The sequence below is a fragment of the Eretmochelys imbricata genome, chromosome 5, assembly GCF_965152235.1.
Source record: "Eretmochelys imbricata isolate rEreImb1 chromosome 5, rEreImb1.hap1, whole genome shotgun sequence".
Taxonomy (NCBI): domain Eukaryota; kingdom Metazoa; phylum Chordata; order Testudines; family Cheloniidae; genus Eretmochelys; species Eretmochelys imbricata.
Genome location: NC_135576.1, coordinates 55,575,580 through 55,647,668, shown reverse-complemented (window position 1 = coordinate 55,647,668; position 72,089 = coordinate 55,575,580). Strand labels below are relative to the sequence as shown.

Genomic DNA, 72,089 nt, shown 5'->3' with positions numbered 1-72,089 from the left:
AGGCACTGGAGCTACAAGTGTGTGTGTGTTTGGGGGGTGCTGCAGCACCCTCAGGTTTTGTGCAGGGTCCTGGCTGCCAATTGAATGTCCAGGTGCTCTCAGCCCCATGCTCTACTCCTGGCTCGGGGTCCTGGCTGCTGCCAGCCCTGCACCTGGGGCTCTGCTGCAGGACCCACTCTGGGGTCTCTGCTTCCAGCACTAGCTGTGGTCCCAGTCTCAGCTCCCTTACCCCTATTCCCATTCCCCCACCCTCCCTCCGCGGCCTGGTCCTGGCCCCAGCTCTGGGGAGAGGGGGCATGGACAGGGGTAAGGGGAGTGCGAAGTAAAAAGTTTGGGGATCACTGGCTTTCAGCAGCCCCACTGTAAAAAGTGTTCCATTCCACTGGTGAGGGCTGAGAGAGGAAAGTCCAGAACTGCTAAGCTGAGGGTCCCTGGACTGGAACCTAAAGTAGAGAGTGGGTTCCCCTACCAGCCACTGAGGGAGTAGCACCGGGGCAATGAATGGGATGACTGCCTAGGGCTGTTGAGTGACTGAACTCCAGAAGGGGGAACACAAAGTGACCTAGCCCGAGGGCTAAATTATATAGAAGATGCTGCGGGTCCTGGAAAGGGAGGAGCTGCTGACCAGAGTCAGAGTGCTGGAATGCAAATCATGGACTGAGGCATTGGCCTCAAGAGTTAATCACCAGAGTGACCAGGAGGAGGCACCATATCGGCAGTGAGTGGAGCTCCCTGTGACAACATTGCATATGTGTACACATTAATCCTTGATAAAGACAAACAATATCAGCTGGAAGAAAATTACCATTATCTAAAGTCAGGAAATGAGTTTTTCTCCGTGAATATTTTCAATTAAGGTGTTTTTTTCATTTGTATTGATTTTTTTAAAATTTCAAATACAATCTGAAAAAAAAAGATTTATTAAAATTTCTGTTTTAAAAGCCATTTTCTGTTCAAAAATATTTTGACAATTTTTTTGACCAGCTCTAATATCTAATAGTGATACAAAGCCCATTATTTAAGCTTTTCCACTCATATGACTAGTCAGAAACTTAGACAAAATTAGATGGCCAAGATTTTTGTGAGTTCCTGAAGTTAGACTCCTAAGTCTTTATTTAGGCTCCTAAAAAAAATGACCAGATTTTCAAAGTGTTAAACACACAACAGCTCCCATTGAAACAGAAGAAAGGTATCTGGTGATCAACGCTTTTAAAAATTTGGTTATTTGTTTAGGAGCCTAAATGAGGATTCTCACTGTAGACCTACATGTGTAAGACTGTAATAAAGGTGTTAGTGACTGAAGTTTTTAGTCATTAATAAGAGTCAGGAAGGCAAAAGAGCATAGGCTTCACATGACAGGGGTTGGGATCCCGTACGCCAATGGCTACTATGACATATTCCTTTTTTAAAAAAAAGTCAAATGCTAAATATAAAAGTAACCATCACAAATAGATATAGATTAATTAAAATAAAACACACAAATGAAGATGTTTGAGATGGAGGTCAAGTTAGATGACCTGAAACCCCTTGACCTGTGCAATGTTTCTTATTAGACATCCGTCAATAAATATTCTCTCTCAACCTTCATGGCTTCCAAAGGACACAGCTGCTTCTTGTTCTTGGTTCTTTTACAGCAGCATGTTTAGAAGGTAAAGCAGTTCCACTCATTGAAACCTGTCTTTGCTGCTCCTTTTTTATAGTTATTGACTAGACTATATATATATATATGAGCTAGATGTTCATGTTACTTCTGTCAGTCTTACAGGAGTGCTCTCTCTCTCTCTCTTTTTCCCTGTGTGTGTAAGTAAGTAATAGATAATGTGATGTTAGATGGCACTCGAATATGGAAGAATGGCATAGGATTTTAATATCAAAATAAATAACACCAGTGCTAGTATATTCATAATATTAAATATTTGCTTACTTAATTAGTAACCTGCATTGTTTTAAATTTAAATGAAGTACCTGTTGAATTTCCAGCTTGTCATACTAGGAATCTGCAAAATCAAGGGACCTTGCTGTGGGGTACATGCTGTACCGTTATCCTTTTTGGATACAAGTGTTTCGCCAATCTTCAGGAAACATGTTGTTTCCATTAGGAGAAACCGATGACAGAGTCAGGTATCTTTAATGCAATCCTGTTTATTTATTAAAAAAATGTGCAAAGCCCTGTTTCCCTGAACACTGAATTCTTCGTTCATACCTCTAAAACTCCTTCTGTCAGCACTTGTCCCAAAAGCTCTCTCTCAACTTCTCTGGGCCATGCTACTAGGGCTTCTGTGACTGAATGTGGTGCTTCTGTATTGTTTCAGCTACCTACTTATGTAAAGGAGCTTAATGGCTTCTTACAACTATCTTAAATGAAGTGCAGCAGTTACACCCCACATTTCAAAGAGATTTAACCCAACCCATCACTGTACTTTTGTCAAAAGGATTTTGTTTTCCTTAATTGTTAGTGATCTTCTTTGGGCTCCCATCCCTTATGCATATTAGTAAGGGAGGTAGTTAATATATGGGAAGATAGGGAGATGGGAGTTATTAATACAAAACTCACAAAATTAAGTATCGTCTTCACTCCTGCCATGAGCATTCCATAGATTTCAAATACAAATGGTGTGTAAGTGATTTGTTAACTAGGCACTAAAGAGATAAGTTAGAGAGAAATCATTAATGTACATTTAAAAGAACACAATCTAAAGTGGAATCCTACTGTAATCCAATCTTTTTATTGTTCCTCAGTCTAATTTGTTGCCCAGCAGTACAATCTGTGTCCTAAACAAATGAGTTTTAAATTAAAAGTGCAGATTAATCATGAGCGGCAAGTGGGCTCTATTTGTTAAGACAATGTGGTTCACAATCTGAAGGGCTCTTTTGGGCCATGCCATTCAGATGTGTGTAAGTTTTATTGAACACATTAGGCCTGGTTATTCTTTCACTTACACTTGTGCAACTACTGTGGCCTAGTGGCTAAAGCACTGGGCTGGGATGCAGAAGGGCTGAGTTTAATTCCCAGCACTGGCCTGCTGGGTAACCTTGGGCAAGTCACTTTTCACCTCTTTGTGCCTCAGTTTCCCCACCTGTAAAATGGGAATAATAAGATTTCCTTTCTAAAGTGCTTTGATAAAAAGCACTATATAAGAATTGGATATTATTATTATACCTGATGTATAGTAGTGTAAGTGACAGAATTAGTCCCAGCAAGAACTATACTGATATCACAGTACTATTTATCAAGTGTGTCATTACATCTGAAACCATTTTGTTATGGGGGAAAATAAACTTTGAACTACTTACTCCACTGTTCTGCTTACAGAAGTTACAATTTCAGACTGTGGGATTAGTGAAACAGATGGAAATGACTCAATTGACATGAAAGGTATCTTCAAAAATAACTGTCTGGGGAAACAAATTACTCACACTACTAAATTAAGAGTTACTCCACTGATACCACTAGAGTTGTACCAGTGTAAATGTTCCTGGGAGTGTGGGGAAAAACAGCCATATTAGAAAGGCTAAACCAGCTAATGAGTAGTCCAGTTTGGGGTATGAGAAATACCATGCAGACCTGGCTGGGAAGGTGCACTGAACAACCTTTGTAATGGGACCTCCATATATTTGGAGATTCTGCTAGGGATAAACATCTGAACTTCTGAAAACTTATCCAAACCAGAACTCTGAATATGTTAAGAGTGTCCTGGCTAGTCACCACTTTTTGATGGGTCTTTAGTGGTTTATGCAAAATGAGTTTCATGATCTCATTCTTATTCCTACTGGATGGAATCAACATTACAAAATCCCAGTCAGAATTAATATTAATTATCCTCTTTGTTGGCAGTCTCACGACAGAAGCCAAGCTATGGATGAAAACAGAAACTGACCTATTCTCTCAGACTTACAGGTCTCTTCAAATCAGAGTTTAGGGGCATTGGCAGGATGGTGGCAAGAAACCTACGCTGCTGCTGCACCAGGCTGTACATCTTCTAATCTAGTAGTAAGGAGAAGATACGTTTTTAAAGGTGTCCTGCAAAGCATTTCTAAACAACAATCGGGCATGTGGGTAACGTTTTCTAAAGCATCTAAATGGAACTTTGGTGTCGAAATCTCATTGATCCTTTTGACAATTTTATCCTGTGTCTTTTGTGAGGGAAGTAGCCGTTGTTGGGTTTTCCCCATTATATATATATATTTGCCATAAAAATATAGGACTATCAAGTTATCTTCGCTGGGGGCCTGTTGGGTGTCTGTCTGATGTATATTTTTAGTTCTCACTTCATTCATAGACTGATTCTCACTGATTCATAGACATGATCAATCTTTAGCAAAAATGTAACTGAAATTATAATGGTTATAAGAAAAATAAACAAAAACAAGTTTTAAATAGTGTGATTAAAATGTCTTCATCTCACTATTTCCCAGCCTTCACTCTGTGGTGATGTTGTCTGTCACTCGTTATTCAGTCACCAAAGTCTCTTCAAAGCCTGACCTAGATCTAAACATCTAATGTTACAAAACAATACAGGGAAAAATAGTCCTTAAAACAGCAGCAGCAACTTTCAGGATTTTTTCTCTATCATAAAGAGGGGGGAAAAAATAGCAAGCCCAGGGGTTTGGTTTTTTTTGGCATGTCACCTTTGAAAAGTGTCAATACTGCACCTTTCACAAGCACTAAATTTATTTTAAGTAAAGAAAGTGATGTTTACTTACACTGTAAAATGGGAAATGAGTTAACAGTGGAAGTGTTTAAATGGAAACTAGTTTCCTTGGAGCTTACATTAGCAGCCTGGTTCATGAAATAAAAATGAAGCTAGTGTCAATGAAAAGCTTTCATATGCCAGTGTTTTACTCTGATGATGTTTGGAAATAAACAGGCTGTAGCAGTGTACTGCAGCAAGATGATGTACTGAGATGCATCTTAAACTGATTAGATGCAGTACTTTGGAGCGTGTTGCTGCAACAGGAGATCTTCCAGTTATCTTTCTAGTCTTATCTATCTATCTAGATCTTTTTATTGTTGGGGGAGGGGAAGGGTGCTATGATTCAGTTAGCAAATTGTTGCTGTTAATTTGGAAAAAGCCAAAATTAGCATTATGGATAAACATGAGTCTGAGAAAATAAAACTAGCCTTAAAAATGACCAGCAGTGCTTCCCCTCCCCTCCCCAAAATCGGTGTGTCCTATTTTCCTTCTTTGTAATGCATAAGGAAGGCCTGAGAGTTTATTTCCTTGTTCGTTTTTACCTTAGAAGTTATGGCCAGTCTATCCTGGAAGGCTTTGATAATGACTGACAAATGAGTGAATTCATAGACTTCCACTTCTCTCTTAAAGGATCCCCAAACATTCAACAAACATGGGATGGCAACAAACCAATTCTTTAATATGAATATGACTCTGATAACCCTCCCGTCCAATATACCAGAGGATCAGTGGGGATGGTGGGGAGACACTATTCACATAAAAGTGTAAATAATTGTGTTCCAGTGTGCGGATTTTACACGACCCATCAGTTTGGGCTAACTAGAGAGCTGAGTGAGAAGGTGAATACCATTTGAATTAGCAGATGTCTACAAAATTTGGGCTTTTCTTGATGTTCCACTGGAAGTTTAAGACGATCAAAGCTATCCCAGTGTTGTCACCACTGTTAATGACACACAGCTATAAATGATGACAGGATGTAATCTTTGGCAATGAGCTTTATTTGAGCTAATGTGAAAGCTTGGTCCCTCTTTGGCTGCTAGCTAATAATAATGGGAAAAGGAAGAGTAGAGGAGGCACTGTTTGGAAAGCACCTAGCACTCTTTTGGCAGTACCCCAATCTAAGCCGCATTTGTGCCTGCCTTCTCCTGCGTATGATTCACTTATCCCTGTTTAGCTGCTCACCCTGGGGGCAGGTGTAAAGAATTTCCACCACTCTGCCCATGCACAAGTGACTCAGTACCAGTGACTCAGGAGAAAAGGATTATTTTAGTTAATGGCTTGTAAGGCCACCACATCTTTATCGTTCATGCTGGAGCTGCCCTTTCTCACCTATTTTTCTCACTCCAACCAGAGATTTCTCCTGATCAGCAAAGGGCATTCCCAGCTGTCCTGCCATGATAGCTTCAGAAGATGGCCCCCGTCCCGCCCCATGCTGAGTTTCCAGCATCACTGACACGTTTCAGCTGAGGAACTGATGACTGAGGCTGAACCTAAGGCCCCGATTCTGCAATTTACAGTGCCTGGGTGGCAGGGCTGGATTAAAGCTACCCAAGGTTTTAGGCACCATGTGCCATTTGTCCCCTATGGCTCTGCCCTGGTTCAATGACCCCACCCCACACTTGGAGTGACAAGGTGTAGTGAGATGAGACTCACTAGCACGGTGCCTCCTACTGGTCATTTGAGAATTAGCTCTTTTTCAGCTCCAGAGTACCTCCTTCTGGCCAGTGTCTCACCTACCACTGGCCCCGTGTCCCTCCCGGACCCCGGTGCCCTTTACCTCAGGGGTCTGCCCCAGCAGTACCCCCTTCCTCTGGGTCTCCCCTCCCAGAGAACCCCCAACCCTCTAACACCACCTTGCCTCAGTGGCTACTGCCAGTCATCATCTAGTCCCTGCTCACTGGGGCAGACTGCAGTTTGTAATGGCTACTCATCACTGACAAGGGGTTAGGACCAGCTGCCTCTGCCTATTCCCAGGCTGCACCTCTGTGGCCCCAGGACCTTTGTATGTCTTCACCAAGGCCTGCATCTTGGGGTTTTATCAGGCTGGAGCTCCCCAGCTCCCTTTGCCCTTCCCTAACACTGCTCCATCTCAAGTACCTTGCTCCCAAGCAACTAGCCCTTTCCACTAGAGGGAGACTTCTCAGCTCCTGGCTCACAGCCATTTTATAGGGTCAGCTGTGGCCCTGATTGAGCTGGCCACAGCTGTGGCTGCTTCCCCAATCAGCCTAGCTTGGCTGCTTTTAACCCCTGCTTATCGGAGTTGGGTAGTTGTCCCACTACACAAGTGTGGGTGCTACTACTCCTCCCACTTCTTCAGCATGGGAGTAGCAGTAGTAATCCTCTCTCAATCCTCAGAGAAGCAGGGGAGGCAGCAGGTGGCTCCCCAGCAACCAAGGGATTTATACATGAATAGGTGAGTGGGCCAGGTCTGCTGCACTTTTCACTTCCTCCCACAGTGTGTCTCAGAGCTATTGTTTGACACAAGCTGGCTGCTGACTCAGGCAGATGGCCCTGCCTCGGTTATATTCAGGTCACTTTTTCAAGCTTTTTCTCCTAATCCTGAACTAGAAACTTGCCTTTTTATTTTAAATGAAAAGCGATGGTGCTGGAAATTTCACACCCTGGGGCTTGCTTTTACCTCTGGTTTATTCCAGTCACAATTCAAATAAAAAGACAATAGAGATGAAAAGCAGAAAACACCTCCAGTAGCTAGTAGTATCTGTGAAAAGCAATGTATTTACTGTTGTAACATGGGCCAGGGGAGAAACTTATGCCAATTAGCACTGCGCGCACAGAGGACCCTCCATGTTCAGATCTCCCCATTCCCACACAGAAGCATGTGGGGAGGGGCTCAGCTTCCTCTGTAACACCATCTCTCCTCTTCTGCATCCTTTGGAAGCCTCTGCACTGGTCTAAAGCTTGGGGGTTAGGGGCCGGAGGAGGAAGGGCAAGGACTGGGCAGATGGAGCTCACAAGAAAATGTTCTATTATCATCTATTATCCAAGGTGCTGCCACAGCATAGGGCTTCTGCTCACTAGCTCTTCCCTTGTGAGGGTCCTTGATAATACAAATAGTTTTGAGGTCAGTCTTACAGCCCATTAAATGTGGGGCAAAGGCAAAGCTCATGCTATCTCCCTAAGAGAAAAATCTGGGTGTCCCCTTTGGTGTTTGCTTCCCTCAAATCCCTGTGTGTTTTCTCCAGGGGAGGAGGCAATCTGGCCCTTAGAGAAGTTGAACTTCTAGGTCAGTTTAATATTAAAAGGAAAAATGATCCAACATAAAGCTCTGCATAACTTGGAACACCTAACTCTTGCCAGAATCATCATCTATATTGCAGGTATATCTACAGTAGTACTGAAAGCACTTCACACTCAGTTACCCATTATTGTTCTCATGATGCTTTAAAATAAAAGTAACTAGCACCGCTCAATCTTTTTGTCAAGACCCTAGAGGTTTTTAATGTTGGTTACTGGCAGATTGGGTTGAATCTGAAGTTGTCAGTTTTGTGGACCTTTATTTTCAAATGTACTCCATGCAGAACACCTGAAATTAAATTCTAAGTAGTATTTATGAAGAGGGAGTAAATTTAAGTCTCAGCACTGGCTTAATTAAGGCAGATGAATAGTTTTTATAGTTCCATCTGAAATCTGAAAATGAACTTGTCCAATCTTCAAATCTTCCCCTTGGTTAAAATATATGGCTCTTATTAAAGACAAATTCTAATACATATACCTTTATTACTCAAATGTCCACATGAGGAGCTTGATAGATGAGTTCATATACCCTCTTCATAAAATCCTTCTTGAATAAGGTTGAACCAATAACCAGAACATTTTTACTGAATCCCCAAATGTTATAGCACTGGAAAAGATCACCTAAGTAAGAACTTATTTAGAGTATTAATGCAGTGGTTATATTAATAAGATGAAAGAGCTTAAGAATTTAGCCAATTCATCATGAATGCAGATAAATGGGCAAAGTTCATAATATAACAATTATGGTAGGAGGAAGGACAGCAATCAAATAATATTGTTAAAATATCTTTATTTAGTTTAAAGCATCTGACATGAATTTCATCTTATAGTTTTTCTTTCATCCACCAAGGGCCTGATCCTGTGAAGCTCTGAATGCCTCCTGCAGGGTGCTGAGCACCCTCAACTACCACTACTCTGCTCCATTTCCACATTATTTTTTATCTGTGTCCACTCTCTGCTCATGGTGTAATGTAGCCTCCGATGAAGTGCAGTGATGACATTTCCCTACTTCATAACAGATGTAGAGGCAGGCAGATAGTCAATGCTAGAAACTACTTCCCATGTGTCATGTGCTACTCTACACTCAGCCTCATCACTGACTCCTCACTGTCAACAACCCACATCTGACCACTTCAGGACTTCCTGCATTTACTCGTGCAGGATGGTAGACCCAGCTCAATCACACTACAAATCTTCCCTCTGTTCTATTTTTCCACCCCCCCCCCACTCTTATCTAAACAGAATATCAACCCAGTATTGTTCCAGTTGAAGTCAAACTTTAAACATAGGGTGGCTGAGTGGGTTCAACATTAGACACAAGTTCACCTGTCTCTAGTTTACTGATAACTGTTTTTTCTCCCTTAAATTTGAATGATTTGATTGCAGCTGAACCATAGATACTACACTGCCAATTTGATTTTTAAAAATACATTGAATCTTGTCATAAAGAAAATGGAGGCTCAATATGACTCTCCCATTGATATCATCTATCTGTCAAAACAAGGTAGAGCAAGCATTCAAGCAATATACTGCTTTCAAGGTCAGTTCTTTTATTAAACGTAAAAGGACAAGTGTGTTTGGATTTACCCCAGAATAACAGAGTTTGGCTCAAAGTAAGAAGCATTAAAGAGTTCTTTGGGTGCTGATTGATTCTATTCTCATTTGTCCATTGGTTTGGCTTCATTAAACAGGGAAGTGGAGAATAAGCCAGGTTTCCCAACATAACCAACGTCATCTCCACACCATCGGTGTCCATAGTTATCCGGGGAGCAAACAGTCCGTTATCTATTAGTTCTGAAATATCCTCACATTGTAGACCCTTCCAGCCCACCCTGCAGCATTTATGCCATGGTGGTCAACAAGTCATCTGTTCAGTGGTGCAATAGATGAAGTCCAAAAGCTGAAATACTGCCCAAGCAGCCTCTGTGTATTCAAGGCTGCTAATATAGCGGTGTGGAGCATAGTTGGGTCCATGCTGGCTGACAGCAGTTAAAAAATGGTGCTAGCCTACACAAAAAGGACGCATGGGATGGAGACAGTAGCAACATGGGATTTTTAGAAATTTGAACTGGCCTGGCTTCTGCTATGCATCCACAATGTACAGTGAAAAAAATCCCAGTAAAGCAGAGGACCATGGGATACACTCCAAGAATGCCATAAGCAAGCCACTGCCATTTGTACACAATTATGTGAATTGAAAGAGGGCACAGCTATCCCATGTGCATGCTATTAGTGCGCCTTGCATACCGTGCATTAAATAATTTGCATGAAATGAATCAGGTTTAACCCCTCCATGTAGACAAGCCCTAAGTTCCTTTTTGTTAGCTGCTGGTAATTACTGGTGGCAAGGAACCCAACTGGGAGTGTTTGTAATTCATACTTGCAAGGTGTTTCCAGCGATTAGAACTGTTTGACTTGAGAAGGGTTAGCGGCTCAATTTTTTCTCAGGGCATCAACTGTACAAACTAGCTATTTCCTCAGGAGAAAAAGGGATAGTGTCAGATATGGTATGCATTTTATATTTTTATTCTCATTTGCACCTCTTTGTAATGTCATTTTGAACTGCTTGAAAATAAAGATGCTGGGTGAAGTTGTGTGGGTTACTGTGAGCACATCAGACCTGTGCACTAGCTTCCCACCGAGTGATGTGTCAGGTTAAAGGTATTGGTTCTTACCTTCAGGGTCCCCTTATTTGACCTTGTCCTTGCTAATATAAACACATAGTACAATATATGCACTTCTAAATATTTGTTGCACACATTATTTTCCCCCAAGAAGAGAGGATGAGAGAAAGAATGAACCAGATGTGGCAGACATTGCTTTATGCACTACTGGAATGTGTTCAGATACCATAGTGTTCAAAGCAGTATAAGAACCTGCAGAGAATGGAATACCATAGTTCCACTGGGTTAGTACAACCCAATGCTTGAGGTAGCCTCAATGATTCAAGCTGGTCCAAAACTGTATTTTAATTTTCCACCAAAAGTTTTAATGACAGTTCTTCATTTTGGGTCAAAAACTTTTGTTGAATTTTTCAGGTTTTAAAAAAATTGACAAAAGATTTTCAACCAGCTCTATGCTGACCCTTTACTTGCCTCCAGTTGCAGTCCTTCCCCACAGAAGGGGTTACTGATGGGAGGATCTGACCAGCAGTGGATCCCCCCAGCACTGCTCTTGCCCCTCCTCCAACTGCCCATGACCTACCCAAATGAACCCCTGTGAAGATCCTCCAGTCTTTCCCGGTATGCCATTGTGGTTGTGCTCTAGTTGTGTGTCATAGGACCTGCCCTCCAGAGCAGTGGAATTTGCACTATATGCCCCTAAATATATATTCATCAGTAAAGTGAAAGATATATATTTTTAAATGAATGAAACTTTTTCTCTTGGAACATTTTGATGGGATGTCCACTGAAGGGGTTAATGGAGGCCAGATGGGCCAATTAACCTCTTACGTAGCAAACAAGGGATATATAGGCTGGGCAGAGAGTCTTGGTTATAAGGAAGCTGACCTGAGCAGAGGTGAGCTGGCTAGTATAAACCCAGGAAGTTGGCAGCAGCAAGGGGGTTGGGAGGAAGCTTGTGGTTACCCTCTGCTTAGCAGAGAAAGACGGAGGGAAAGAAAGAGACCCTGGGGGGGCCTGGCCCAGAGGGAGGGTGTACCCTGAAGAAAGCAGGGTGGAAAAGAGAGTCTGTGGAACATGGGGTAGGAAACAGTCCAGGGAGTAAGCAGCAAGGTTGGTGACTGAACAGACCTTGATTGTGTATTGCAGGGTCCCTGGGCTGGAACCTGGAGTAGAGGGTAGGCTTGGGTTCCCTTATCTGCCACTGGGGAAGTGGCACCCATGGAGCAGTAAATGGAAGAGTTCCTGGGTCATTGTGAGAGTGACAGAGACTTTGAATGACTATACTCTGGAAGGAGGGAATGCTAAGTGACCTGGTCAGAGAGCGAAGTCACAAAGAGGATGCTACGGTTCCTAGAGTGAGAAAGGGGCTGCAGGCTGACAGGGAGACAGCATGCAACTGCAGGAAGGGGCATTGGCCTTGCGGAGCTAATCTCCAGAGTGGCCAAGAGGAGATGCCAGAGTAGCAGTGGGTGGAGAACCCCCATCACAAATATATTGTCTTAAAACATTTTTATATTGATCCCCTATGGATGGAGGACAGTTCACAAAATTTAGAGCTGGACGAATAATTCAAGTGGCAAATTTTACCTCTTATTCTGTTAGTGAATTGTTTTAAATTAACAGTTTACTAATTTGAATAGAAAAGCCTTGTCCCAAGCCCTATTCAGGGGGAAAAGGGAGATTTCATGGAAAGGGATCTAAGAAGACCCATTCCCCATGGTATTAAAAAGTAATCTTGGGAAAGAATTGACCTCGGTTCGCTAGGGTAGAACTGGTACATTGGAGCTAAATAATCATTATCACATAAATGAATCGGGTATCTCCAGGTGTTCTCGTATTTCTGGAAGAAGTCAAATTACCATAATTCTTGTGGAAGACAGAGGTAAAATCATGGCTGCTTTGAAGTTAATGTCAAATTTCTCACTGACTTCAATAGGACCAGGCTTGCCAACCTTCCCCCCCACCACCATCACAACCACAAATTTCAAGATATCTCCAGCAGTATCTCCTGACCAAAGAGGTTCAGATGAATATAGATAGAACTAATGAGGTTCAGATGAATTAAGAAAAGAGTTGGATGAGTGCCCAACCTCCGTAACTTTGGGGTTTGCCCACCACTACAGACATTTCAATAATAAATGTGGGTGTCCATTGAAAATTTAATCTATCAGACAAAAGTACTGAATAGTGACAAGAAAGTCATTGGCCACTGTAACCTCTAACCAGCTTAGATTTCTAAGCATATTTTATTAAGCATTCATAGTTGCCCCAGCATTGAGGAAAGTTATATTCAGTTCAAATGAAGCAAATCAATAATAAGAATTAATAATCAAATATGCAGTTATGGACTGCCTCCTGTCCACAGATCTTGACTAGAGTTGGTTGGAAAATGAAACAGTCTAGTGGGGGAAAAAAAGCTCTTGATCAAAATTTCATTCCAGAACTCTAATATCACACAATTAAACATCACACCACCATGATAAATATTATAGTTGTTCTATGAGAGCTAACCTCAGGCACAGGGTGATTATGTGAGAGTGAGACTAAAGAAAGAGAAGAGAAAAGATCCTATGGGTCTTGACTACCTAACTACTGCTACTGAACCTGCTCCCTGGGAGAGTATCTGTATAACACTAGAGGAAACAGTTTTGTAAAGTTATATCAATGCTTCCTCCATTCTGTTTTTATCACATTCTTACAATAAGATGTTGTTTTACAATGTGAAGACTTAAATTCAATTTCAAGTATGTTTCTGTGGAGAAAACAGAAGCCATATGACAGCCTGTAGAGAGTACTTTGCCTAATAGGTACTTCTCTGTACATCAGAGCAGTATGGGCTGAATAATTAACCTACTCTAGTATTCTGGCTACAAATTACATTTTATTCATCTCACAGCTTCATCACTGTAAAAACACTCTTGTATTTTCATATTTTGGTGTGCTAGATAACAGGACAGTGTGTCCACTCTGTGAGCTTTCCACAACTAGGTAAAAAAGGATCTGCAGTGAATCTGCCAAGGAAGGAACGAACGACTATTCTTATCAGCTCCTCCCCAGCTGAACTACATGATCCTCCAGGGTGGAAAAGCAGATGGAATCTTCTCTCCTAGCCAGGAGGGGAAAGGGGACAGAAAGTCTTTGAAATGGTCAGATGCAGGAAGTGATCTCTTTCTCTGGGAAATTAGTGGTGGAACAGGTCAAGCTGTGGCGCTGCATGATGAGTCGGGAGTAAAGCGGGGAAGCAACTTGCTGGGAAGCTGAGGAGTTGCCTGAAGAAGAGGAAATCAACAAAGGGAGCAGAAGGTGAGGAGCCACGTGTAGAGCAGGTTGTGAGGGTCAGATGTTGTAGTAGGATACAGGTTGGTGGAGAACTTGTGGGGTAACCACAGAGACAGTTATGGGGTCCTGTAGCCAAAGGGCTGAGCAGAGAGGGGCCTGACTGGAACTTTTAGGGTTGTAGAACCTGCAGCTAGGCTATGCTCTCAGGGTACATCTATGCTGCAGTTGGAGGTGAACTAATATTCCAACCATACTGCAATCACACCTCTGTTTGCAGTGTAGATGTACCCTTAAAGGGCCAGGAGCTTGTAAAAAGCTATTGTAACCAAAGTGCCTCCTACATAGGGGAGCAGCCTGGAAAGGGATCATTGTGCTCAAAGGTCTACTGTCCTTGTAAAGAAAAACAATATACACCCAAGAACTGTCTGGGACTTTGTAGCCTAATGACCACCAGAGTCGCAGCAGTTGGGTAGCAGAAGCTATGCAGGATGCACAGCTACAACAGCAGAGGGATTGCACAGCGGCCTTCAACAAGAGACACTACAGAATGATCATGGACAGGAAACCTGCATGTTACCTAGTTGCCTCTACTAGAAGGATGGAGTGCAAAGGACATATCAGGTAGTAGACATGAGGAGTCTTCAGGGCTGACAAGAAGCTGGGAGGACAGGGACAGTTGCATCGGGGTCCTGAGCTCAGCACCCCACCCCAAGTCTGTAATGTCTGTGTAAATAAAGTGAAATATGGGACTGGATGAGGGCCCAGCAAACATGGTATACCAGGGCCAAAAATTTCTCTTGACAAACATGGGAGTCCTAACTCTCTATTGTACTTCCTTCAGGGAGCTATGTTTTACCTTGAAACATAACTGCTTACATCGTTGTACATAGGGGGTCTTTACCACCTTTCAGTTTTCTTCTAGCCCTAGTAAAATATTGGGGTATACCTGACATGCCACTGAGTACCTTAAGAGGATTGGTGTACCACAGCACTGAGCAGCTATATTAATTACAGATCTTCTAATAGGGTGAAGAAGTATTGTCTTTGTCTTTAAAACAAACACAAGGAAGTGTTTCTTCACACAACACACAGTCAACCTGTGGAACTCTTTGCCAGAGGATGTTGTGAAGGCTAAGACTATAACAGGGTTCAAAAAACAACTAGATAAGTTCATGGGGGATAGATCCATCAATGGCTATTAGCCACGATCGGCAGGAATGGTGTCCCTAGCCTCTGTTTGCCAGAAGCTGGGAACGGGCAACACAGAATTGGATCACTTGATGATTACCTGTTCTGTTCATTCCCTCTGAAGAACCTAGCTTTAGTCACTGTTGGAAGACAAGATACTGGGCTAGATAGACCTTTGGTCAGATCCAGTATGGCCATTCTTATGTCCAATGCTTACAGAGCAGAGGCCTGGGATTCAGGATTTCTTAACTCATTTTCTGACCCAGGGCTTAAGTTTCTATACACATCAGTTTCAGAAAGTCTTACCCATCTCTAAAATGGCCCTAAATTGTTCTGAGTTTTGATTGATTAAAGCTTATAAAGTGCTCTGAAATCTTAGAGATACTATGGAAATGGAAGGAATAGGTTTTAATGCCACAAGGGACCACTGTGAACCTCAAGTCTGACCTCCTGCACAACAGAAGTCATGTCCCCATGTATTTCCCTACTTCTGTTTCTGATCCTTTTTGAAATTAGATAATAGACAGGACTGTGAGAGTGTAAAATAAGTTAATGGAATTTTCAGATGTCATTATTAATTCATATTCAAGCTTTGGCTGAAAATTTGGATTGGTTCTCATTTTATTCATTTGGTTTGATTTATTCATATCCTAAAAAAGATTACCAATCCATTACCTATAGGCACCCTTGACTTAGCTTTAAAATGCAGCAAAATTAATACACAAACATAACTACAAGGCAGCAGTACAGTTGAGTATAATTCACTAGTACCATCAAAACAGGTAACATAAAAGCTCACCATAAAAATTCACCTTCCCCTCACACTGGTACTCATCTTTATAATCCCTCCCTTTCAAATGCCTAGGAAACAGATGAGCTTTGCAGTGTATCCTGGAGGTCATCAGAATCAGGAGCTATTTTGGGTCAAGGCAAGGAGTGAATTTTAAAGCTGTAGGCTCCCTACAGAGAACACCCTGCTAGTAGACCCCTGTCACATATACCATTGGGTCTTCAGCTTGAGTGCTTCTGCTGATCCTAATATCGTGGTATGGCACCAAAAGATGGTCTCCCCAAACCATTTTCCCCATCCCTACATGTCTTTTCATGTTTTCTTCTTTGGCTGGGTTCATTCTAATAGTGCATCAGGAACTATCAAGTCTCCATGAACGTTATAAGCTCTGTGTTCAATGGACATTGTGCAATGTGAGGCAAACTTTGCCCAGTAGACAGGGGAAATTTAGGAAAAAAACCCAACAACACAGGCTAGAAATTGATGTAGAAGACCCTCTTTATAATGAATGTAAGGTTTAATAGAAAAGTAAACATAATAAAATGCATTGATATTTTTAAGTCCTTAGTATAATAAAAGCATAGTTAAGAAACAACTGGCATTTAGACCTTAAATCAGGTCAATAATATCTATCCTGTACCAATCTTACAGGAATAAACAATGAATGCTTACAGAATGAGGTCCTTGGGTAAGAGGCACTATATTAATGCCTAGTATTATTATTACTACATTAGTACAGAAAACTATATGCTGCAGTTTACCATGTTCTATTGTTATGGATACTCTAATTAGCATTGCTTTCCCCTCGTGTGTAACTAGCTTGTGCCGTCCCTTTTTGAGTCCAATTTTCGCACAGACCCTTTTCTCAGTGCTGATCACAGCCTGGAAAACATCTAGACTGTCAATCTGCAACAGAAAGCAACATCAGAGCTGAGAGAGTTTGCCTGGAATGATATATTTTTGGCACAATGCCTCTGTTTATCCTATGAAGTATGAGAGATAAGTCAACTAATGCCTTGAATTTACAGTCTTTCACAGCTTAGAAATGAACTGCAGGGGGCACTATTTACTAAGTAAATTTAGAAAGCCATCATTTTGACAATATATAACCTATATATGCTTTTAAAAATTATATAGGGTATTTTGACCCATACATTTTTTCCAACTCACTAAAAACAGATGCTGGAGGAGCAATACAATCCAAATAAACCTACATATTTTTCCCAGATTCACATATTTAAAAGTTTTGCTCTCTATATTTTCTTAGGACAATGTTCATTACAGTTTAGCAACTTTTTTGTGTGTATGAAAAACCATATTTATGAAACCCATCTTATCTGACAATATTATCTTAGGCAGCTTTTATACTTTGAATTTATTCTGCTGTGTAATAAATCACTGAAAAATGAAGTGAAGTCAAGATATAATCTCATAGAGACTAGCACTATACAGTAGTTTCCCACAAGTTACTGGTAATAAAATGACTGAACATGATAAGATGGCAAAATCCACAGTTTTAATATACTTAGAGGAGATGAGCATATCAGTCTGTATCTGTACACAATATATCTTGAATGTTAATTAAAATACAGGCGTCTTGCTGGTGGTAATCAATGCATTGTAAACTCTCTGATGGATGTTAGGCAATAAACAAAGCAGATGTTTTTCATGAGCATTTGGGGAAGGAGCAGTGTGCAAGAAACAAAATATGTTAAGGAATAAATGACTCAGTACAAATGGAAACAGAACTATTTTCCAGCCAGTACCTGACTCTCTATTTGAATAGTATATGTGCCTTTAAAAGTTGTTTATACACAGAACTTTATGTGCTGCAGGACGGGCTAGACCAGTGGTTCTCAACCAGGGGTCCGGGGCCCGCTGGTGGGCCGTGAGCAGGTTTTAGGGGGTCTGTCCCTCCTAGCCAGCTGTTCCGCATTCAAGATGCTTTCCATAAGCAGTACAGTGAAGAGAGGCCACAGTACAGTCTGAATGTGAGCCATCATTTTCTTTATACTGTTAACCCTAGTAGGTATAGGGTTGGGGAAGAGATGGCAGTTTATGCTAAGGATGACTACATCAAGGTTTTATTGGTGTGCAGATGTAAATCCAGCATGCTTACTAGTACTTAGTGTGTACTCTACCAGCACGTACGGATTTAGAAATTAAGTACAAGCACTATAAGTCATATTTAATTCCATCCTTGCTGCATGTTAATGGAAGATAAGAACACATGTAGCTCAAGTGAGTATACTGTCCCCTTTTGTTCTGATCTATCCAAGAAGTTGAAAAGCTTCAGCTGGAAAGCAGTCACACAGACTGTGGGATCACGGTGGCCTTGTCTTCACTGGGTAGTATAATCCTGTTTATACTCAGGACCAAACTCTCTGCTGGTATAAGTGCATTGACTTCAGTGAACAATTTGGGGGGAATTTGGGTCTCTGTTTTCAACAGTCAATTTAGCAGATATGATCATGACTGGCCAGTGTAGACAAGGGCTAGTTATAATCCACACCATGTCACTTAGTTTTGGGTGAACTCTAGTGGGATTAGGACGGTGGAAATATTTTACCTTTCAACTAGCTAACAAGATGCTGGATGTGACTTGTCCTTCTCTACACTGGCCAGTCAGTTGTGAACGCATTTCACCTGACTTTATTGTTTAAAAAATTATGTTTAAACATGATTACAGACAAGACCTGTGGGTTCTGAAATGATGAGACAGAATTACCTAATTTTGAGCATCTGTTGTCTTTTTAAATGAGACAGGCTGGAGGAACAAAACATAACAGAGAATGTATTATTGTGTGATAATAAGGGGTGTCATTTGCAGTGGGGAAGTTTTCCCCTAGACCTTGGTTTGTCCCCCTTCTCCTGACTTTTCATAGCTCTTTGCCAGCCAGTGATGTGGTGTCTCCCCTGGACCTGTTTGGGCTGCTCTGGGGTGAGATGGGGCTCCTAATTGCCACATTGCCAGCACTGTCCCACTTCTCCCCACCAGCCAGCCAGCAAGCAGGCACGGCAGTGGCTGTGGCTTGGGCCAAAGCTGAGCACGGAGTGAGCTGGGCCCCGAGTTAGCCATCGGGGAGGCAACCCTCCTACTCCCTGGGATAAGAGCAGCCCACCACATCCCCACTCACCTCCAGACGGAACTGACCCATTAACCTCCCTACGAGTAGCTGTGGCCTCAGCTGGGAGGTGGACATGGGAATGCTGACACAACTTTGCTCCCCACCTCTGTGGCCCATTTTTTTCTGAAATGATGCTGCTGATCAGAGGTAAAGTGAGAGGGAGAAGCTAAAAGTAGCGAGAGAGAACTGGCTTGCCTGCCTCTCCCTGGCTTGGATAAGTATTGCTCATCAATAGCTTCCCTGCTCCTTGGTGGTTGGGGATGGGTGCTCTCCTTTTTGTCACTCTACTTAACTGCTAGTCACAATGTACAGCTATTGGCTGCATGCCTTGTGTTTTGCCTCTTCTTCTGTTGTCAGCTTAAGCTGTTAGAAAGTGATTTCAGTTATTGAAAACTGTCAGTTTTCTTTACTTAGCTTCAGCCCATACAGCTGAATCCTCTCCAGAGCCTTTGTACTCTTGCATCACCTTCCTTTTCACTGCATCACGTTATTACATCACTTTATAAAATATCTTTGGTGATGAGCCTATGCCAAAGGGGATATACTGATAGCAATAGCAGCCAAATGATGGATTAGAGGTATATCGTTTGTCATTGTCCTGGTTTAGCTATATTTTTAAAACCCGTATGAGGAACTCAGCTTTGAGAAGACACATACTCCAGCCATTTCATTATCTCCTTCCCCTTGGGGGTTTAACAATTTCCCGGGTTAATGTTTGCTTTGAACACTTGCAACACAGGAGCATATATAAATCCTTTAGGTCCATGCCTAAATACCATTTTTCTTTTTAACAAAGATCACTGTAAATTAACCCAATCTGTGGGCTCCTTTATTGATCTACTGACATTTAATCTTACCAGTTGATCCAACTGTTTGCACAAGACCTCTCATGACAGGATTGGAGCTTTATATGGAGCAAATGAATTCCAGATTGTGCTTTTTCTTTACATCTGATTTTGTAAATAAATGGTAGTATTGTATATCAAATTCAGTAAAGATATGTGGGACTCATACTGTTATCTGAATTAGATCTCTGGTTTCCTTTCTTTGACGTGCATTGCCCCCCATTTGCTCTAAGAAAGTGTATTCATTAATAGCTGCTTTTATATAGACACATTTGACTAATCTCTGTTGTTCTTATGCCAGATCTCCCAATAGCAGTTCCTTTCCTTCTGATATTACAATGAAAAGCAGAGACTGTACATTACCTTTGTGCTGTACTTGCAGGTAGCACACTCCTTTCATGGCAACATATTGATCTCATTATGGACTTTTAATTCTGCTACTTGTAAAAACAAACCATTTTGCTAAGAAGTGCTTTACAAAAAATCAGACCAGAGGCACTGGAGATGTGCATGTGATCCAAGGAGAGAGGAAGCTATGTTCATTGGTTCAGTGAACTGTACATAGCCACAGTGTTTTTAAAATGGTGCAGAGGGAAATGTTATCAGTTAATATAACCCAGTAGGGAGCCTCAGAATGAGGCTAGTTCCTCTACAAGTAAATGACACAAAACTACCCTTAAAGCAAGATACACAGATTATATTTTTATTATTAAAGTAAGCCTGACTACAATAGCAAACTTCCAGGAGATAAGAAAAAATCTGACCATAAATAACTTCTTATAACTATTTGCCTGAGCTCCCTTAAGTTGGCAATTTGACGTAAGGTTTGCTTCAGTAAAATAATAAATCATAATCCTTTGTAGCCCGCTCTAAGGGCAGTATCATGCTATTTACTTGAGGCCTGATCCAAAATGACCACTGATTTCAATGAGTGGAGAAATGGGATCTTGTAGAGGAACCAATCTCATTTTTGAACTCCCAGCTGAACTGTATTAAATAGTAACATTTCCCTCAGCCCTTTTTGTTACCGACTCTCTCTGGCCACGTACAGTTCACCGAATCAAGGAACATTGTTTCTTTCTGTCATTTTCTCGGATCACCCATACACCTCCAGTGCCTTTGGTTTTATTTATTTAGTTAGTTAGTTAAGTACATCTTAGCAAAAAGATTTTTGCCTTCGCATTACTCACATTGCTTTACGTACGCTGGAGAATGCTTGGACTTACGCTTCTGAGCACACTGTAACTGTTGCCTCATCATGACTGTCCCCATCTAACTCACTCCATACATTAGGAAAAGCTCTCTTCTTGTTCTTGTTCTGTTACACCAACCATTGTCTGACAGTATGTCTACTGCTATGAGCAGTTTTCCTTCAAAGATTTTATTTGTGTTTGAATTAGATTACTAGCTTGACAGATCTTAACAAAATCCTTCACTGTAAACTGATGCTCTTAAGTTGTTCCCTTACTTTTTTTGTCCTATATTCCAACTATATTATGTTCCTGAAACACAGTGAAGATTTCAGAGTAGCAGCTGTGTTAGTCTGTATCCGTAAAAAGAAAAGGAGGACTTGTGGCACCTTAGAGACTAACAAATTTATTGGAGCATACGCTTTCATGAGCTACAGCTCACTTCGTCAGATGCATACAGTGGAAAATATAGTGGGGAGATTTTATATACACAGAGAACATGAAACAATGGGTGTTACCATACAGACTGTAACAAGAGTGATCAGGAAAGGTGAGCTATTACCAGCAGGAGAGCTGGGGGAGGAGGGAACCTTTTGTAATGATAATCAAGGTGGGCCATTTCCAGCAGTTTACAAGAACAGTAGGAGGAGAAATAAACAAGGGGAGATAGTTTTACTTTGTGTAATGACACATCCACTCCTAGTCTTTAATCAAGCCTAAATTAATAGTATCCGGTTTGCAAATTAATTCCAATTTAGCAGTCTCTCCTTGGAGTCTGTTTTTGAAGTTTTTTTGTTGAAGAATTGACACTTTTAGGTCTGTAATCGAGTGACCAAAGAGATTGAAGTGTTCTCTGACTGGTTTTTGAATGTTCTAATTCTTGACATCAGATTTGTGTCCATTTATTCTTTTACATAGAAACTATCCAGTTTGGCCAATGTACATGGCAGAGGGGCATTGCTGGCACATGATGGCATATATCACATTGGTAGATGTGCAGGTGAATGAGCCTCTGATAGTGTGGCTGATTAGGCCCTATGATGGTGTCCCCTGAATAGATATGTGGACACAGTTGGCAACGGGCTTTGTTGCAAGGATAGGTTCCTGGGTTAATGGTTCTGTTGTGTGGTGTGTGGTTGCTGGTGAATATTTGCTTCAGGTTGGGGGCTGTCTGTAAGCAAGGACTGGCCTGTCTCCTAAGATCTGTGAGAGTGATGGGTCATCCTTCAGGATAGGTTGTAGATCCTTGATGATGCTCTGGAGAGGTTTTAGTTGGGGGCTGAAGGTGATGGCTAGTGGCGTTCTGTTATTTTCTTTGTTGAGTCTGTCCTGTAGTAAGTAACTTCTGGGTACTCTTCTGGCTCTGTCAATCTGTTTCTTCACTTCAGCAGGTGGGCGTTGTAGTCGTAAGAACGCTTGATAGAGATCTTGTAGGTGTTTGTCTCTGTCTGAGGGATTGGAGCAAATGCGGTTGTATCGTAGAGCTTGGCTGTAGACAATGGATTGTGTGGTGTGGTCTGGATGAAAGATGGAGGCATGTAGGTAAGTATAGCGGTCAGTAGGTTTCCGGTATAGGGTGGTGTTTATGTGACCATCACTTATTAGCAGTGTATTGTCCAGGAAGTGGATCTCTTGTGTGGACTGGTCCAGGCTGAGGTTGATGGTGGGATGGAAATTGTTGAAATCATGGTGGAATTTCTCAAAGGCTTCTTTTCTATGGGTCCAGATGATGAAGATGTCATCAATGTAGCACAAGTAGAGAAGGGGCATTAGGGGACGAGAGCTGAGGAAGCGTTGTTCTCAGACAGCGATAAAAATGTTGGCATATTGTGGGGCCATTGTTCCCAAATGTGAAGTAGTTATGGGTGAGGGACAAAGTCACAAAGTTCAGCCACCAGGTTTGCCGTAACATTATCGGGGATACTGTTCCTGATGGCTTGTAGTCCATCTTTGTGTGGAATGTTGGTGTAGAGGGCGTCTACATCCATAGTGGCTAGGATAGTTTTTTTGAGGAAGAGCACCGATGGATTGTAGTTTCCTCAGGAAGTCAGTGGTGTCTCGAAGGTAGCTGGGAGTGCTGGTAGCGTAAGGCCTGAGGAGGGAGTCTACATAGCCAGACAATCCTGCTGTCAGGGTGCCAATGCCTGAGATGATGGGGTGTCCAGGATTTCCAGGTTTATGGCTCTTGGGTAGCAGATAGAATACCCCTGATGGAGGTTCTAGGGGGTGTGTCTGTGCGGATTTGTTCTTGGGCTTTTTCAGGGAGTTTCTTGAGCAGATGGTGTAGTTTCTTTTGGTAACCCTCAGTGGGATCAGAGGGTAATGGCTTGTAGAAAGTGGTGTTGAGAGCTGCCTAGCAGCCTCTTGTTCATATTCTGACCTATTCATGATGCAGCACCTCCTTTGTCAGCCTTTTTGATTATGATGTCAGAGTTGTTTCTGAGGCTGTGGATGGCATTGTGTTCTGCATGGCTGAGACTGCTGAATTGGAATTAATTTGCAAACTGGATACAATTAACTTAGGCTTGAATAAAGACTGGGAGTGGATGTGTCATTACACAAAGTAAAACTATTTCCCCTTGTTTATTTCCCCTCCTTACTGTTCTTGTAAACTGCTGGAAATGGCCCACCTTGATTATCACTACAAAAGGTTCCTCCCTGCCCCCCCCCTCCTGCTGGTAATAGCTCACCTTTCCTGATCACTCTTGCTACAGTCTGTATGGTAACACCCATTGTTTCATGTTCTCTGTGTATATAAAATCTCCCCACTATATTTTCTACTGTATGCATCTGATGAAGTGAGTTGTAGTTCACGAAAGCTTATGCTCTAATAAATTTGTTAGTCGCTAAGGTGCCACAAGTACTCCTTTTCTTTTTACAGTGAAGGTTAAATATTATAAGAGGTACGTTTAGACTTTCAGGCTCAGATCAGTCACATATGAATCACATGTCTTTCCATTGCTGCATTCTGCACCAGAATACATATCTGTCACAGATTTCATTTTTCTTGAGTGGATAATTTTCAGCTTTATGTTTAGATTTTTCCATGGTGCCCATTACTATAATATGAGAGCATTTCAAGACACGTCCATAAGGCAGGGGAATATAATGAGCTTCAATTTACAGATGGGGGAATCAATCAAGGTCACGCAAGAAAACTAGGGAAGAACTGGGACTATAATCCAAATCTCCTAAATCCTAGTTCAGTGCTTTAAGCACAAGCCCATCTTTCCTCTTGTTATTTTGCTGTTCTAATATTTAACTTTTTATGATCATCTGCAGGACCAGAATGCAAGGTGTGTATATATAACCTGTGGTTTGTAAGGCTGCATTTCTCACCAGTAAGAGCACTTCTTATTAACTCAACTTTGAAGTGGCTCAAATTGTTGAAAAATATAATTCCAAACTTTGGTTAAGTTTTCCCCCAGCTCACATCAGTGTTCCCATAGTATAGTCTAATTTTATGTCACATTCAGAAAAAATCATCAGTATTATAATCAAGAAGATATGGATAGATCAGAACACCTGGGGATTGTGTATGGATTAGGTGGATGTATTGTTATACCACCTATGTCATTAAATAAGCGCATAACCATGCTATTATTTCAGACCCACAAGGACTGCCTCTAGGAAATGAAACATCAGGGATTATCACTGCAGGAGAATAAAGAAGTATCTTCTTGGCAGAGGAAACCATTTAAAATTACTCACAGAGGAAACCATTTAAAATTAAGCATTAGTTTATTCTCTACCTCTACACTAAAGTATGTTGTTTATGTGTATTAACTACTTAAAAATGGATGTTTGATTTCATGTAAATTAAGAGAAAACAATCTGCATTGTTCCTCAGAATAATAATAAATCTCTTCTTGTATGTTATACAAGGATGCTTTCTGGTCTTGTTGGCATGGTGTTTAGAGATAAAACGGTCTGGCTTCAACTAAGAGGATAAAGATAAGGTATTTTTAATCAGCCAACATGTGGCTTTCATCTTCATCCAGACAATATGTCTGGAATTCAATTATTTTATTTTCAGCAGAAGGAACAATGTAAAAGGAAACATAAAGTTGTCTTTTAGTGACGATACTAAATAACTGTGCTACTTATTCAGGGGGAGACATGAGTATACATAGGTGGGCACCACCCTTGTTATCTAGGGTACTATTGGCATGCCAAAACAACAAAATCATATAAAACAAAGGAGGTTGATGAGGACGTCTCACGACTTCATGGGGCCACAGATGGGGTGTACATCTATGAGAAGGTGGGGGGAGAAGGGCAGCCAAAAAATGCAAAAATAGGTCCTGAGGAGCCAGAAGAGGGGCTGCAACCTGGTGCACTCAAGGTAGGTGTGCGCCAGGGTCTCTCTCATGCTTCACGGAAGGCCGTGGGACCAAGGTGGAATACAGACTGGGCCACCGGGGTTCCTCACCTTCAATAGGTGGCAATAGGTCTCGCCACTTAGTATCAGGACAGGACACAGAGTGAGGAAATTGAGAGTATGGAAGACAAGCATGTACAAATGTGCCCTTGGTGTGGTTCAGAAGCAAACCAGCTGCAGGTCGCACAGCTGGCTTGGAGTGTGTGGAGGGGACAGCTTGGGGGGAGGAGGCCACAGAGGACAGGGGCCCAATGAAAAGATCTGGAGGGCCCAGGGTGAGAGGTGGGCAGGGAGCATGCTCCCGCAGGACCCACTTGAGGTGAACCCGAGTGCCCTCACCTCCCAAAGAACATGCCGAGTGAAGAGCTCCATGCACTGACCGAGCACCAGGGGGGTCCACACAGTCTCCCTGGTCATAGTCCAGGAGATCTCCGATTCTGGTAACTCTTGCCAAGACCAACTTCTGGCGCACTGAGAGGGACTCCTGCAAACTGATATGGAGGATGTGTAGCCGGGGCTCTGCGAGGAGATCTGCTCTCTCTGTGGCTGCTGCAGACCTGGTTGCCAAAACCAGTTTCCAAGTCTGGAGGACGTCCTGGTAGAAGACCAGCAGCCCAGAGAAGTCTCATGGAAGACCTCTTGAATGGAGATAAAGGAGCTGCTGGTCATATCAGAGCCCTTTGAGGCAGTGGAGGAAGGCATGCGCCAACATGCTCCACACCGAACTACCTGAACCATAAAGGTGTCTCTGCAGGGCCTGGAGGCAGAAGACGTGGACCTGAGCATGATGGCAGATTAGGCCCTATTCTCCTTCCTCTAGGGTGAGGTACAGGATCCCTGCAGAGCCCCAGTGCAGTCCTGGCCAAAAGAACTCCAGAACCAACTTCTGGAGGTGGACCAGGATACCCGGGGCTGGGATCAGGGTGGTAAGCTGGTGCCAGAGCATGGACAGGATTAGCTGATTGAGCACCAGTGCCCTCTCCCAGAGGGAAAGGAACTGGAGCAGTCCTGTCCACCTCCGCAGCCACTCACCAACCCTGCCCTCCAAGCCTTGCCAGTTCTCCGGCAGAGAAGGATGTGTGGCAGAAAGGTATACACTTTCTGATAGAGATAGAGCAGTGGATCAGTGCTTCACTGAATGGCCTGAAGCATGGGTGGGAGGGAATTCGCCTGCCACCCATCCCCGACCACCAGGCCAGAGTTCTTGACCCAGTTGACCCGGGTGGAGGAGGCTGCCGAGTAGATCGCCTGGCAAGCCTCCACTCATGTAGGAGTAGAATTTTTTGGTCTCAGGTTGGTTGTTCACCAATAGCATAGTAATAGATATACTCAGGGGTATCTTATGGAATGTGGATATTCCCCCTCCCCATTCTGGGAAAATTGACCACAAGATATTATTAGCAAAAGGCAGAGAGAGAGGCCAGTTGCAGCATTATAGTCCGTGCAAACTGAGGAATGGCGCCAGAAATTCCCCTTGGTTTGGACTCAAAAGAACAATTGATTGATTCAGACTCTGGACTGGTAACTATAAAGCTGGCTGGCAGAAGTGTGTGTGTGTGTGTGTGTGTGACTAAAAAGCATATGCTAACTGCTGTATTCTCAATAAATGTGGCATGTTGCCTTCTCCCCTATAAAAAGATCTTGTGTGCTTTGTATGGGCATTACACCTGGCACAGGTCTCTAGGGTCCTTGACCACGAGGAGCAGGTCATCATCGTACGCTGACAAGGCCACCCGCAACTCTGGCTCTGCAGGGAGGGCTTGACGGCCAGAGTGTAGAACTGGCCTGACGGTGGACAGCCTTCACGCACTCTCTCCTAAAGCTGACGGGTTCAGTCAGCGTCCAGTTGAGCTTGACCAAACACTCCACAAAGGTGTAGAGCACCTGGAGAAAATCCACAAGCTGGGGCCTTAGGGGAGTAAGGAGGCATTTACGTTCTGATTCTGCAATGACCCCTGCACAGGCACAACCTGGCTGTCAGGAATCACGGCCTGCAGCAGAGCCAGGATTCTAATGAGCACAGCTGGCCTGTAGTAGGCTACCTGATTTGCTGTACTACATGACTGGTGTGAAGAAGCAGCAGATGAGCTCTTAAGCCCAGGCTCAGCTGGAGTTTTGTGGCAGCTCACAGCATTTGCCCATAGCTGTGATAAGTCCTGCGATGGCTTGTTCCCAGTTGTGGACCCAGCTCCACTCCTGCTTTGCTTCACTCCTGGTAACCCAGCTTTGATCCTCAGCTCCGGTTCCTGACTTTGTCTCTGGTCTCTGACTCTCAGCTATGATTCCTGGCTACCAACTCCTGCTCTAGCCGCTGGGCCTGATTTCTGATCCAACCACTGGGCATGACTACACCTTACTTGTCTCTAACCCTTGCATCTGTGTTGCGATCCATTGATATAAGAGGGACTCTGTGTAGATGCAGGGGTCTGCCTGCATGGAACTCACTGCAGGATCAGGACCATAGTACACTGTTGTTATCTACAAAAACTTGTGGTAGAATCATACAATCATAGAAGATTAGGGTTGGAAGAGACCTCAGGATTAATGTTGGAAGAGACCTCAAGAGGTCATCTAGTCCAACCACCTTCTCAAAGCAGGACCAACACCAACTAAATAATTAGTGGTAGTGACTATCTTGGCCAACACCAGGGATTGAACTAGGGCTCTTTAGATCTGACAGCATACATTTCTACAGTCTGAGCTAAAGAGTAAGCTTCCAAGGTGAGAGGTATAATAGACCCATATCCTCTGTAGGTCATGCCCAGATGGAAAGCACATAACATGCATTGAACAGTGGTTATGCAGTGTGTGTTTCATAAACTTAATGAGAAATCTGCTGCTTGATATGTGATTTTTCAAATGCAATCAAATCCAACGTTCTCTGAGATGGAGAAATACCATCCCTAAGCTGTTTCATATGTAGGGTTGTCCAAGAGGGTTACAAGAGATTTTTTTATAACAGGAAAAGTATTCTCCCTCTTCCTTCTCCTCCCCAATTTCAAAAATGACTACCAAGCTAAGATCAAACATGGAAAGTGTTATCTTAAATATCAAAGTTTGTGAATGCTGGGAGCGACTGAAATCTGGGACTTTTAATAGAAACTGTTATGCGAGCATAACTATAGTGGTTTGCAACTGGCACCAGATTAAAACTGTTGCACTGACTGTATATAACACCTTCCATCTAAGGACTTGAAACTGTTTTAGGAATATCAGTTAACTTAACCTTTCACCATCACTGAGTGGTAGGTAGGCATTATCCCCATTTTACAGAGCAAAACAATGAAGCACAAAGAACTTAAGTCTTGGATTTTCAAAGGCTTCTAAGAGAGTTAGGCCCGCAAATGCCATTGAAAGAGTGGCACCTAAATGACAACCTAAATTGGTCACTAGGAAGTCTATGGCAGAAAACTAATAGAAAACCAGATTCCTAGCTTCTATTGCCTTACCCAGAAGATTACCTTACATACCTGTCAAATTATGTTACTTTGCTAGTAAATAACATGTCTGGAAATGGGAAAACATTTAGAACTTGAGACAATGAAAAAGAACAAGACTTCATTTACATAGTAATGTTCACAGGAAGTTAGGAACCAGTCAGGCTTGCTCATGACCTTCCTCATTTTGACATCTGGGCATCATTTTCTCCTCTGGGGTTTGAAGTCCTGTTTTAGTAGATTGTCCTTTAATGACAGTGTGTTCATTGTAGCTTTAAATTACCTCATTCACTGAATTCTACTGAATGAAAATAAAGAGAGAATGAAAGAAATGTTTTTTGCCAGGTGCTAGAAAACTAATATGTTTCCCTGCAGGGTGGAAATAAAAAGCATCTTATTAAATCCCATCATAAATGACCCATGTAGCACAGTTTATTTTACATTAGCTAGGTAAGGAGGCATTGAGCCAAATAAATCAAAGTGAACAAGGCAATAATTGTTCCTCCCTTTATATCACCTAAAATATGGAAGTAATGAAGAAAACGTGTGATTAAAATGAGGATTCTTTATTAGCAATGGGTTTTTCCCTCATTTTCAGGATTTTTTTTTTTACTGTGGATATGGAAAACATTGTCCCTGTATTTTTGAGCTGACGTTTCATATATTTGAATAGGATAACATATGCTTGTAGAGTTTTTTAAGACTAGATTTTATGAGAGGTGGATGTTTTCTGAAAAATATCTCATAACTTCTTCCTGTGATCCATTTATGTCTTCAGGAGTAGAAGGTCAAAATATCTTTTCAATCCTTGTATTAAAAGTTGTATGGTTTTGTACAAACCAAGGACCAGATATCCCTCTCTTACTTAGTCTGAGTAGTATTAACTCATTGAATAGTCCCTCTGAAATCAATGGAGTTACTTGGAATAAGGTACTACTGAGTCAGAGTAAGGGTGGCAGAATCTATACCTTAAATGAACTATGTTGCTGCTCAGTATGAGTGAGCTTTCTTGGAGTAAATTAGATGTAGTCATTGTAGCCCAGAAAGATCAAATAACAATATAGCCTAAGGTGTAAAACTGATTTTAATTATATGAATAACAATATAAAGCAAACAGAAATAAATCTTCCTGATCAAGATTAATTACCCACTGCCCAGATTTTTGGCAAGACTCAAGTTAAAGTGCACACAAAGGATCTGATTTTCAAAGTTCTGTGCAAGTCAATGTTGAAGAGTATGCACTTAAAATAGCGTGCAAATAGCAAGACTGAATGCATAACTAGGGTATTTGTGCACATAAATAACTATTTTGATACCTAACAGGCTGTCTGCACATGAAAATGTCCAGTCTGAGTGCAACCTTGGTATCTGGGCACACAAATTGCACATCTTGGAAAATCTGGTCTAAAATTATAGTTAAAAAGATCAGGACAACTTGTGCTGGTGGATTACTGTGTATGATTCCCTTGGCTTGTGTAACCCACACTTACCTAGTGTAGATCTCTGCCACCCTCAGCTGGCTGCACTCACTCATAATATGCCAGTGTGGGTGGATTGTTGGCAGTGGAGGCTGAAACTAGGATCTCTGGTTCTAAAACAATAAGTCTCTACTCACTGCCAGAACTAAAAGACTCATTTGTGTTAGCTCAAGGACAGTAGCTGATTCATACAGATATATATGATCCAGCAACTAGAGAGGGACAGAGCCACACTATGTAAGTGATGGATAGGTTACACCTTCACAAACAAGGACTATCTTTCCAACTAATATAGACCTTGCAAACACACACACAATTCTCAGAAACTTTGATCTAAGCTATGCTTGTGCAAGGACTTCAGAACTGAGCTTCTGGCTGTTTTATACCACCACATCTCATTCTGTTTCATGTTGTATACAAAACAAGTTGTGAAAATATATGTTAGGATAATTACTCTAATGACTTTACTTATGAGTCTCATTACTGAAGTATCTGAGTACCTCAAAAACATTAATGAATATATCCTCAAAGTATCCCTATGAAACAGGTAAGTATTATACTCATTTTAGAGATGGGGAACTGAGTCATAGGAAGGATCCTCAGTTGGTGTAACTATATTTAGGCCTGATGATAATCTGACCCTGGATGATTTACCAAAGGTCACAAAAGAAATTTGTGGCAGACCCAGGACTGAACCCAGAATTCCTTTATAGGGCCATAACCGCATGGCTTCCTTCCTCCCCTGTTCCAGTATATCAGCCTTGTAAAACAGTCAAGAAAATTTAGCAACTCAGGTACAAAATTTACATGCCTGCCCTTTATCATGTTGAAAATGGTCCTGGGGTACAAATTACTTGAACCCTCCACTCCACCAGGAGGCGTATAGTTAGCTAGCCCAGGCCCAAAAGTGAGTGGAGTTGTCATCAACGGACTGTGGACAGACTAGCGGAGGAAGCATGGATTCAGCCCAGTCCCTGGCTAACCTCTGCTAGTGGGGCTTCAATGAAGCACCAGCTGCAATTTCAAGCCCATTTCCTTGATAAAATCGCCGGGGGGTAGCCAACAGTGCAAAACTGCCTGTCCTTCCCCAGGGGTTCTGCAGCCTTTGGTGGCACAGAGAGTTGTAATTTGCATTTCCCTACACCAGAAGAAGTGAATCAAACCCACAATTCGTAAAGTGATTTGTAATCCTTTAGCATGAAAATAGTTCTCTAAATGCAAAGTAGTATTACCCTCCTTTGGGCTTCAGACTCTCCTGCTGTGTACCAGAAAACAACCTCGATAGACTGCAAAAAATAGGGATGGGAGACCATGGCATTTTTATAAGTGTTTTCACTTCTAAATTACTTCAAAACTATCTTATATGAGGCATGTGCCTTGTTAGAATATTGCCCTATTAGCCTGAAGCTTCTGGACCAGCTCCCTGAACTACCTTGGGAATCATGCACTTGGGAGGGGAGCAGAGAACGGGGTAGTAGAATTGGCCAGCTCCCATCTGTCTAAAGGCTGATGTAATTTGTGCATCAGTTTCAGAGTAGCAGCTGTGTTAGTTTGTATCCGCAAAAAGAAAAGGAGTACTCGTGGCACCTTAGAAACTAACATTGTTAGTCTCTAAGGTGCCACAAGTCCTCCTTTTCTTTTTGTGAATCGATTGTAACTCTAGCTTGCCAAGGCAGGCTTGGAACCAATCTGATCTCTTATATAATGGTATCTTTGAGAATTAGCTTCCTTTATTCAGGTAGAAACAGAACCAGGTTATTAGGCTAGCATGCACTATTGGCATTTGGTAATATCTACTTTTCTTATGTACAGATTAGATTAATTGTACCACCACCCACACCCTATGTTTGCACTAGATTAGCATTAACAGCTCTCTTACTGACATCACTGATAGAACACAGGGCAGTGTCAAGGGCTATCAACAATGTTTTTTACAAAAAATCTGTTTCCCATTATAGATGCACAAGGGTAGAAGGGAGACAACTGCACACAACTACATGTTGGCTGTGCCTTCCTGGGACTCCTGTGGGAGTAAATCACACCAAAGGGGATAGGGAGGAGGCAAGACTCTACCATTATCGAGTCCCACTAGGTTCCAGTGCAGGCCTCGGGAAGTCTGATATACTAATCTATGGCATGGTATGGTACACCCCTTACAGATCAGCCTTAGTGGCCCACGGCTAAAAGTCACAACTGAGCCATAAAAGAATAGATTGTGTTTACTGATATTGAATATAGAATTATATGTTTGTCCTCTTAGTCTATTAGTTCATTAGGACCCTGTCTTCCTGTGTGTTTGTATTGAGCCAGGCAAGCTGAGGCCTGATTCTAACTGTGGACTCTGGCGCGTCTTCTACAGAAATTATAAAAAATAATAGGACAGGTTTGAATGTATCCATGCATACAGCAGAAACATTAGGCAGATCGCACCAGTTATAATTTGTTATTTAAGCCAAATATGTCACTTGAAGGTGAGCCAAATACGGTAGCTCCTTTATTGCTGATACAAACTGCATGCTTTGGAAGGTACATGCTCATTTCCTAGAAGCTGGCTAACCACGTACAGCTTGTTAAAGCCTGAGTGACCTTTTCAAGATGAGTGGAGTGCTAAGTACATTCAATGAGTTGTGCTTCGTCATCTGGCATGACAGATATTTGATTTTGTTGGCATTTGCAGGAATGTACAAACAATTACAGCTGTAATTGTTTATTCATTAGAGAATGTGACGTTGTCTTAGAGTACATATTCATCAGTTTTTCAGTATGACAAATCTTGTTTTCCCTGTTGTTCTCACATAACTTAATCAACATTTGGAAAGACATAAGCAGGGAAATTTTGTTCTTAGAAAAGGTCATTTCTTTTTGACAGATGATATTCTAGTGCCATAAAGATGACTTACAGAAGTCTCAGACCATAATACATTTTTACTACACATTACAGAGAGAGCAACTAAATGACTAGCTGTGCACTAAAGAGAATCTAAACTGGTTCCTGTTATCTGACCTTCCCCTTCCCCAATCCTGGTTTCAGAGCCCAGACTCTAGCCCAAGCAGGAATGTCTACACTTTTATTTTTAGTCCCAAAGAGTGAGCCTGAATCAGTTGACCCCGTCTCTGAGACTTGCTGCCACAGGGTGTTTTTTTGAAGTATCGATGCACCCTTTAAGTCTCACCAGATGAAGGAATGTTTTGGTCTCACATGTAGGTTAGATATGAATCCGTAAGTGGCACCACGTGGGATGGTTCAAGTGTGAACTCCTTCCTCCTCTCTTTGGTTGCTGGCAGCAAACTTCCTTTGCTTTCTCTTGCTACTTTCTAAGCACATATTTCCCATTTTCCTCTACTCACATGCCTTGTTACAGCAGCAAGGCCAATGCAAGAGCATTGAATGTTGAGCATTTGGGATGTAAGAATGATTGCAGTTATTTAGACCTTAGCAAAGAAGTGAAATAAGAACTACACAGTATCTTTATTCAGATATACATTTAGCACAGTGATGCTATGTAAACCATCATTTATTCCAAATAAAGAACTAAGTAAGAGGAATGTTAAATTTCAAAGTTAAGCACGCATGGACATGCCATCATTGAGGTTTTTAATACAATTTTTAGGTCTGTCACTTTGTGCATATTCATTATGTTGTCTAAATTAAATGAACACATACTATTTCCTCAATAAAATATAATACAATTCTACAAACTTAGATACAGTTATAACTTCTTGCTAGTACTCTGGGTATGCCATAATACAGAGTACAGAAAAATACACAGGAAATGATACATCCAAATAAAGCTCAGTGGAGAACAAATATTCGATTTCCAGGCAGATTTTGAGACACTTGTTTTTACTCTAGTTTTAAACAAAACCTGAAAATCCTGAAATTTTCTGAAATAAAATAAGAGATCCTTCTCTATTGAAATATTTTGCTTTGATAAAATCAAAATATTTGTTTCTGTTTCAAATTTTATATAAATGTATATTCAAAATTTTAAAAATTAAATCAAAGTCACTTCAAAGAGATACACTGAAATGTTTTGTACTGAAAATGTCAACACAGGATGTTTTTGCATTGTTAGCACCTTTTTTCTACAATAAAACTTTGGTATGAGCTACACAATTTTGTGAAGTGTTTCAGTTTTGATGGGATCCATTTTTCAACAAAAAAAATTATCAATTTTTTTTTTCTAACCAGCTCTACATCCAAAGGTACTTATCAGTTGGATATATTTTAATTTTCAATTTTAACTTTCTATCCCTAGCTGTTTTGACAGTAGATCTGTCCAAAAATTACTGTAAATACTTTTTTAATAGGAAATATGTATTGAAATTATGCTCATATGCAAATGATTGGTTTTTGTTCAAATTTTTCTCAATAATTCATTTTAGGGCAAATTCCAAGCTTGAAATTTTTTAGCATGAAAAGTAAATTTCACAAGTTCTGAGTGGCTTAAAACAGGTTTAGGATGGAAACTGTTATGTGACCTTACTGATAACATCACTGCCACTATAGTTTAAAGCTATACTTGCTTTATAGCATAAGAACCCATTGTAACTTTGTCCTAAAAGTCTTCTAGACTGTTTCACACTGTCTGTTGTTTCCACAGAGAAGGAACACAGTGTAATAGAAAGACAGTGAAACACACTATGGAGAAAAAAAGACAGGAAATTTGTGCTGCTCTAGGAGAATAACAGAAACGCTATGAAACCAGATGTTTTGCTGTATTGTCAGGTGTAACATGCACTCTACTGTTCTGAATTCTGCAAGAATGGAAGGCTGCAAAGTACCAGGAGTGAAATAGGACTGTCACACAGAGGGCTGGGGACTATCAACCCTCACAGTACAAGTGGAGTGCTGAAGATTCACAGGATAATTATTGCTTGAAGGGAAGGAGCTTTGAGTTTCAGGCAATACATTGCCATTTCTATAAAGTGTTCAGGGATAAGAGACAGGGCTCAATATATGTTTTTAACTATACAGGCCAAGATTTTAAAAAGTGACTAGTAGCTTTGTATACCTCAGTTTTTGGATGTTCAACATGAAACACTTTAAAGGGGTCTGATGATTAGAAGGTGCATTTTCAACATCAGGAAAGATACATAATTTGCATTGTTTTGGAGCACTGTGGTGATGTACTTCCTGAGACTCTTCAAATTCTCTTCCTGTAAGCTGTCCTAGTGGCAGCTCTTGGGCCTGCCAGGAAAGCTTTGCATTGAGAGATCTCATAGGGGGCAGATCTTCTTTACGTTCTGCTGTAAACCTCAGCAGATGCCCCTCTCAGCATACTCAGCAGTGATTTCTCATTCATTTTAATAACTTTATATTTACTTTCCACACATACGTAGAGCCTACTACTCAATGAAAACTATTTACATGCAAAGTCTGGAGGTTTTAGTTAAACACAATCCTCAATTTATCAAATATCAATGGTGAATAATACAGCTGGCCCGTGGCTGCCATGTTTTTCTTTCACTTCTGATGAGATACTTCCTTTTGTCATCAAAGAAATTCATTGGGTCCAGAGAGATGAAGTGAGACTAGTGCTATTTCTTATGAGGTTTACAGTTCCAATATGCCAACCTCAAGCATTCAGAAATCATTAAAGCCTCAAAAAAATCATGAGATTATGGGCTTGAAAAATCATACTTTAAAAAAAAAAAAACTTGGGAGTTCTTTTTAATTTTCTGAGCCTCACTCAGATCACACTTTCAAGCTTTTCTTCACAACCAAGTGGGCTAAAATGAAAAAGAGAAAACTGAGATTCTCACAAAATCATTTAATGACAGGAGCTGGGGTTTTACGAAAAATATTCAGACTCGCAATAAAGTCATGGTAAAATTTCATGAACTGCAACATTGCAGTTCTTTACAGAAGTAATTTGATCGCCCTTTTGCCTTGATTTTCACATGTTCTTCTCTTGCCTGCATCTTCACAGTTCACCACTAACTTGTTGGTTTTGCACTTCAGTAGAACTTTACTAATGTTCTCAGAAGTGCTATTTATATACTGTGACATTTTTCAAAGTGCTGTTTGTTCTTCCATGCTCTCTACATAACTAATGAAAAAGGTAAGTAAGTAAGGAAAGTACTTAACTACTCATGGAATGTTTAAATAGAAAATGGAACAGCAATTCTCATCAAGTTAATCAAATACTATTATTTTAAATTTATTTAAATGCAATGCTGTATTGTTCCAGACAGCTGCTAATGTCCATCTCCTGGGCTGCAATAAGAGGAAACATAAGCTGGTTAGAAAATCTGTCAGAAGCAGGGATTCACAGATTGCAGGAGAGGGCTATTAACAAATTTTCCCCTAACATTTCCTACTGCTATAATAGGGAATGACCAAGCTGTAGCATCTCACCCTTCAGGTTTTTTGTTTCTGCTGTAATAATAAAGCTGAGTGGCATGTACCCTGTCTGCATAGTGGCTCTCATTGTCATTGTAGAAAAATTAATGCTTGTAATGCCCCTGGGCTAATATATAGTTTCTGAGACTCGAGACCATTCCAAGTCTTTTTAGAGTCTGAACTGATTTTGGGTTGTGTATGCATTTTCCTACTTTTATAAAATCACTCACTGAAGCAATGTAGTGCTCACCCAGCTTGTCTTTACACCTTCTTCCATTAAGTATAATCTTTTGGAAACCTAATTATGATGCATCAAATGGCTGTATACAGATGTGGTGTTCCATCCCTCTGTCTGTCTGATTTCAATTTTTTTGATGATGACAATGTAATGTAATTTTCAGAGCCCAAAAGTTTTCAGATATGTAATTACGATTACAAACATTTCTTACCATTGTTTAAAATACTGCAGCCAAGGGAGGATGGACAGGGCTTCTGAGTTCTTCTTAGCTCTTTTACAGATGTCCTGAATGAAACTGGGTGAATCATTTGGCCTGTCTGAACCTTCATTTCTTTATCCTTAAAATAAGAATAATATTTGCCTTCCTTATATACAGAAAACACTGTCCTGGTATTCGTGTTCTTTCAATCTTTTCTTAACAATTCTAGCTGAATGTATGTAGGATATCCAATGGCATTACTCTTATTAATAGTGGGATTTTGAAAAAACAGCCAGAGTAAAATGCTACGCTGTACAACTATGACCTTTGTCTTTAAAGAATGAAAATAACTTTCATGTTATCACTTCACTTATGTCCAATAAGAACTGCTTCTAATTTGGTTGTCATAACAACCACATCTCAGCTTTCACATTTCTCACTTGTGCCCAGTTTGTTTATAAAATGTCACATCAGACCTGTTTCACGTTACCTCTACATCATTATATCATTCTCAAAACCAAATAAAAACAGGTTTCAGAGTAACAGCCGTGTTAGTCTGTATTCGCAAAAAGGAGTACTTGTGGCACCTTAGAGACTAACCGATTTATTTGAGCATGAGCTTTCGTGAGCTATAGCTCACTTCATCGGATGCATACTGTGGAAACGGCAGAAGACATTATATACACAGAGACCATGAAACAATACCTCCTCCCACCCCACTCTCCTGCTGGTAATAGCTTATCTAAAGTGATCATCAAGTTGGGCCATTTCCAGCACAAATCCAGGTTTTCTCACCCTCCGCCCCCCCCCCCCCACACACACAAACTCACTCTCCTGCTGGTAATAGCCATCCAAAGTGACCACTCTCTTTAAAATGTGTATGATAATCAAGGTGGGCCATTTCCAGCACAAATCCAGGTTTTCTCACCCTCCCCACCCCCCTCCAAAAACCACACACACAAACTCACTCTCCTGCTGGTAATAGCTCATCCAAAGCGACCAGGTGAGAAAACCTGGATTTGTGCTGCAAATGGCCCAACTTGATGATCACTTTAGATAAGCTATTACCAGCAGGAGAGTGGGGTGGGAGGAGGTATTGTTTCATGGTCTCTGTGTATATAATGTCTTCTGCCTTTTCCACAATATGCATTCGATGAAGTGAGCTGTAGCTCACAAAAGCTCATGCTCAAATAAATTGGTTAGTCTCCAAGGTGCCACAAGTACTCCTTTTCTTTTTGCAAATAAAAACAGACACCCTAGCGAAGACCAAAGTAAGGAATGCAGAATACTTCAATATTTCTGTTGGAAAATATCACTCATTATGAAAAAAATTAACATTGAAAGTATTTAATGTCCAAAATATAATTTAGGGCAACATCCTACCTCTCAGTACTGTCAGTAACTGTAAGAAATCTAAATCCCAAGAAAAGAAATTTGGACAATCTCAATCCAAGTTCACTGTGTACTCACATTTTTCATATTAATTACATAGGAAGTACCACACTGGCTCAGAACAGCAGTCCATCTAGTCCAGTGGCCTGTCTCCAACAGTACACAATACCAGATGCTTCAGAGTAAAAATGAGTGAAATTCAGAGGTTCCACCCATGGGAAATTCTAACACTTCAGCATTTGTTTTCATTCCAAATCAGGACCAAATGCTGAGATTTTGACATTTTTCTGCAACACAACTTCTGAACACTTTTGATTGTGAAATGTGGAGGTCATCTTGAAGGTGGGTTTTACTGCGTTTCATTTCAATTTTTTTTTTTTGGCAACATCTGTTTTCCCACAGAAAATTTTGATTTTACAGTAACTGCATTCTCAACTGGAAAATCATTCTCATGAAAAATTCCCAACCAACTCTGCTTCAGAACAAGGATAAAAACTTCCATAATGGACAATTATGGAATAATCATCTTAGGATGGAAGTTTCTTCTTAGCCACAGTGCTGGTCTTATCTCTACATCAGGATGTATATCCCTTGTAAACGTTTATTTTAGCTAGTGTAAATTGTGACTATATACAGAGCTTAATTTGTCAGTGCTGAGCCTTGGGACCTCTAGGCTTGGCAGTTCATAGCCCTGGCACCTCTGGGCTTGCTGCATCAGTTATGAATGTAAAAAAAGTGCTTGAGCCCTGGCACATCTTTCATTACAAATTAAGCACTGACTATGTATAGTACCTATTATCCATATAAAATGCTTAATCCTTTACTGAGACTTTTGTTTCAGTAATATCTGGTAGCAATGAGTTCTACATGGGGTATGTTTTATTTTTGTTAAAAAATAAAAAAGCATTTCAAATTTGTTCATATTTAATGCCATTGAATTTCATAGGAACATGTCTTATTGATCTTATAACATTAATGACTGTATATCTTTAAGAAAGATGTGAACAAATAGAAGAGAGCCAAGAGGAGAGTGATAAAAGGTTTAGAAAATCAGATCTATGAGAAAAGACTATAAAACTGGGCAGGTTTAATCTTGAGACAAGAAAGGGGACCTGATAAGTCTTCGAATATGTAAGAGCTGTTATAGACGATTGTGATCAATTGTTCTCCATTCAACAGAAGTAATGAGCTTACTCTGCAGCAAGTGAGATCTAGGTTAGACATTAGGAAAATCTTTCTATTAGTGTAGTTAAGCTCTGGAATAGGCTTCCCAAGGTAAGTTGTAGAATCCCCATCATGGGAGGTTAAATACAAACTGTAAGGGATAGTCTAGGTGTACTTGGTCCTCTACCTCAGCATGGCGGGTAATGGAACAGATGACCTCTCAAAATCTCCCTTATTGGTCTAAGATTGTATATATTGCTATCATATCCCTTCTTATTTATCTGCTTAGTAAAGCCAAAAAATCCTCATAGTTGCAGCATTCCTCATACTAGTCTTTCCATGCATAAAATCATTTTCATTTTTTTCTACTATATTCTTTTTAGATGGGTGACAAAAATTGTACACAGTGTTTCAAATAAGGGTTTAGGATATAGTTAGGATTTAGCATAGGATTTGGTTATATAATGGCATATTTTCAAGATTATTCCCTACCCCTTTAACAACTCATTTTTTATTAGGCAGCATTCCCGTTAACCTCTGTGGTGAAGACTGATCCAGAAAAGTTACTTTAACCCAATTTTCAAGGAGGACAGTATGACTCCATTCAAAATCAGTGAGTTTTGTCTTTGATTTTTATAGGGTCAAGCTTTCACTCCAATTTTCCATTAATTTTGGGGGTGTAAACAGACCTATGACGTGATTATCAGGAGCGTTGACCAGCCACAACTCCATTAATGTCCATGGGAGCTGTGGATGCTCAGCACTTCTTAAAGTCAGGCCTTAGTATCTTCTACTGGCCACTCAAAAAATTGCACACAAAGTTAGTGGACATGATATCCATATAATCTAGGGTTGCCAGTTTTGGTCTGATATATTCCTGGAGGTTTCACCCCATGACAATCTAATTTGTGGTGACTGCAGGACAATTTTGGAGGGTTGGTAACCCTAGTATAATCCTTAATGGCTTACTTCAGTTTCAGGTAGTCTAGCAGAGTGGTTTTTAGCCTGAAAACAAACACCCACCACCCCACAAACTATCCAGGTTGTTTCTGTGACCTACCCAAATCCTTTGCTGCCATAGGTGGTTTTTGGGAGGCTAAGCCTGGGGGATAAGTACTGAAGATGGTGAAAGGTGCTGTGAGTTGCAAGTCCTCACAAATGATGCTGGTGGGCATTACTGGTGCTGGGTGTAAACACCAAGCATGGGGAATGCTGTTAGGGATGTTTTCCACCTTCCCACCCATTCAGCAGTAGCATACCTTCCTCTCAGAGCTAAATACTGTGCAAATGGAAGAATGGGAGGAGGGAATGGCTGAGGAGGTGCTCTGAGATTTGGATGTTGGCAGCAAAGATAGCCTCAGGAGGAAGTAAACCACACCTCCTTGCCTTGATGAGTCCTAATGACCATTCTCCCCCTTCTCTCCCCCGCCCCACACTTAACCAGTGAGCAATTCCTATCCACACACCTGTTACCATATCCCATTAAACAAGTTTTGGTGCAGCAGATCCACTGTCTTCAAAACATCCCCTAATGACAGTTTATGAAACTTGACAGCTATTGTGGTGACATCTTACCAAATCTGAAAGCAACCATTTAACCAAATCCTTCAGGAAGGCAGTCATACTTGTTTAAGACTAGTTATTTACTGGCTCATCTAAATCAGAATTTAAATACAAAGTTGTGGAGGCTTTAGAGTGCAGAACGGCCCAGGTCAGTTGAACTACAGACCTAATCATATACTGAGGCAGAGGAGTTCTGAATTAGTGGCAAAAGCTCATCTTCCCTAGACTAGGAAGTCACAACCCTGGTCAAGCTCTCCCAGCTTCTAGACAGCCACAAGGCTGCTGTGTTTAGGTTCCACCTACTGGACCCACATGCCTTTATACTCCAAGTCTGAACAGAGTCCACGCACTCTTTCTAGGTAGTCTCAGGATTCAGATTTTCTTTCTCGAAAGCTCCCTCCTGAGAGTTGAGACCAGCACAGTGCAACTGCCTAGACCCTGACACTAGTGCCAGCTCTCCCAGACTCCTCATTTCTAAATCACACTTTTATGAGGGCTCCAACCTTGTAACCACTTAGTTTGCTTCCACTCACATGTCCCTGAAGAGAGAAACTAAAGTCACTCTGCAAGGGAGCTTCTAAAACAATTACTTTAATGGTATAAAAGATACAGATTCTTGAAAAACAATTGTTTAGATTCTTAACCACTCAATTCAGCACTGAGAACAGTTTCTTTTTGCTAGTGCTAAGAGATAGCATGCTATCACTACATTTTTCCTCTGCTAAAAAGGGCCTCGTCTGTTTAAGCTTGATGTAAAAAATTGCTGTTACACAGTAAGCTACAGCATAAGCCTGAGTGCTCAGAAGCATTTGATAGTTTGACAGAAGACATCATCCCAAATATTCAGATTTAAGCTTTTATTTATAAACACATCCAGTGTGGTAAATATCTTTGTCCTTTATTCCATGGAAAGACAAGTTGCTCTACAGGTGATATTCCACCTCAAGTCTGCAAAAAAAAAAAAAAAAAGAGTCGCAGAATGAACTATTAGAATGTACATCACCTCTTCCAAGATCAGTATTAAAATGTGTTTGAGGCCAAGAATTTAGGCACATGTTTAACTTTATGCACAGAGCCTTTGACAGAAGGAGCTGGCCTATATTTGAATGCACTTCAACACTACATTTCTTGGGTATATTGTCATTAGATCTAGTATGACCTAACGTCATAGAATTTCAGAGTTATTCCTGCACTGAGTCAATAAACTTGTTTGACTTAAAGCATATCTTTCAGAAAGGAATCCAGTCTTGATTTGACTACAGTGAGAGATGGAGAATCCACTACTTCCCATGATAATTTGTTCCAGTGGTTAGTAACTCACTGTGAAGTATTTTCAATTTGAATTTGTCTAGTTTAACATGACCAGCCACAGGTTCTCAATATGCCTTTCTTTGTGGGGGGGAGGGGAGGGGAAGGGGCGGCACACGGCCTTTTAGTGCCCTGCATTTCTCCCCATAAAGGTACTTATACTAATCAAGTCACCTCTCAGTCCTGAGAGACTAAAAACAGCTTGAACACCTTTGTATCACTGTTAAGCATTTTTCTAGCCCTTGAATCATTAGTGCTCTTTTCTGTTCTCTCTCCACTGTTTTGTTACCCTTTTAAAAATGCAGAAGCCAGGAATGGATGCAGTACTCCAGTGTCAGTCTCACCAGTGCTATATACAAAGGGGCAGAAGGAGGGTGGGGTGGAAATCACTCCTCTCTCCCCCACCCTTTAGATCTATAAAGAAGTACATTGCATTAGCCCTTTTTGCCACCCCATCACATTGGGAGCTCATGTTCAGCTTCTTGTCTACCATGACCCTAAATCTTTTCTAGTCACTGCTTTCTAAAATGCATTCCTTATTCTGTAGGTATATCTTTGTTCCTAGATTATGATCTTGCATTTGGCTGTATTAAAATACAATAAATGAATGTGCCCAGTTTGCCATGGGACTGCCATTTCATTTACCACTCCCACAATCTTTGGATCTTCTGTAAGTGAGTTGATGTTTACTTCCGGATCAAGATAAAATACTGATCAGTGTCAGGCCTAGTATCAATTCTTGTGACATTCCTTCTTATCTAATAATGTCCCCATTGACAACTGACAGATCCCAACATAACTAACTACTGAATCCATTTAATATGTATTTTGATATTGTTTAGTGCAAGTTTTTAGGCAGAATGTAATACAGTATTACAATTTAAACTGTTTAGGGCAGAAATCATCTTTTTGTTGTTTGTACAGCACCTAACACAATAGGGTGTGATTAGGGCTCCATCACTATAACAATACAAGTGAGTAATATTAAGTTAACGCTGTATAAGAATATATTACTGCTATACAATTACCTTTATCAACTAAACATATCAAGCTTCATTTTACTCTTTGCAACAACAAGATCTATTTTCCCATAAGCCATGTTGATTAGGCATTATATTCCCCACCCTTTAAACTCTTGATTGAATCCCCCATTATCCTTGTCATCCCATTTGCCTCTTTTGGATACTAATGCATTAGCACACTTTCAATCTTTTGGAATGTTTCCAAATTTGCTGATTCACTAATGTTGTCAAGCTTGTTGCTGAATTAGTTGAAGTGCCAATCACAGACCTCTTCTAAAGAGGAAGAGTATAAAGCAGGAGTAGTCAATAGGCACACAGACAGGCCAAATCCAGACAGCCAGATGCTTTTGAATGGACTGTAAAATATTTATTATCATTGTTTTTGTATTTTCTCTGGAGTCTGGACTCTGACTAAGAAATCTGGACCTTGACAAAAAATTGATTATTCCTGGTGTGTAGATTAGAAATCAACCTATGTGCGGAAAAAAGAATCTAAACCTATTCCAATCAAGATTTTGGTTCTGAAGTTACAGAAGAGATGTAAATGTTGATGACACCAATCCGCTTGCAAAGATGTGTACTGCATGTCTGTACTGCTAGTTCTCTTTGTGAGCAATTTTAGTGCTCTTACTCCAAAAAGGGGGATAGTAAACCAGTACGAGAGGGGGGAGGGGGGAGAAGGAGGAGGGGAGATTTGGTAAGGTAATATCTTATGCCTTATAGCGATAGACTTAAGAAGCTCCATTTAGCTTAACAAAGAGAAGGTTTAGCGTTGACTTGATTAGTTTAAGTACCTTTATGGGGAACAAATTTAATAACTAGTCTTCAATCCAGCAGAGAAAGGTATAATATATCCAATTGCTGCGCTGCGCATCACAAAATGGGGAAGAGATGGCCAGCCCTCTGTGGAGATAGAGGTGGTTAGGGACTATTTAGAAAAGCTGGACATGCACAAGTCCATGGGGTCGGACGAGTTGCATCCGAGAGTGCTGAAGGAATTGGCGGCTGTGATTGCAGAGCCATTGGCCATTATCTTTGAAAACTCGTGGTGAACGGGGGAAGTCTCGGATGACTGGAAAAAGGCTAATGTAGTGCCAATCTTTAAAAAAGGGAAGAAGGAGGATCCTGGGAACTACAGGCCAGTCAGCCTCACCTCAGTCCCTGGAAAAATCATGGAGCAGGTCCTCAAAGAATCAATCCTGAAGCACTTGCATGAGAGGAAAGTGATCAGGAACAGCCAGCATGGATTCACCAAGGGAAGGTCATGCCTGACTAATCTAATCGCCTTTTATCATGAGATTACTGGTTCTGGGGATGAAGGGAAAGCAGTGGATGTATTGTTTCTTGACTTTAGCAAAGCTTTTGACACGGTCTCCCACAGTATTCTTGTCAGCAAGTTAAGGAAGTATGGGCTGGATGAATGCACTATAAGGTGGGTAGAAAGCTGGCTAGATTGTCAGGCTCAACGGGTAGTGATCAATGGCTCCATGTCTAGTTGGCAGCCGGTATCAAGTGGAGTGCCCCAAGGGTCAGTCCTGGGGCCGGTTTTGTTCAATATCTTCATAAATGATCTGGAGGATGGTGTGGATTGCACTTTCAGCAAATTTGCGGATGATACTAAACTGGGAGGAGTGGTAGATACGCTGGAGGGGAGGGATAGGATACAGAAGGACCTAGACAAATTGGAGGATTGGGCCAAAAGAAATCTGATGAGGTTCAATAAGGATAAGTGCAGGGTCCTGCACTTAGGATGGAAGAATCCAATGCACCGCTACAGACTAGGGACCGAATGGCTAGGCAGCAGTTCTGCGGAAAAGGACCTAGGGGTGACAGTGGACGAGAAGCTGGATATGAGTCAGCAGTGTGCCCTTGTTGCCAAGAAGGCCAATGGCATTTTGGGATGTATAAGTACGGGCATAGCGAGCAGATCGAGGGACGTGATCGTTCCCCTCTATTCGACATTGGGGAGGCCTCATCTGGAGTACTGTGTCCAGTTTTGGGCCCCACACTACAAGAAGGATGTGGATAAATTGGAGAGAGTCCAGCGAAGGGCAACAAAAATGATTAGGGGTCTAGAACACATGACTTATGAGGAGAGGCTGAGGGAGCTGGGATTGTTTAGCCTGCAGAAGAGAAGAATGAGGGGGGATTTGATAGCTGCTTTCAACTACCTGAAAGGAGGTTCCAAAGAGGATGGCTCTAGACTGTTCTCAATGGTAGCAGATGACAGAACGAGGAGTAATGGTCTCAAGTTGCAGTGGGGGAGGTTTAGATTGGATATTAGGAAAAACTTGTTCACTAAGAGGGTGGTGAAACACTGGAATGCATTACCTAGGGAGGTGGTAGAATCTCCTTCCTTAGAGGTTTTTAAGGTCAGGCTTGACAAAGCCCTGGCTGGGATGATTTAACTGGGAATTGGTCCTGCTTCAAGCAGGGGGTTGGACTAGATGACCTTCAGGGGTCCCTTCCAACCCTGATATTCTATGATTCAATGGCTGGATGCTGAAGCTAAACAATTTCAGACTGGAAAGAAGGCATACATTTAAGAGTGTAATTAGTGATTGGAACAATTCATCAAGGGTTGTGGTGGATTCTCCACTACTGGCCATTTTAAAATCAAGATCGGAGGTTTTTCCAAAGAGAGATGCTCTGAGAATTATTTTGGGTGAAGTTCTCTGGCTTGTATTATGCAGGTCAGACTAGGTGAACAGAATCCAAGGCCAGATGGGACTAGTTTCTTAAAATGGCTAAGTTTGTTTTAACTATGGAATAAAATGTTTCCTTCGTTTACATTCCAGATGGTGTATTTTGTAGTTAACCATGGCCAAATCAAATAATTGGCACATCAGAAAACATTTACCATATCAGTTATTCGTCCTGATTTGTTCACGTGGGTCAAAGACCGTGATAAGTGGTAAACATGAGCAATGAGATGATATGATGCATTCCTCCTTAAACTTGTTAGAGAAATACTGTCACTTATTGAAGAGTATAAAGTCATTAGCAATGATACAATGATCATTTGATTAAAAAGATTGTATTCCCTACTCCTCCACCACTTGGTCCAATGACGAACACCAAATTATACCAACAACTGGAATAACTAACTAGTGACACACTGTACTGGTCAAAGTTTAATTTTTAAGACTTTATAAGAAGCGCAGCTGGTTCATCGACTCCTTTAACAGAGGAGAAAAAAGTGTTAAACAAGGGGTCAGAATCAATTACCTTTTTATAGGAATTAAAACTTGTCCTCTTCATTTCTTGAGCAGTTGGTGCCTTACTATGACGAAAGGAGCAGCAAACCCACTTCCGAAGAACACTACCATTAATCCTAGTAGCCGCCATTTGTTTTCTACAGAAAACGGAATGTTCTAGAAAAGACAAGAGAGTTTATTCACAATATGCCATCAATGGACTCACGTTATAGACGAGCTTTATAAAGGTGTGCTTACTCCTTTTTTCCAAGACACTTTATCTACCACTTTGTGCATCTGCCTTTATAAACAAAGGGCACGAGTGAAACATAGCTCCCATTCACTGAATGGGATCTTGACAGGTAGTTGGGGGGAGGAGGAGGAGTTAACTTATGAACTTGGTACTTTAAATTGCCAATCTCCTGGGAAAGAGAGGGAGAATACAGGCTAACCAAGTAGTTTGCAAAATGTCTCCTACGTGGCTGTTCAGACACATTTGATCACTCTACTTTGAAAGGCCGGTACAATCTGGTACATCAGAAAGCGTTTACAGTATCATTGATTTTCTCATACTGTTGTGTTCACATCATCTGTACCACTGGAGCAGGAGTTTGGGAAGAGGAAAGGCAGAGTCATGACAAGGACACTATCACTGCACGCTCCCACCATGGCTGCGGACAGAAACCCGACGGGAGGAGGCAGAGGGCCTCCATGGCCGAAAGCCCCGGCCTCAGAGGAGCCAGGCAAAACAGGGTCGTTACGTGCTCTGAACGCTGGAGCCGGCTCGGAGTCCTCTGCGGTCACTCGGGGGACCGGGCACCCACTCGCACGAGGCTGAGGGGCTAGGGAAAGGGGAAACCTCGGTTCCTGGGGCGCGGGGAGAACCGGCCAGTCTCCCAAAGGCAGGACCTGAAACCTACCAGGGGCTCTTTTAACGTATGACAGCCGCCGCCCCCTCCCCCAATTCGGCCCGGGCCTTGACCGGGAAGTGCCGCTCCCCTCTGCGGTGCCTGTGACCCGCAGGCCTCGGGGCCGGGCAGCGCGCGGCGACGCTGAGTGACGGGCCAGCCCCCCGCGCCGTTACCTTTCCCGGCCCCTCCTCATAGTGGGATCTGCGGATGGCGGAGGTAGCGAAGCGGCGGACACTGGCACCCAACATGGCGCCGGAGCGGGAAACGGTTCAGCGCACGACTGAGAGCTTCTTTCGCCTTCACGACCTTCCGTCCCTGGCCGCCGCGCTTACAAGAACAAGGGCGCCGTGGGGCACTATGGGATACAGTGCGGGACGGTGGCCGCCGCGTTCCCGCTGCCCCGCAGCATCATGGGAACTGTAGTTCCAGGTGCCACCAGCCTTGCTGGGAGTTCGCGTGACTCAAGCGCCGGCTTGAGCTCCGTGCATTCCCCGCCCTTCAAAGGGGAGCGGCTCAGCCTGGCAGCAGCGGAAACCCCACCCCTTCCCGCCTCCTTTCAGGTCAGCAGGCTGCTCCCCTGTCACCGGAAGAGGTTCCTGGGGAGTGGCATGGGACAAACTTCGGCATCACCTCCTGAGAGCTTTGCAGAGATCTCCTGGGTCTACAGTGGTTAGGGTTGCCAACCCTCCAGGATGGTCCTGGAGTCTCCAGGAATTAAAGATTAATCTTTATTATGTCATGGGATGAAACATCCAGGAATATGTCCAACCAAAATTGGCAACTCTGACAGTGCGGGGGTCAAGTCAACCTAATTTTTCACAACCCTGAACAACGTAGCTAGGTCTATCTCAGGTTTAGGTATAGACCATGCCTGAGATATGAGATCAAAGCTGAACACTTGTAACTTATTAAAGCAGTTCTGAATCCAAACCTCCCCAAATTTAAGGGTGTTTAGGTTTGGCGCTTTGGTTGGGGTGTATCTTCAGTGGTACACTCTCTCTTGAAGCTTCCTCCTGGGGCAATGACGCCCATCCCCGTCACAGGTTGTACATAACTTTGCTCTAAAATCCCCATAGCACATTTTGTTAAAATAGGTGTTTGTACCAGTGTGCTTGGTCAACAGTTTCCTTCCCTCTACTGTTGCATAGCCTGCAGTATGGTGGTTTTTCACTGTCCCTGACTGTTGTGCTCCACCTGTAACTGCATTTTAGATGTATGTAGATAGGGCAAAATCCTGAAAACCTTTTTTGGATTTTATTCAATCCTTACTCAGGCAAACTTAGTTAGTTTATGAGTTAATGAGTTAAAACATCAGTATTTGGTTATAAGTAGTAGACTGTATTGGTAGCCTTTGGGATCAAAGGTGCCATAGAAGTGTAAGATTTTCTGATGATAATATAAGAATGTTGATAACATTTTTTTATTTTTCTTTCAGATAACAGGAATGAATTATGATATTTTTAAACACTGAAATTGGTCTACTAGAGTTGAGTGGTATATCCAGTCTGTTTCTACACATTTTTTAAAAAAATGTATTTTTTCACCTGTGGGAGGAGTCTGAAACTTCATGATTTTTTAATAAAAGTTCTCATTGAAAATCCACTGGCTTAGTCCTTTGTGCCACTGGAGTTCTGTTGCAGACTTCCTACTAACTTTACATGCGGTCCAGGACTGAATTTGACAAGTCACCAATTCTAAAAGCCCTGTCAAATTTGTTCAACTGTTTGTCATCATATCCACTTATCCAACTGGTTCCACATAAACATTGCAAGATGTGAAAAGCATGGATCGTTATTTAAAAAGAGAAAAATCATGTGATCCGTGACAGAAACACTATTTTAACCATAAGTTGTTTAAAGAGACAAGATGGATAAGGTAATATCTTTTATTGGATCAACTTCTAGTGATGAGAGAGATAAGCTTTTGCGCTTACACCAGCAGAAGTAGGTCCAATAAAAGATATTACCTCACCTACCTTGTCTCTCCAATATCCTGGGACCAACATGGCGACAACAACACTGCATACAAGTAGTTTAACAAATTTAACAGTACAAAGTCATACACATATATGTAGAGGTAAAAATACACAGGTAGATATGATGGAGATATAGAAAGCTAGGCTTTTAATCCTCATTCCAGTTTTTTATGTCTACAATTCTTAGCTCACCTAAAAAATTCCATTAACTCTAATTGCTCAAGTTTTCCAGGTTATCTGCTTCATCTTTAATATACTATTTGTCTGAATGTGACTATGACTTACTGAGAGATTCTTTCAGTTATTACATTCTGTATGCCTACTCAGTGTTTGTTCAAAGAGAACATTTCTTTTTTTGAATCTTAATACGCAAAGGAAAAATATGAATAATGAAAAAGCCAGAGGACTAAAGTAAATGAGTCTAATTTTATTATTTTTTGCAGATCTTAGTGAAACAAAGAAGGCATAAAGCTTAATGGGCATTACAACAGAGCACATAGAACCACCTACTGCTATTCATTTCCAAGAAGGACCCATCACTGAATATAATGATGATACAAGAGCCAGGTGCAAGTGTGTAACTTTTTCACTCATTCTGTTTGATAAAAGAGTAAGAAAACAATTTTTGGTAGATATTAAAATTTCATGTGGTTCAATTCAGATTCCTAGAGCTGATGAAAATGCTTTTATTCAAATGAACCAAAAATACTATTTTTTCATTGTGTTGTATATGTGACATAGCAAGACATGTAAAACAACATACAGAGAATATTATTTCCCTCACAAAGCATCCCTTATATGTTCTGGCAAGTTAAAATGTTCGGCTGACCTGCTACAACTGAGAGTTACCATTCTCCAGTCACCATGTCCTGCACATGAAAATGAAGTATAATATTTGGCAGGATGAACCACGCATAACTGGATATTAACCACAAGAATGTGTAATTGTAATATACCAATTAATTAGGGAGAAGAAGGTGGACAGGAGCAACAAGAACCATCATATAAATGGATATTAATTAAATTTTTCTATTAAAACTCTATTGAATAGCAGTAATCTAAAAAATAGGATATTATACAATTCACTGAAGTTCTGCTTCTAATTCCAAATCATATCTTTTCACTGTGGTAATTTAACTTGCCTTGTATGTGAGTCCATATTTCTAAAAATCTATTACACAAGTCTTCTTCTCATCAGAACTCCATAAGGGGAGGATAGCATCTGTATCAAGGTAGTCCATATGTTCTAACCCAACCTCCAGAGATCAAGATGGGCAGTCAATAACATGAGTTATTGTCTGCAATCCTGCCTCACAGTCACAGCGTGGAGAGGAAATCAGGCCCATCCAGTTGCATCAGCTCTGGATGAGCCAGAGAGTATCCTGTTGAGCCTGGTCTTAGTGTGTTAGACTCTCTATCCCACCAGTGCTTCCACTCTACAAGAATGTAGTTTTCAGTTTCCTGGTGTCACTGATCATCCGTGCATAGTAAAGGAACAGTACTACTCTTGTGTAGGAGTGCATGAGCTGCTGTGGCAAAAGGGTGTCAGGAGATTGAGCAAGATGTCACACCTTAGTCTACTGTGGGATTCTTCTGATGAATAAGAGCAGACCTTCAAATCGGTGCTGTGTGTTGTTTCCTATCTGAAAATTGGGCATCAATCAACCAGAGATCTGACAGGTTGGTATCATCTGTCACAGCTGTCCAGGAAGATTTAACAGTAATGGCATCTCAAAGATCTGGTGGAACTGTGTGCATTAGCAAACACATACTGGAGGTTAGTGTACAAACCAAGCAACCACTACTAATATGAGTGGCCAAATTCAGCTCCATGTTGACGAGAGTGGCAATTGTGCCCCCAAACCTCCAAAGCTGGAGCAAATACCAGGGCCAGTATAGATGTACAAAGGACCAAAGTGTCAGATCCCTTGGAGGTTCCGATAGTTTTCATATCGAGGCAATACAGGAAGATATCTTCATTTCCAAGTATTCCAGGTCAGGCTGGTATGTCAGACTATGATTGAGTTTTACTCCCAAGTATGTGACAACTGGTTGGAATGGCAGTAACCATCCTTCCATGTGGATTGAGATTGTTTAGATGGAAAGTGGCTGCCACTGTTTTGATTTCACTACGAATTAGTCTCCATTGCTGGAAGTAAGAGGTCAAAATGTCCATGTCTTGGCTGAGATTTCCTTCAATACTTCAATATGGAAATCCCTTCAATATGGAAATCATTTATAGTATCTGCAGTACAAATGTCATCAGCATACACATACTTCTTAGCCTGTATTTCAGGAAGTTTGGATGTGTATATATTGAACAAAAGGGGAGCCAAAATGGACCCTTGTGGAAAGCCATTTGTGACATGCCCTGGGATACATACTGGATTATGGAATTGCTGTGCCCCCTTCACTCTCCTGCCCAGGCTCTTTCTTGCACTGCTATGCTAATGAACAGCAAACTCCTCCAGGTTCTGTTCAGTCAGCCACCAACATCCAGAGGCACAACCAGCAAAGTACATGAAAGACCCCCAGCCACTCATGAACTATGTATAGGGAGAACCCCGCAATTCTCCCAGCCCGAGCCTTGCACACTAGAAATGTGCATTTTACATTGCTCAAGAGCCCCTTAGAGTAAAATCATTAATTAGTTCATCATACCATCAAATGGTAAGAATATGCATCAGCCTCTGTAACATGAGTAGATTCCCCAAACTTGAATCAAAAACACACTGGCTTGGATAAAACATTAACATAAGTGTACTAACTACAGAAAGATAGCTTTTAAGTCATTATAAATAGCATAGAAATAGCAATTCAGAATTGGTACAAAATGAAATAAAAGATAAAATCACAGTCTAATTCCTAAACTTTATCAAGCTAAGACAAATTTGAAGTAAAAAGGTTTCTCTTACCCAAAAACCGACAGCAGTCTGTGCTAATTGGAAAGCTTTTCCAGTTAGGACCACTACCGCCACAGTTCAATGTTTCTTTATCTTCCAAATATTCTTGTGGCTTTCAGTGTAGGTGGGGGAGGAGAGGTGATGTCACTGTCCCTTATTTTATACTCTCCTCCAGGTGCTGGAAAGATCCTTGTTTTGTCATGGGGGGGGGGTGGGGGGTTAGGCAGCCCCATGGTGTACGTGCTCGAGCAACTGTTTTTCATGTGAATTGTAACTCTCTTGTTTACAGCTCCCCTGCTGATGAATGGACAGTGATGGTCGCTTAAAACCTGGCTGGATATTGGTCATCCTTTAGTTGACCCTGCAGGGCCAGTCTGTGGGCGTTTCCCAAACTCACAACATGTTTCAGTAACAAACATACAGCAAAATCTCATAACTTCTTGTACAGTGATGATACATTTCAACAGAACAGTAATGGTCAACAAATTATGACTTTCCCAATGATACCTCACAAGGCCTACTTTGCACAGGATTTATCATAATTTTGTAAAAGTGATGACCATAATAGTGTAGACGGTCAACCATTGCTGTGATATTTAAGGCAATTGATTTTCTCCCTGACTTGCAGGGTGAAATTTCAGTTACCAGTTATTCTTGCATGAACTGCACCATTTGCCTACAAGAAATAACTTGCAACAGCTTGGCAGTCAGCCCAACAAAGGAATTTTTAAACTAAGGATTGGGAGAAAGACAACAGGAGTGGAGGAACACGCAGTTCAGACAGAGACATCCTTTGGGGAGGAGTTATTAAAGGGAATACTCTATATCCTAGTAAAGATGAGAAGATAGAAGTTGATAAAGTACAGGTAGGAGGTGAAGCAAAAGAGTCAAAAGAAAGAGTCCCATTCAGTTATATCACATGAAAGCAGATAGCTAAAAATTGATAAATTTTATAAGTGCTTTTATACAGAAGCTAGAAGTCTAAATACTAAGATGGGTGACCTTAAAATGCCTGGTATTAAATTAAGATATTGGTATAGCAGGCTTTATACAATCTTGGTGGAATGATGATAATCAATAGGACACGGTAATACCACCGTACCAAACATATAGGAATAACAGAGTAGGTTATACTTGTTGGAGAGTGGCATGGTATATGAAACAAAGCATAGAGTCAAATATAAAAAAAAAATGTTAAATGAATTAAACAATACCAGAGAATCTCTATGGATAGAAATTCCATGCTTTAATAATGATAGAATAGCAATAGAAATATACTACTGATCACCTGATTAGATAGCAATGGTGACTGTGAAATGCTCAGGGAGAGTAGAGAGGTTACAAAAACTGAAAATGCAATAATAATGAGGGATTTCAACTATCCCCACATTGACTGGGTACCTGTCACCTCAGGATGGGATACTGAGATAAAATTTCTAGACACCATTAATGACTACTTCTTGGAGTATCTAGTTCTAGAACCCCCAAAGGGAACGGCAATTCTTGATTTAGTTCTAAGTGCAGCAGAGGAAAAGGTACGTATAACTGACCTGCTCTGTAACAGTGACCATAATTGAATTAAAATTAACATCCTTATATGGGGGGAAAATACCAAAGAAGCCTACCACAGTATCATTTAACTTCAAAAAGGGGAACTACAGAAAAATGAGGAAGCTATTTAAACAGAAATTAAAAGGAAGAGTCACAAGAATGAAATGCCTGCAAGCTGCATGGAAACTTTTTAAAAACATCAGAATAGAGGCTCAAACTAAATGTGTACCCCAAATAAAAAAAAATGGTAAGAGGACCAAAAAATGCCACCATGGCTAAACAACAGAGTGAAAGAGGTGGCTATAGGCAAAAATACATCCTTTAATAATTGGAAGTCAGATCCTACTGAGGAAAATAGAAAGAAGCATAAACACTGGCAGGTCAAGTGCAAAAGTATAATTAGGCAGGCCAAAAAAGAATTTGAAGAGCAACTAGCAAAAGACACAAAAATGAACAGCATTTTTTTAAAGTACTTCAGAAGCAGGAAATCTGCCACAGAGTCATTGGGGCCACTGGACAATCGAATTGCTAAAGGAGCATTCAAAGAATACAAGGCTGTTGCAGAGAAGCTAAATAAAGTCTTTGCATCGGTCTTCATTACTGAGGATGTGAGGGAGAGTCCCACAGCTGAGCCATCCTTTTTAGGGGGCAAATCTGAGGAACTGTCCCAGAGTGAGGTGTAAGTAGAGGAGGTTTTGAACAAATTGATAAATTAAGCAATAATAAGTCACCAGTTCCAGATGGCTTTCACCCAAGAGTTCTGAAGGAACTCTAATATCAAATTGCAGAACTACTAACTGCTGTGTGTAACCTATTGCTTAAATAAGACTCTGTACCAGAGGACTGAAAAATAGCTAATTTAACACCGATTTTTTAAAAAGGCTCAAGAGGTGATCCTGGCAATTACAGGCCAGTAAGCCTAACTTCAGTACTAGGCAAATTGGTTGAAACAGAGATGAACACGATATGTTGGGAAAGAGTCAACATGGCTTTTGTAAAGGGAAATCATGCCTCACCTATTAGAATTCTTTGACAGTGTCAACAAGCATGTTGACAAGGGTGATCCAGTAGATATAGTGTGCTTGGACTTTCAGAAAGCCTTTGACACGGTGCAAGACCAAAGGTTTTTAAGAAAATTAACCAGTTAAGAGATAAAAGGGTAGATTTTTTTCATGGATCAGTCATTGATTAAAAGATAGGAAACAAAAGGTAGGAATAAATTGTGAATTTTCATAATGCAGAGAGGTAAATACTGGGGTCCCCCAAGGGTTTCTATTGGGACCAGTGCTATTCAACATACTCATAAATGATCTGGAAAAGGGGATAAACCTAAACTGAGGTGGCAAAGTTTGCAGATTATATAAAATTACTCAAAATAGTTAAGCTCAAAGATAACTGTGAAGAATTACAAAACGATCTCAAAATTTGGTGACTGGACAACAAAATGGCAGATGAAATGCAATGTTAATAATTACAAAGTAACACACATTGGAAAACATAATCCTAACTGTACATACAAAATGATGGGGTCTAAATTAGCTGTTACCACTCAAGAAAGAGATCTTGCAGTCATCATGGATAGTTCTCTGAAAACATCTGCTCAATGTACAGCAGCAGTCAAAAAAGTTAACAGAATATTAGGAACCATTAGGAAAGAGATAGATAACACAACAGAAAATATCATAATGCCACTATATAAATGTAAGGTACACTCACACCTGGAATGCTTTATTCAGTTCTTGTCACCCCATCTCAAAAAAGATATTTTAAAATTGGAAAAAATACACTGATGGGCAACAAAAATGATTAGGGGTATGGAACAACTTCCATAGGAGGAAAGATTAAAAAGACTCGGACTGTTGATCTTAGAAAAGAGACAAATAAGGGGTGTGGGATGTGATAGAGGTCTATAAAATTATGAATGATGTGGAGAAAGTAAATAAGGAAGTAATGTTTACCACTTCACATAACACAAGAACCAGGGATCATCCAAAGAAGTTAATAGACAGCAGGTTTAAAACAAACATCAGGAGGTAGTGTTTCCCCACAATTTGGACTCCTGGCACCCTAATACTGGCTTGCCTATAACCATAAATTGATTATCAATTTATTTCGACCAAATGGGTAATAAAGTGGTGGCCTGCTCTAGAGGAATTGCCTGGGTATTACCTGGGGGTTTGTCTCCAACACAGAGGACTCCCCAGAGCAGACTAATCCTGCTAATCCTTGGAAGAACTCTGATACAGCCCTCTGCTAAAAGGATTGACATACAAGCAGCAATTCTTCGAAAACAAAGTATTATTTATTTAAAAGAAATAATCAGTTACAATACAGTCAATAAAACAAGAAGAATACATTACACTCTATAAGACATCATAGGACACAATTATCTTTCATTAAGACATACAATAAAGTGGCACAGTAAAATAGAATACATAGAATATACAGACTATGTAGCAGTTACAGTGTAATACCTAAGGCACATAGAGAACCTGTACACATATGTATAAGAAGTCCTAATACAATGCCGATAACAGACAGAGCTTCTATACAGATGTACAAGAAAGCATTACAAGGGTATACATTGAAAAGATGTTTAGAATGCTAAGACTATCACAATAGGGTGGGAAATTATGCTGAAGAATCCTCTTGCTGTGGGGGACTATCCCAAAAATACTTTCCACCAACTATGTTTAGTATCACTTCTTATATGCTCAACTACTTGTTAAATTTTTTTTTTGTAGAGTGGTGAACAGTAATCATAACCCTTTGTCCATTTTTCTGAACTTTTTGTAGTTGTTTTTGCAATTCATCAATTAATTGTTTAATCTAATTTATGTTTAACCCTAAAGGTATGGGGTTGATTCTTTTATGCATCTGATATTGATCTTTAATTTCCTCATTCCCAGTTTCGGGTAATGTGAAATTGAAATCGCAACCAACCATTGAAGTAATGACAGGTTTCAGAGTAACAGCCATGTTAGTCTGTATTCGCAAAAAGAAAAGGAGTACTTGTGGCACCTTAGAGACTAACCAATTTATTTGAGCATGAGCTTTCGTGAGCTACAGCTCACTTCATCGGATGCATACCGTGGATGGGCTATTACCGGCAGGAGAGTGAGTTTGTGTGTGTGTGTGGGGGGGGGGGGGGGGGCGGAGGGTGGAAAACCTGGATTTGTGCTGGAAATGGCCCAACTTGATGATCACTTTAGATAAGCTATTACCAGCAGGACAGTGGGGTGGGAGGAGGTATTGTTTCATGGTCTCTGTGTGTATATAATGTTTTCTGCAGTTTCCACGGTATGCATCCGATGAAGTGAGCTGTAGCTCACGAAAGCTCATGCTCAAATAAATTGGTTAGTCTCTAAGGTTCCACAAGTACTCCTTTTCATTGAAGTAATGTTACACAAACATTTGCTGTTGTATGGATTATAAATTATATTGTAGATGAGATTTACCTTAATCAATGGACACCAACTTCTAATACATACACATTTTTCCCAACATATACAGTGATTGATACATTAAATGGAAAAGCATCTAATTGATAGTAGCATTTTCCTTTTTTGTGATTTAAACATACATTATAAGGTTGAATCACAACATTATTACAGATTACACAATTCCTCATTCTTCCATACAAGCCTCAAGTTCCACGGTTTTCCATGTCTGATTTTATTTTATTGCCCAAAGTTTGTGTTCTATTAGTTGCATCACACTGGTGTTAACATTTAACCCAAATTATACAATAGGAAATATCCATTCAGTATGGGCATCAGACATCATAATTACATATGTAGAAGCTTGGTTCAATTGAGGATTGCATGTGAAGTTTATTATCTTCCACCAAGAATAAAGTCTTTTCTCAGCCTCAGTGACGTATTTCCACATTATGCTTCTTATTTCTAGAGGTAAAATTCCACCTATTCCATCTTGTATAATATCTTTGACCGCTGTATTAGTCCAAGTTTGTGCTTGTATACATGCTAATGCCAGAGATACATTGCTGTGTAACATTTCTATTGTGTTTAAGATGGCCAAATTATCTTCTCTTTATAATTTTTCCCAGCTGGGGAGTAAAGTTGCTACAAGGTGATGGCTAGCACTTATATCATTTAAAGATGTTACCAAAGGTTTAGAAACAGCTCCCAAATGTCATCCTACTAAGTTTAATTTATTAGCCAATACCTCTTCATCTATATTATTTAATACTCCCAACCCTGTATCTGTTCTTCCTAAGATTGTATATATCAGACTTATTTTCTTTCTATCAGTAGGAACTTCCAGTAAATTGGGTTTCCATCCATCTATTCCATCCTTCAAATAAAGGTCCAATATATTTCCTACATTGTCGTCTTTGACGCAAAATATTATAGGAGCTAAATCTACTATTACTTTCTTTAGGAAGTACGTAGGGTCTATTATTAATTGTTTCTTAATATCTTCTTTTACTACATATGGACCAATATCTCTGAACTTATTAAAAGGTTAGATGAGCACGCAATTATATTTCATCCTTCCATTAATGCACACTGCCATAGTCTAACCCTGACTATTCTACCACGCACTGTGCTCATCCCTTACTGAGATTTCCATGTACATTCTGAGGGTTGAGGTGATTTTTCACCAGATCTTTGCCACATCAAATTTCCTTTTCCTTGAGCATCAGATAAAATATCATATTTATGGGCATCATCAGTACTAAGTGCTCTACCCACATGATTTTATGCAATGAATTCTATAATTCATACAGGTCCCATTACTACTTTTATTGCCTTTGGTTTATTCTCTATTTTTGGAATTGTAAAGATACATTCCTCAATATTATTGACAATGGCTTCATTATTGGGATAGGACTTGGTGTTTTGTCCAAATTCACACCACTATAGCAGAATTCAGTAGACACAAATACCCAGAAAAGCCAAGATGAAGAGAACTGCATCTTCTACCATCTGGCTTTCCTTTATCTGAAAACAGAAATAACGAAAGACCCTTTTTCTTTTATAACACAAATTTCTTTTATAACACAAATTTTAACAATATAAAAACTTTAAAAAAAATTCCTTCTTTTTCCATAAACTTATATTATTTAACATATTTCTAATTTTATACTTATTTTAACAATTACCTTATTTACCTATACTTATATTAACAATATATTATCTATTCCTTTTAACAGTTACATTATATCTCCATTTTCCCTAATACTAACAATATATATAATTTATATATATATATATAGTAGCTAAACCTACTCTAATATTTCCCTAACATTAACAATTATTATAAAAATATTTCTTCTTAAAAATTAGCTATTATTAGATTGATGGAATCCTATAATGATAACATTAAGTTGTTCTCCAAAGCATCTGGCTGTTGACATCAATTAAACAATTCAGTACTTCTATTATATCACCCCCTATAATTCCATATGCTGCTGCTCCTCGATGCACAAGGCTGAATCTAGTGTTTACTTGTCTTTGGCCTATGCTAATTGATAATGGTATATTTAAGGGAATAAGAAATTGTCCTCACACTCCATTTAGCACACAAAACTCTTGTGAAGCAAATGGCATTAAATAAAATTACATATTGATATTTAAAATTGACAGGGATGAGCCCATATTGCTGCTTCTTCTTCTGATTCTTCCTCTATTCTGCTATCCTCCTCACTGCTTCCTTCCATAGCCTCTAACATATTTTCCAGCTCTTCCTCTGGCATGTTCATTAAGTCTAGCATTTCCTACTTATCAATTCGTGGGATATTTTTGAACCAATTTCCTGTCATGCTCTTTCTTACTTCCTTTCTTTTCTTTTCTGCCTCTCTTACTGGCTACTCTTCCCCTTTCCCTATTTATTTAAAACAAAAAGTATTATTATTATTCTCATGTTTAATTTATCTAGTTCTACAATTACTTATTGTATTCCCATCCTATTAGTGATTTATTATCTATCTTATTGGCTATGTTATCTTAACTTATTTCTATCATTATTATTGCTACTAAACTTATTCTATACTTATAGTTATTATTATTACTAAACTTAACACTTATTTACTACGTGATTAAACTTTATTTACTACATATTTATTTATTTATTTATTTTTCTTACTTGTATTTTTCTATTCCCCTGCATTCCACAGCACTTTTGCACTTATATCAATCATTCTATTCAGTCTTTTTATAACATCTGTTTCAGTAAGTCCTCTATGGCTAATTCTCATGTTTGCCAAACCAAATCTTACATTATCTATCCATCTAATACCTATGTTGATGGATAGAGGAATACTTGAAGGAATGGGTATCTGTTCTCCCAATAGTCCTGTAAGCATATACATGTCTCCTGACATAGATTGTATCATATCTACATTTACTGCTGTATTGATTAATGAAAGCAATGATCCAATAGCCAGATAGCAGAGTGTTTCAATTTCTGCTTCAATAATTCAGATTGGAACCAATGGTCTGTCGCATTGATCTAAATATATCTGGGATACAATTAGTGGAGAGGTTTCTTCCTCTTCAGACTCCTCTATTCAACTGTCTTCATTATCTGTTATTTCTACTTCAGCTGGTCTTATAAGTTCATCTACTGGCATATCTAGAACCTAGTAAATCTTTCATCTTATCATTATTCATCAGATTTCCCATTTCTTCTTCATTCATATCTGGCACTTCCCCAAAACATGCTTCCATACCATCTCATTTATCTATTCTATTCTTCCCTTTCTTTCTCTAGAAAAAGAAAATGTACTATTGACTTATATATACATATGCATACTTTATTTTACTTATAAAACATTTCTTTCTAAGTCTATTGAGCATTGCAGTGCCGTCAGAATATCCATTCCCATTATTCCGACTCTGTTCCCCCCTAGGTTCATGACTCCAAAACATATACCATATACTGTCTCATTTCCCACCTTAACTATTAGTGGTAATGTTTGCAGAATTTCACTTTATATTCCTAATACCCCTCGTACTGTGACTATTTCTGAGGAGATATATGGGAGGAAATCTGCCGGATTATGTATATTATTTAACACTGAGTACATAAATCCTGTGTCTAGATAGCACAGGTGTTGGATTTTTCCGTTATCTATGCTGAATTTTGCAATCGGTCTTCTGTTGTGATCGCTCCATAAAGGAATTATTACTTGAGGTGGTTGCCCCTCCAACTGGTAACTTGTGCTATAGTTTGGGATGATTGGTCTACCCTCAAACTCTGATTAATTGTAGTTAGACTTTCCCAAAGTTCATCTAAATCTTGCTCTGTCCAATCTGGAGGTGAATACCGTGTCTCCTCATCCCATATCTCATTCTGCATTCCTTCTCTCTGCATTTTTTCTATTTTATCCTTTTTCTGTCCCTATGATAAGAGAAATATCTTTATTACTATTTTAGTTCCCCCTTCCATCTTTTTGATGAATGAAACCATTTTGACATTTCTCTTTTTCTCTTTTTCTTCTTATTATTATTGGAATTTATCAGATCTAATTATTCTATTTTTAATCAAAACATATTGGAGAGGAACCGAACACTTTATTTTTACTTCATAAATCCTTATAATTTGTATTGCCATTAAGGATCCAAATAAATTCCTATTCTTTGTACTAACTGAAAAAAATGTGGCACCTGTATCTATTAACATATCTTATCTGGATGATCCCCTATTAAATTCTACATATCCAGTAGGTCTTCCCCAATCATCTGGTTTTAAATGTGCCACTAGATTAGCATGATCATTTGATGACATCGGGGAGATAGGTGGTGCTTGATCTCCCTACACTCGATTTCTGGAGCATGGCTGAGTCACAGGTATGCTCCTTTCATGGTTAGCTAATTTCTGAAGCAATTTGTCAGTAGGCAACACATCAATTTGGTTTCTAGGCTCATACTGCAATAACTTTTTCCAAAGCCAAACTTTTCCAGAACCACAAACTTTCCCTTCTTCATAAGGGACAAGCTTTCTATTTTTATTTTCTCCCTTATTTTGCCTGCTTTGCTGGTTTCCTTGTCCTTTTAGACCATTATAGGAAAAGGTTGGCACTGATACTCCTTCAGGTTTTTTCCTTGGGGGTAGCCACCCTTTCTGTATTTTACCTTTACCCGTTTCTGTACTTTTCAAAGCAGTGTCTGAATTATTAACCATTACTGCTGTTTTTATTGTTATACCAAATTATGAAACTAATGCTTCTTCAGATTGTAATACATTACACACCATGGTACCTTTCTGTTTATGCATTAATTCCCAAGTCACACGTGACTCTGGTTTTTCTTTTACCCAGTTTTTCTCCTTAGGAAAACTTCTTACAAAATCAGAATCCCCTTCTGTAAATAAAAATTTCACCTTTCTTTTCCAGCTATTCATATTACTTTCAAAGGGGAATCCAGAAAAGATTTCTGAACTTGTACCCGGGCTGACCTTCTTCTTTTCTCTTGCTTCTGTGAGTTCAACTTCTTTGATACTCACCACAGTATTGCTTTCCTGAGCTGTGCTTTTAACTGTCTGCATAGCCTGCCATTCTTCCTGTAAGCAAGCCTCTTTATACTGGCCACATGCATGAGTCTGCTGGTTCTGTGATCTCAGAACTACATCTACTACTGCCTGTGTGGTCATACGTTTTCCCCTCAAACAGCAATCTGGCTTTTCTAACTCTGTAAGCCATTGCTTATCACAAGTGCAGCTTTTCAATCCGTAGCCCATCCTTCACACCTTCTTCCTGTAATGTGGAGTTCTCAGCATCAAGCTGAGCCCTCTCCTCACAACAAAACTTCAATTGCTGCCCTTGGACACAGGGCAGTACAGCCTAATGGCTAGAATCAATATGGCAGGTGGGGGCACTACCAGGGGGGTGCTGGCCCGGGTAGGGGAGCATGGGTCCTTCTGACTCCACTGGGCGCCAACAGAGGGACCTAACAGTGATGAGAGGTCCATCACTGGGTCAGCAGGGAATCCCGCCAAAACAAGTTGACCTCTTGCTCATCCTCCCTCGGTCACTTCCTACTGTAGTTCCAGGAGCTGCTGTCCATGGAGCGTCAGGATCTCCAATTTCCTCAGCGTGGATGGTCCTCCGGGGTTCCTTGGCCTCCAGGCCTCCAATCCAGCTCACAGGGTCTCTGGCTTTTGCAGACAAGGGCTGTGGCAGCTCTTCAGCTGGAGCTTCAGCTTAAGGCCCTTCCTCTCCGGCAGTCAGCCCAGAATGAGCAGGCTTCTTCCTTTTATACTAAGGCAGCAGTTCGAGCATTTCCAGCATGGCCTGAGGGGTGAGACTTCCGCTGCCCATTCTGTGGAGTTAACCCTTTCTTCTCCAGTGTGGGGTATGCACACCCAGTCATACCCTTCCAAAATCTTACTGGCCAGGTAATGATTTAACCTGAGTATAATTACAATCTAGTCCCTGGGACTAGGACTCTAGTGACCCACCAATCCCAACCCATCACTGGGGTCAGGACTCTAGTGGTTTTAGCAATGAGGTACTGTGACATTATTGACATGAACTGTGATTGTATAGACCATTGTTACAACCAGCGTCCTATAGTGGCACCATATCTTGTACAAAGGAGGTCATGTAAGGTTTCCATGAAAAGGTTATGATTTGCTGGTTATGATTATGCTATCTGTATGCATGTATCGTTTTTGTATTTAAAGTTATAAGTATTGGCTCTTTACTGTCTGTATTTCAAACTTGTGCTATGCGCCTGGGTGACACCACAGACAATGTGGTGTCAGCACTGCCTAGCCTGCTTGATGGCTTATTAAGGACCATCAGCTATTCAACTGACCCACTGAAAGAAGGCAGATACAACTTGTGACTCAGCAAGGCATGCAGGGACATGCCTATGGACAGAACTCTAAGGTTTTTCCATTCCATGTGCTGGGTGGCTTGTGGTTGGAACAAAGAAAGCACAAGCCACATGGCAAAAGGACTATAAAAGGCACTTTGTCTTCCCCATTTTGTCTTCTGGAGGAACCTTGCTACAAATGGAAGCTCTGAACAAAGGACTGAATGACCCATCCCAGCTGTGATCTCTACTCCAGAGACTTGATTTAAACCTGCAGTTTATTCCATCACTGCTATAAGCCTGAACCAAAAGCTTTGGCATTACTATAGGTAATTGATTCCATTTAACCAGTTTTAGCTTTCATCTAAATTTCTTTCTTTTAAACCTTTAGATTTTTGATTATAAAGGATTGGCAACAGCGTGATTTGTGGGTAAGATCTGACTTATATATTGACCTGGTCTGAGTCTTGGTCCTTTGGGATCGGAAGAATCTTTTTTCTTTTACTGGGGTATTGATTTTCATAACCATGTATCCCCATAACGAGTGGCACTGGTGGTGATACTGGGAAACTGGAGTGTCTAAGGGAATTGCTTGTATGACTTATGGTTAGCCAGTGGGGCGAGACCGAAGTCCTCTCTATTTGGCTGGTTTGGTTTGCCTTAATAATAAAGGAACTCCAGCTTTGGGCTTACCTACCCTGCTCTAAGCAATTTGTCCTGAATTGATAGTTGTGTCCCGCCAGAGGCAGCATCATTACAGATACTATAGTCTATGGGACAGAGCCTGACTCCCAAGGCCTTCTGCTTCCTCCTCGGTGCCTGACCCCAGAACCTGCCTCCCTTTCAATCAGGCGCCACCTTCCTTGTGGTCCTCCCATGATTGCTCCAGGAGCAGAAAATAAATGAACAAAATTGTTCTTGTGATCACCCTCTCCTTTTGTAGCTGTGATCACTTGAACACTCAAAACAAAAACTCTAGTAGTGCCTGACTTGCGAGGCCTTCTGCTTCTTCTTTGGTGCCAGACCTCTATGACCATAGAATTATCCACTGTAACTAAACTGACCCCTAGATCAGTCTAAACTGTGTTCACCATGATCACAGGATTATATTTTTTATTATACTGACCCTTTCACCAGCCCTAACTAGTATTCTAAGCTTCCTGATTTTATTGGGGTGATTGGCTCCAGCATCCATATAAACAACAATTAATTCTTAATTGCTAAGACTTTACCTGGGTTTCTTTAATTTTTCTTTTACTTCTAAACTCAGCCTACAATGAATCCATTTTCTTACCTTATACTAGCCCTTTCAACCAGCCCTTAAGCTTTTTATCCAGCCTTCCTAACTCTGTTAGGATTAAGGCTAGGGTGTCAGTTTAAACAGTAATTTATTTAAACGAAGTCTTATAACTGAAAGCTTTCACTTAACTTTAGTTAATTACCCTTAGCATACTTTATGAAAAACCAGTTTATTCTTAAAACAAAACAACAGAGAAAAGAAGACAGAAAGAAAGGAAATAAAGAAAAGAAAAAAAATTCTGCTTGGTGTCAATCATCCTCCTATCGAATAAGGGGCGCTATGCCCTCTTTTTAGGCCTTGAAATAATACTTTCAAGCCTTAGGGTTTAAGCCAATTTGTTTGCTCTCAGATTGGTGTGGGGTATTATACCTTGCTCTAGGCTTCAAATAGCGCCTTGAGCCCACCCAGGGATGCCAATTTGTTACCCCCCAAATTTGGACTTAAGGCATTCTAATACTAGACTACCTAAAACCCTAAAATGCTTGTCAATTTATTCTGTCCCAATGGGGAGAAAGGTGGTGGCCCGCCCTAGAGGAATTGTGCATTTGTCTCTGACCACAGAGGACTCCCTAGAGCAGGCTAATCCTGCTCCCCTTTGGAAGGACACTGATACAGCCCTCTGCTCAAAGGATTGACATACAAGCAGTAGTTCTTCGAAAACAAAGTCTCATTTATTGAGAGAAAATTAGTTGATTAGTTGATTTAATAAAGCAAGAAAGAAAGCATATAAAGTATATAATAGGTAATAAGGCACAGTTACATTGCGCTTAAAGATAGTATGTTCAAATGGCACAGAAAACTACACAGACTATATAAAGAATACAATGTTGTGGTATTGGTACACACTGACCCTTTCATGCACGTCCATAAGGCTTTTAACATTAGACGTATTACAATTAGCATACAATACCCTATGCACATGTATAAAACAGCATTACATCATTAAGGAAACATTGACGAGTTAAGATTATCATTCTGTGAGCGATGGCCAGACAATCGTAGAATGGGGTGGGGTGTGTCACACTCAGAAGCAGGCATCCAGCTTTATTTTGCAGGCGTAGTCAGTCATTCCTCAAGAACCATCATAAAAATCAGACTTATACTCTTTCAACAATCCCTCTTGTCATCTTGGGTCCTTTTGTTCTATCTCCATCTGCTGCCACTCGTTTCTCTCTGCTCCAGTCTTCTTCTTCTCCTGCTGCTGCTGCTTCCACTCTGGTCTTCTCTAGTGGCTTGGCTTGGCTTGGCTTGGCTTGGCTTGGCTTCTCCGCTTCTCTTCTTCTTCTCTTCCTCACACAAGCCTGTCAGCTGACTCCTTATATTCAGTTTCTGGCCTTCTCTGATTGGTTGCTATTTCAGACTTAGTAATTAGCATGTATTGTACCCTGATCCTCCCTGCCTGGATAGCAACTGTTCAGCCAATCAGCTCTGCCTGTTACTGGAGCTGCTCCTCCTCCTAACTTCTCTCTTCAGGTGTTTTGGAGTGAGTTGAGTCAGTCCTGTTTGAACTTTATTTCACTCCTGTTTTTTATCTACTATTGGTCAATTTAGTCTGCTTTCTCCATCTTTGATGTTTTCTAATAGAGAATCAGTGTTGCCATCATTTTGGATTTTTAACTCTAAACTATCATTCTTTATATCTTACCTAAAGCATCTAATCTAAAACTAACTGCTGTTCCCTGCAAACTAAAGCACTCGGATGCTGCCACTACCTTTGTTATGCTAACTGGGAGAGTTGAAAGAAAAGGAGTACTTGTGGCACCTTAGAGACTAACAAATGTATCTGAGCATAAGCTTTCGTGAGCTACAGCTCACTTCATTGGATGCATTCATGATGTCTCTCACCTCCCCCCCTCTGACTGTTAGTATCTCTATGCCTGTCTCTGTCCTGGGTGCTGAAATCTTTATACAGGATCAAAGCAAGTAAAAATCTCTTGTAACAATGGCCATTCTTTTGTTCTTAACAAGGACTGTACCAACTTTCTCTCTTGACTCAAATGTGTTTTCTATGACTTAAGCCAGACAAAATACCCAAAAGCTTATGCCCAAATAAATTTGTTAGTCTTTAAGGTGCCACAAGGACTGCTCGTTGTTTTTGCTGGTACAGACTAACAGGGCTACCACTCTGAAACCTGATCTTTGGTGCATCATCCTTTCCTGAATCCAGCCTGAATGAAAGGCATCAGAGGACTGACTACTCATTAATCTGCATCAAAATTACTCTCTGTATCAGTTTATCAGTAAAATACAGCAGAGAAATCAGTCTGTAGCTCTTTGGGTCTATCTCAATGCAGGATTCAGGGCCTTTTCCAGGGACGTGAACCTGGTTTCTGAACCATTCATGAATGGTTTCTGTGGCTTGGGAACAGCTATGGCCTTTGCTCTGCACTAGACTTTTGGGGTGCTATAGTCCTGGGTACAGAAATTCAGAAATCGAAGCAGCAGCTTTGGTCATTGGCCCAAAGTGAAAGACAAGTTCATTATGGATGTTATATAGATTAGGAGCCTTGTTAGGCTGCAATTGATGTATAAACAGGTCAAACTCTTGATCATACTCAAAGCCTGAATCTCTAAGCAAACATCAATTTTCATTGCATGGCTTAAAACTTTCTCCATTAGGAGCACTGCCATTGGCCACCAGCTGAGGTGCAATAGAGTTTATAGGGATATTCCCTCTTTCCTAGACTAGAATCTCCTCTCAGTCTCTTAAAGCTTGCCAGGCTTTGTGACTAGAATGCATGAAGTTTAATTTGGAGACAGTTTCCTTTCACTGTTCTTGTGTGGTTTGATCTAGAAGGCAAAAAAGGTCTCTCCACTTTTGTCAAAAATCTCCTGTTCATTTTTTGTGGATTTAAATTCCTGATATGCTCTGGGTGCATCAGATGGCCATCCAGAAATTAATTGTTAATGAAATCCCTGAGCTATAGATTTCACTGACTTAAAAAAATTGTATACAATAAATGAAGAATTAGTATTAAAAATAATGTAGGAAACAGGTCAACAAAAAAAGAACTGATAACGTGCAACATCTGATTAATAAGATTAAAAGGCTGAAGCTTAGAAAAGAAAAAAAAAATCAGAGAATGAGAAAAGTTAAAAGGGATTGTGACTTGGGATCCAAAGGAAATAACTTTTTAATGAGCCTAGATGGACATGTAGGAAAGAGCCTTAAGAACCTTACAAAATGGAAGTTGGCTTTATCTGGTGATTCTTCAATGGAATCACTTGCCTGAATAAATATTAATCACATGAGTAAAGTTTGCAGGATAAGACCCCGAGAGAAAAAAAAAACACATAAAGCAATGTAAAGCAAAGGAAATTATGCATATTTTTAGAGTCTATAAAATGAATGTTACTAATGAGAGTAAGCAGAGCACAGTTGAACCTAGATGTGTTCAGCAACAGAAGGTTTTGGTTTTGGAAATTTATCCAGACAAAACTTGTTCTCAGACTTTAATGAGGAAATATGTGAAAAATTGCTCCTTCAAAATATGCTCATATAAATGGTTATTTATGAGTGCAAGGGCTCATGTATATGCACAAAGACCTGTTTCACATGCAAAATGAATATTTAACAAAAACAAAAACTTGTTTGTCTGATCGATTGGCTGAAGTAGGACTGAGTGGACTTGTAGTTTCTAAACTTTTACATTGTTTTATTTTTGAATGCAGTTATTTTTCGTACATAATTCTACATTTGTAAGTTCAACTTTCATTATAAAGAAATTGCACTACAGTACTTGTATTAGGTGAATTGAAATATACCATTTTGTTTTATTTTTTACAGTGCAAATATTTGTAAACAAAAATAAATATGAAGTGACCACAGTACATGTTGTATTCTATGTTGTAATTGAAATCAATATATTTGAAAATGTAGAAAAAATCCAAAAATATTTTTAAATGGTATTCTATTATTAACAGCGCAATTAATGGCGATTACTTTTTTAATCGCTTTACATCCCTAATATATATATATACGTATATATATATATATATAGAGAGAGAGAGGTATTCCATTAAAATGTAATTTTTAAAGCTCCTGGATACCAGGACACACTTGTTTCCCAACTGTGATGGACACGATTATTAGCTTATTAAATGTGTTAGTCTCTAAGGTACCAAAAATATTCCTTGTTCTTTTTGCTGATACAGACTAACACGGCTACCACTCTGAAATGATTATTATAGAGGCACAACAGTGCCATAGTAGTTAATGTTGCCTCAGGACTTCATTTTAAAGGTTGATCTTTTTAAGTTCTCTAATGTCAATACACTTCAGATCCCTTTGAAATTTGGTGTGGCTCAGGATGGTGCAAGTTGGTATTAGTGTTCCAAATTTGGGGTCATCGGAGCTAGGATGGTGGAAATATAAGCCCCAAACAACTAGACATTTTTGAAAAAGTTTCTAGGTGGGTTTTTTTTGGAGCGGGGAGGGGTTGTACAGAGCTAGAGATCAAATTATTGATGTGATATAGATCAAAATGATCTTAATAGGTCAAGTTTTAGCCAAGCTAGTGAATGGCACCCACTTAAATCTTTGGGGGACCCAGCTTGACAAAGGCATTTAAGAAAATGTATATTTTTACAGAATGCTTGCACCAGTACAGAAAATTGGCTAGAGGGTTCCCACCAGTCCTACCATTTTATATGCTTTAAAGCTTGATTCTTGAAGTGCTCTAAAGTCTGAATGTTACTTGGGTTGATTTGAAATGTGGTATGCCTCATGGGGATGTGTAGTAGTGTTCGTATTCCAAATTTGGGGTCATTTGAACAAGGGGTTCCTGAATTACATCCTGCCCCCAAAACTGGTTTCTTTTTGATGCCTTGTACTGTTAAACTGATAAATAAATGATAAATCACAGACTTCATTGAGATTGATAGCTGTGAACTCACCCTTCAATTAACATAAATAAGGAAAAGTCTACAAGCCCCCACTATATACAAAAGGAGTTTTGGACTGAGTGGTGGAGGTTGCTCCAATTTGGGAGACAATTTTATTTTGGGGAGAACGTAATCAAAGTCTTTGGGAAAGAAAAGTTAGACATGTGATTGCTTCCTGACAGAGGGTATTTGGGGAGTGGAGGAGTGAGGAAATAGGGGGAGAAGGGTTTGGGGCTGCAGCAAGGTCAGGGTGGTTAGGCTTACTTATACTTAGGCTTTGTCTACACTACAAAGTTTTGTCGACATAAGTCAGCTTTCGGCGACAAAACAGTGTACGTGTACACACTACAATGCTTCTTCTGTTGCCAAAACTCTCCTGGTTTGCCAACAAAATAAAACCACCTTGATGGAAGGCATAGAACTTTTTGTGGCAAAATTAGATTGATAAAGTATCAGTATAGAAACTCTGCTTGGTTCTGTCTCTGTAAATGGCCTCCAAGAGGTGTTCAACAATGCTATCCTGACTACACTGGTCAGTGGTTCAAATGCCGCTGCCCTGCATTCACAGGTGGAAGGGGTGGGGGGAGCAGAAAGGAGCAAACAGATTGTGGGGTGGGCGGAATGGAGGGGGACCCTGGGTGGAACAGAATGTGGTCCTGGGAAAGAGGCAGAAAGGGGTAGGGCTGTGAGGGGGCCACAGGTGGAAGGGGGCGGAATGGGAGTGGGACCTCAGGTGGAAGGGATGGGGAGAGGCCCCCACTTGCTCTGGCCCATAGACCCAGGAAACCTTAATCCACCGGTGGAGCACTTCCTCCAGATAAGTAAGCGACCAAGGAGGACATATTTCAAGAGGTGCTCCAATCTTCACAGGCCAAAAAACAAGAATGCAGGGTGTGGAGAGACACTTTTAAAGAAAATTATAAAATAGACAGGCAGGACAGAAAGGAGAGCCAAAGCTAATTTTAATGGACCAGGAGCAGATGATAAAAGTGATGGAGGAGCAAACAGAGGTGTTAAAGTCCCTAATCATTGCTGCAGGGTGAATTCATGCATGCTCCTCCCCCTCCCTCACAGCAGAGACAGAACTACTTTCCATGCCCTCCCCAAATATTCTTTGCAATTCATGGGCCATCTTGGTACCCCGTTCACTCCACCTCTTTGAGCAGATTCCAGAATGATAGCTGGACTTACACACAGCTATAACAGCCTACACTGCCCTTCATTGTTATCTCCCTTCCTGCCAAGCCTTTTGTGTGTGTTATTAATGGTATTTAATAAAAATGTACTCTCCGGAAGATAACCAATCTTTATTTGTCTCCTACACACGGTGGTTGCTGCTGGAATTAATACACAGTGGCAATTTGATCATTTCCTGAGTATAAATCACAGTCAGGAATTGTCAAAATTTTCATGCAAGGCAGCAAGTTAACAAAGTATAGCAGCGTGCAGTATAGAAAGACACATTACTGGAGCTCATTGTCAAAATGGTGTCTCAAAGCCTCGCTGATTCAAATAAACTCTGTTTTGTCCCTCTAATAGTCTTAGTATCCGGCTGCTCAAAATCAGCCACGAGGAGATCCACTGTCGCACTCTACCCCGGGGGAAACTTTTCACCCTGAGCCTCACAAATATTATGGAGTGCAAAGTAGGCTGCTATGACCATGAGAATATTTTCCTCCTTTAGGTCTAACCTGCCATAAAGGCAGCAGCAGTGTGCTTTTAATCTGCCAAAGGCATATTCTACGGTCATCCTGCACCTGCTCAGCCTATTGTTGAAGCGTTCCTTGCTGCTATCCAGGTTTCCCATGGAAGGCTTCATGAGCCATGGGAATAAGGGGTATGCTGAGTCTCACAGGATCATTATGGGCATTTCAGCATTCCCCACTGGAATTTTCTGGTCTGGAAAGAAAGTTCCTGCTTGTAGCTTTCTTTACAGGCCAGCTTTCCTAATGAGGTGTGCATTAACAAAACCAACTAACATTTCTGAAGTGGGAAAGAAGTTTGATTTTTTTTAAAAAAAATCCACCATAACTTTTAAAAAATAAAATTGAAAGGAAGCATT

At 40.5% G+C, this 72,089-nt stretch overlaps 1 protein-coding gene, 1 long non-coding RNA gene and 1 other non-coding gene across 3 annotated transcripts; all 3 read right to left on the bottom strand.

The window, feature by feature from the left end:
- Window positions 1-33,769: 33,769 nt before the first annotated feature.
- On the bottom strand, window positions 33,770-37,635 carry LOC144265030 (uncharacterized). Its single transcript, XR_013346155.1, has 2 exons — window positions 37,085-37,635; window positions 33,770-36,509 (listed from the first exon to the last, which is right to left on the bottom strand). It is a non-coding gene; the product is annotated as an uncharacterized LOC144265030 (long non-coding RNA).
- Window positions 37,636-42,033: 4,398 nt separating this feature from the next.
- On the bottom strand, window positions 42,034-47,998 carry COX7C (cytochrome c oxidase subunit 7C). The gene is made up of 3 exons (XM_077817159.1): window positions 47,803-47,998; window positions 46,750-46,895; window positions 42,034-42,139 (listed from the first exon to the last, which is right to left on the bottom strand). The coding sequence occupies exons 1-2, from the start codon at window positions 47,875-47,877 to the stop codon at window positions 46,779-46,781; spliced, it is 192 nt and encodes a 63-aa protein (XP_077673285.1). The 5' UTR covers window positions 47,878-47,998; the 3' UTR covers window positions 42,034-42,139; window positions 46,750-46,778.
- LOC144265475 (small nucleolar RNA Z39) lies at window positions 47,251-47,314 on the bottom strand. The gene has a single exon (XR_013346292.1). It is a non-coding gene; the product is annotated as a small nucleolar RNA Z39 (small nucleolar RNA).
- Window positions 47,999-72,089: the final 24,091 nt, after the last annotated feature.

What these genes read in the sequence shown, in the direction of transcription:
- COX7C (XM_077817159.1), bottom strand. Translation starts at nt 47,877, where the DNA reads ATGTTGGGTGCCAGTGTCCGCCGCTTCGCTACCTCCGCCATCCGCAGA. An exon ending in ATGAGGAGGGGCCGGGAAAG is followed by an intron (nt 46,896 to 47,802) that starts GTAACGGCGCGG and finishes TGTCTTTTCTAG; the next exon opens with AACATTCCGTTTTCTGTAGA.